Consider the following 72,089-nt stretch of genomic DNA (forward strand, 5'->3'; position numbering starts at 1 on the left):
AGTGTTCCCTGTAGCTGTAGGCTGCGCACGCCTTAGCCAGCGCACCCCAAAACGCCCCCCCGGCCCCGCACACCCTTTTCCAAGGGCGCGCACGCCGCAGCCGCACCCAGCCCCCCGCGCCTCTAGCCCCCTCGCGCCCCTGGCTACTCTCTGCTGCCCCCCGCATGCCCACCCGCCTCTCTTTCTCCTCCGCCGGCCAAGGTTTTTCTTGCCGAAAACGAAAGAAAACCTTTGCCGGCTTTTTTTTCTTTCTTAATTTGAATGTTCCGGGCGGGCTGGCAGGGACATTGAAAAGCACTTTCGCCAGCATCTGGAGAACGAGAGAGAGTGAGAGCGACAGAGCAAGATAGACAGAAAGTGAGAAAGAGAGAGAGAGAAAGAGGGGGGAGAGAAAGAGATAGCAAGAGAGAGAGAACGAGAGAAAGAGTGAGAGAAAGAAAACAAGAGAAAGTGAGAAAAAGAGAGAGCAAGAGGGGGAGAGATAGAGATAGAGAAAGAGGGGGAGAGAGAGAAAGAGAAAGAAAGAAAAAGAGAGAGTGATAAGAGAGGAAGGAAGAGAGTGAGAGAGAGGAAGAAAGCAAGATAGAGAAAGAGAGAGAAAGAAAGAAAGAAAGAGTGAGAGATGAGAGAGGAAGGAAGAGAGTGAGAGAGAGGAAGAAAGCAAGATAGAGAAAGAGAGAAAGAAAGAGTGAGAGATGAGAGAGGAAGGGAGTGAGAGAGAGGAAGAAAGCAAGCAAGATAGAGAACGAGAAAGAGAGAAAGAAAGAAAGAGATGAGAGAGGAAGGAAGAGAGTGAAAGAGAGGAAGAAAGCATGATATAGAAAGAGAAAGAAAGAGAGAGATGAGAGGAAGGAAGAGAGAGAGAGGAAGAAAGAGAGAGAGAGGAAGAAAGAGAGAGAGAGACGAGTGGAAGGAAGAGAGAGAGAAATGATAGAATAAAGGGGAGAAAAAAGAGAAATGAGAAAATGATTGAGGCAGAGAATGACAGGAAAGAGAGAGGTGACTCTTGATTTAAAGCATATGGTAAAAGCGCTTAAATAATAACAGAAAACCCCCCAGCCCTCACCTGTTTTTATTAATAGTTTTGCTGGTTGTTTTAGTTTTAATAGTACACTAATGGATTTTGGCTTTTTTTAATTATTAATTTCTTTTAATAAAAAAGAAGGGGTTTATCTATCTATCTATCTATCTATCTATCTATCTATCTATCTATCTATCTATCTATCTATCTATCATTTATTTATTTATATGCCGCCCAGTCCCAAGTTTTTCCTTATTTCCAGGTTGCATTTCTTCTTGGTGAGTTTGCGCCCATTGCTTCTTGTACTACCTTCAGGTGGCATGGAGAATAAATAGATGCCATCTGCTCTGTGGCAGCCCTTTAAGGATTGGGGAACTACTATTATATTCCCCCTCAGTTTTCTATTTGTTGAGCTAAACATACTCGTTCTCTTAGCCCTTGGTCATAGGATTTAGCCTCTAGGCCAGAGGTGTCAAACTCAATTTCATTGAGGGCCACATCAGGGCTGTGTTTGACCTCAGAGGGCCGGGGGAGGGCTTGCCCAGGGTGTGTGACCATGGTGGCATGGCACGGGATTTGGGGGCAGTAGTTTTAAAATGGCGGGTGGGGCCCCCAGACACTTAGGCTGTATGGGGCCCCAAAATTCCTGATGGTGGCCCTGGTATTGACAAACGTACAAAAGCAACTGGTCCTCTTTTCCAATGACTGTTCCTCACTTGCCTTCCCCGTTTATCGTTTTGGAAGAGGGAAATTCTCCAGACTGAAGGGAAAATCATATTATACTCAATTAAAGGCACAAAGTCGGCAGCACTTTCCTCAGCAGTCAAAATACTCTTCTAAAACCAAGGGTCTCCAATCTTGGCCACTTTAAGACTTGTGGACTTCAACTCCCAGAATTCCTCAACCAGCAAAGCTGCAGATATTGAAAGCAAAGCTGGCTGAGGAATTCTGGGAGTTGAAGTCCACAAGTCTTAAAGGGGCCAAGGTTGGAGAGCCCTGTTCTAAACCATTGAAGTAGAGAAAAATCCGGGTCAGCGCAACCAGCTCTTTTAGAAATCAAACTTCTCCTCGGCCTGCCCTTCGGATCACGTAGTTCGAAATCGCCAGGAACTGAAAGAAGACGAGAGAAAGGCTTCAACAGAGGGCAAGTCCAACCGCAGGAATTGATGCCACCGCCGCCATTTTAAGTCCGGGCGAAGTGGCGCTGAGCTGGCCTTAGTGACGTGGGTGTGGCTTAGCCGTGGAAGCAGGTCCAGGCGGCCAAGAGACAGCCACCGTCTCGGAGGCTAAGGAAAGAAGAGGAAGCGCCGAAGCGGGGAATCCGTGTCTTGTGAGTTGTCGAGAGGTGGACTCTACTCCCCGCTTTCTTCTTTCTCCTGAATGTTTCCTTTTGAGAACTGCACGGGCGTGCCCATTGGGGGCATCGGGGGGGGGAGTGGGGGTGCCTGGCAGCGCCCTCTCGGTTTTTGGGCCTCTTTCGCCCCCCCCCCCCAACCCCAAGTTTGAACTTCTTTCCGGCTACTTCTCTCCTTTCTTGAGTCTGTAGCCGGTTGACAGAAGAGTGCCGGTCGATGCAGTCGCCCGTTTACTGAACCGTTTGTAACCATGTTATATAAGGCGAAACTAGAAAAATTAGAATATCGTGCCAAAATTTATTTATTTGAATAATCCAACTTAAAATGTGAAACGTAATATATGAGAGAGACTCATAAAATGCAAGGCAAGATAGTCCAAGCCGTGATTTGTCATAATTGTGATGATAGTGGGATATGAGCTCATGAAAACCCCAAATCCACCATCTCAGAAAATTAGAATATTACATGCGACAGAATATTACATGCAACATTACAGCAAGATTGTACATAGAACAATACTAAACCTCTAAAACAATGTTTCCCAACCTTGACCACTTGAAGAAATTTGAACTTCAACTCCCAGAATTTCCCAACCAGCCAATGCTGGCTGGGGAATTCTGGGAATTGAAGTCCAAATATCTTCAAGTAGCCAAGGTTGGGAAACACTGCTCTAAAAAGTATAAACCGTGCATATGTACTCAGTGCTTGGTTTGGCCTCCTTTTGTATGTTCAATCCTTGTTTTATTGATCCCATGTAATAGTCTAATTTTCTGACATGGTAGCTTTGGAGTTTTCATCATTGTCACAATTATGACAAATTATAATTAACCTACTAGGCTTTACATAAAGTCCCACTGCTATATAAACTGCTATTTAAGAATATTTGTTCTTAAACCAGAGCAATGAAGTAGCGTTATATTGAGTTTTTGTTTCCTTTTTTAATGTGTGTCTATTTTTTTTTCTGTATTTCCCTGGCAAAAATTAGTTAAAGATAATTTATAATTCAGATAAAATAGACATCAGTAGTGTTTATTCTACAGTATTAAGCTAACCATTTCAATATTTCAGAACATCAAAGATGCTCCAGAAGAATTGCAGTACAGAAGCAAAAAACATGTTGTTCAATAAACAAAAAAACGTGTAGAGAAACAAAAGGCAAAACAGTATTTATAATTGTAAACTGTTTGAAATACCATATGGGGAATGGCAAAAGAAAGGCATGAAAAAAAGAATTTATTTCATTTTATTTTTTGCTTCTTTGCAAAGGAACACTATTGCTTGTCTGAAAGAATGAATGTGTTACAAATGATAGTAGCTATTTTCAAACACAGCATTACAAATAATTATGTTCATAATATGTTAATTGACTGTGCTTATAAATCCATTGTGAACCAGCCATTGTAGCATATTATCAAATTAGAATAACCTCCTCCTCTCCTTAATATTACGAGTGAATGTCACTGGTTGAGTAATTTTATAGTAGAGCCTCTGAGTACCTGAATAATATATTACATACCACAGATGGTGAACCTTTTCGGCACTGTGTGTCGAAACTGGAACATGCGTGCATTTGTTTGACTGTGCACATGCCAAGGTGCCGGAAACCCAAGGACCAGCTGCTCGGTGTGCATGCATATGCCGGCCCGATGATCTTTAGCTTTCCGGCATGCACATGTATGCCAGCCAGCTGGACTTCGGTGTGCTGGAGCAGTGTTTCCCAACCTTGGCAACTTGAAGATATCTGGACTTCAATTACCAGAATTGAAGTCCAAATATTTTCAAGTTGCCAAGGTTGGGAAACACTGTGCTGAAGCACCGGAAACCTGAAGACCAGTTGGCTGGCGCCTGCATACCTGTTTTTTGGCCATTTTCAGGCCGTTTTCTGGTGCTCTGGCACCTGTGAAGACCAGCTAGCCAGTTCTGGAGAGAATAAAATCAGCTGGCGATGCCTCGCATACCCAGAGAGTGCTTTGTGTGCCACCTCTGGCACGTGTGCCATAGGTTTTCCCTCACGGTTTTCAGTTCATTGGGTGGAAAGAAACTATCATTCTATTCATATTTTTTTTAAATTGAAAAATTTAAAAAAATTTAGGGTACAGAAAAACAAAAAGGGGAGGGGCGGCATACAAATCTAATAAATAAATGTATATAATGTACATTCTAACAATCATAATTTATCTGGAGAGCATAGGAGGGGAGAGGAGGAAAGAAAAGGAGAGGGAGGGATGGGGAAGAGTGGAAAGAGATACAAGGAGAGGATAAGGAATAGAAAATTAGGAAAAAAGTGAGTAATATTTATAAGAAGAAAGTAGAGAGCCAGTGTTAGAGCTGGGGCTTCAATGCTTTACGGCCTATAGTTCAAACATGTCAGTGGTGTAGATTTCCCTAAGATTTTCTCCATACATGTTAGTGCAGTTGTTAACTCCAATAAATATCGGTAGTTTAAGAGTTTGTTCATTCAGAGTTCAAAGTTTGTATCGATCTGCGTTTACCATTCTATTCAAGTCTCTAAAATTCTATTTCAAACTTGTGTTCTGGTTTTGCAGGAATACAATTCTATGGCGACTTACCTAGAATTTATCCAGCAAAATGAAGAGCGTGATGGAGTTCGCTTCAGTTGGAATGTTTGGCCTTCCAGCAGATTGGAGGCCACCAGAATGGTTGTTCCATTGGCTTGTCTTCTAACACCTTTGAAAGAACGGTTAGATTTACCACCTGTCCAATATGAGCCTGTTTTATGCAGTAGACCAACCTGCAAAACTGTTCTCAATCCACTCTGGTATGTATTTGTTTAGTATATGTAGTTTTGTCTGTGGATTGTTTTGATTCCTGTGGAATGGTAAAATTATTTACATCACAGTTCCCCAACCTTTCTGGCTTTGCAGACTGGTAGGGGATGGAGAAAGGATGGATCTGTGTGAACAGTGGGTAGATGTGCCTGAATGTGCAGCTCCATTTGCATGAGTGGTGGGCATGTGTGGCCGCTTTATGCATAAATGGAGCGCACATGCTCACCCACTTCCCACACAATTTTTTAAAATAAATGAAGTAGTATAATGTTTTGACTTGTTCATATAATTGGATTCTCTTCATCTAGATTTAAGATGCGTAGAAAACAGATTACATTTTAGACATTGTTTATTCAGAAACATTTAAAATAGTCAGCCTTACTAATGATGAAGGCTACTAGTAGAGATAATGTAATAACATTTGAAGGACCACATGTTTCCATCCCTGCCTTAAATACCATATTTTTCAGAATATAAGATGCACCTTTTTTTCATTGCTCTAAGTTGCTCCGAATGTTTCTTTCCAACCCTAACCAGGTGCTAACGATGTTCCCAGCTCTTGCAAGCTCTTTCCTTGTTACTCTTTGCAAAGAATGTTTTCCAAACCCTGTCTTTGCAGTCTTTTTTTCATTGCTCTCTTTGCTCCAAATGTTTATTTCTAGCCTTAACCAAGTGCTAACGATGTCCTCAGCTCTTACGGGTTTGCAGGCTCTTTCATTGTTACTCATTCTGAATAAGGTTTTTTTAAAGCCCTAACCAGGGGATAAAATAATGTGCCGAAGCTGACCAGACTAAGGATGCTAGCCAGATGAATATCTGGTAAGCAATTTCCCCCCCTATTTTCCTCCCCAAAAACTAAGGTGTGTCTTATACTCCAAAAAAGGTGGTAATTAACTAGAATTTTAAGTTTGCAGTTAAATGAATCACAGCTTTGTCCTAGATACTATTTCTGGTGCTATTCTAAACTAGTTTACTATGACTGGAATGAGTCTAGTCTCCTAGCTTATGCATTTCAGAATGTTTGTGATTAGGCTTCAAATACCAAGTGAGAAAATGGTGCCATATTTAGTGAATTGTGACTTCATGATTCAACTGCAGACAAAAAGAAAAAAGAAAACAGCAATAATTGCAAACGAAAGGCAGAAATGTTCTATCTCACCTGAGACTTCACTGAAGATGCTTTGAATTATTTTTAAAAATACAGTGCTACCATGGGGGAGGATTAACCCTTATATAGGAATCAATGTTCCAAGTCTAATTGGGCAACAGTTTATCTGTTTTGTTAAAACAAAAACAAAGAAGGATTACCCAACAAAAGGAAAAATGAATAGCACAACCCACAGCCGAGAAATCAACAAATTGCTGCAAAGTGTGGTTTTCTGGATATGTTAATATTAAGCATTGCTTAACCATTGGGTAGTCTCATTCTCTCTAAGTTTATATATATGGTTTTAGACTTTCTTTAAATATCATTTATTATATAAATCACATTTGCTGCACTCATATTAAGCCAAACAAACAATTACAGCTAAGTAGAAGGGGTCAGCTAATAGAGCAAAACTAAGCAAATATAAAGATGTTCTTTTGAATCAACTTGAGATGTTTTTGGATTCTTAATTGAATGGATTGATGTAGGTATGTGTGTGTGTGTGTGTGTGTGTGTGTAATTGTTTTATCATTACCCTTCCCTGAAAGTAATCCCCAAATAAGTGCTTGGCCTTATTTTTGGGGAGGTGTTATTATTTTCGGGCACATGGAACAAGACTGGGCTTCCCTTGCCGTCTTTCCTGATTTTCAGCTCTGTCTCCATAACCAGTGGAAATGGTGGGGACCGGCTGCGCATGCATTTAAATATTTTTGGGGAGAGCTAAGTTTTTGGGGAAGAGTTTATTTTCAGAGGACTTATTTTCAGCGGATGTCTTATTTTTGGGGAAACACAGTATACCTGATCATGGCCATTAACATTATCATTGTTACAAGAAACTTATCCCATTTTTCCAAATGTCTTTTACATATTATTATACAGTGATACCTCGTCTTACAAACCCCTCATCATACAACCTTTTCGCGATACAAGCCCGGGGTTTAAGATTTTTTTACCTCTTCTTCCAAACTTTTCACCTTACAAACCCAAGCCGCCGTCCCTTGGATGCCCCGCCTCCGGACTTCTGTTGGCAGCAAAGTGCCCATTTTTGCGCTCCTGGGATTTCCCTGAGACTCCCCTCCATGGGAAACCCCACTTCCGGACTTCCGTGTTTTTGCGATGCTGAAAGGGAATCCCAGCAGTGCAAAAATGGGCGCTTCGCTGGCAATGGAAGTTCGGAGGTGGGGTTTGCCAGCGAAGCACCCGTTTTTGCGCTGCTGGGAAATCCCCCTGCAGAATCACAAAAACACGGAGGTCCAGAGCTGGGATTTTCCATGGAGGGGAGCCTCAGGGGAATCCCAACAGTGCAGAAACGGGCGCTTCGGCTGGCAAAAGGGGTGAGTTTTGGGCTTGCATGCATTAGTCACTTTTCCATTGATTCCTATGGGAAACGTTGTTTCGTCTTACAAACCTTGTCCCGGAACCAAGTAAGTTTGGAAGACAAGGTATCACTGTATATTAATAAATCTGTTTTTAAGGATTGTTTTTATGTATTAATTGGATCGATTTTACCATTGTCTCTTTATATATGTTGTGAGTCACCCCGAGTTCTCGGAGAGGGGCGGCATACAAATCCAATTAAAATTTTAAAAATAAAACAAACAAACAAACAACCATAGCTTTTTGTAAGAGTACCCATAATCAAGCTGCCTAATATGCTATAACTTTAGAAATTTGTTCAGGTACTAAGGTGTTCAACTCTGTGACCTCATGGACTATAGCATGCCAGGCCCCCTATCTGACATTATCTCCTGGTGTTCACTCAACTCCCAAAAAATAATAGATACCATTATGAAACAGGAAAAGTTCCCAAGTAGTATGATTGTTTCCTTGAATGATATAAGATGCATTTTATATAAATGATATATAAATTAAGTGGTATCAATTTATTTGCCCTATGTTATTTGGAGGTTTATACTTTTCAAACAAAGTTTTTCCAAGCACCTCCACTGAACCTCAAGTAATTGGCTTATCAGAATTAATTATACCAAATGGGAAAATTTAATTCAATTGTTTTGATGCAACACTTGTAATAATGATTTGCTGTTAATGTATTTGTGTTATACATTTACCTTAATCCTTACCACACTCTCAAGTGCTTGGTAATGAAACAGAATGCAGTAATTTTTATTAAATGTTTAAAAATTAATACCTCAAAATTTGATTTCAGCTTTTTTTTTACATATTCCTTTTTTATAGTCAAGTTGATTACAATGCCAAACTTTGGGCTTGTAACTTCTGCTTTCAGAGGAACCAGGTAAGTGTAAAACTGTTACCTTCCAATATTACTGTAATACATTTAAAAAAAATCTTGTTGGTTCTCAGGTCAACTGAATACCATGATTGTTTGTCATATCACTCTTATTTTTTATTTGTTCCATTTAATTAATCATATAAGCTTCTAAGTAAAGAGTTCACTTGGATTTTTTACAATGCTTTTGAGTTACTTTATGGCCCAGATTAATCACAATTAGTTCAGGTTATGTGGCTCGTGCTAATCATAATTTAGAAATCATGCTAGAGAATGTGTACACTACACAGCCTGATATCCTGTTTTATTAATCCTGTTTTTATTAATAGTGAATTTTCAGTGACATGTTTGCACCAAGTACTTTATATAGGACCTAAGGAAATTTTTCACATGTTATCATAGCCATCTGCCTTGCTGTTCTCAAAGTGAAGATAAATTTATACACTTCCGTATGGTACAATTTTCATTGTCCTACCATACTTCATTGAGAAGTTATGAGGCATCATGATCATTAGATGTGTCTCCCTTGTAGAGAAAAATACTCATCTGCGTATAAATCTTTATTGTGAAATATCTTGAAAACTTTAGCCAACCAGCACCTTTAACACCTTTTTTCGAATTCATCTAATCAAAATATGTAAAATTAACATATTTTATATTGGAATCGATAATTTCTCAAAATTTGTAGACCAGTCTACTCAGATATTAGTTAAATTGGTAAGCAGGCCTGGGATATGATTTTGGAAAAAAACGTGAATCGTGTCTACATTTGATTACAGGCAAAAGGTTGAGAAGCCAAATACCATTATAAAATGAAATTAAGATTCATATGTTTAATTGAAAGGAAAAAAATGCCAACATTGCATTTTATTAAGAATTTGTATTTTTCAGCACATGCTCTAATTCTTGGTGTATTTTTTCAGTTTCCTCCAGCATATGCAGGCATATCGGAAGTGAATCAACCAGCAGAAATTATGCCCCAATTTTCTACAATAGAATATATAGTCCAGGTAATCCTTTTTGTTATCTCTCAAATTCCATAACTATATTCAGCATTTCTGCAACAAGTTATATTTTTATATAACAAAAATATAATCTGTTACAGTAATATAACCATGGTTTACAGTAAGGGGAAGTTAGAGTCTTTCACTGTGTGTACATTTGTGTGATATGTATTTATTTTTTCCCCAATCAAGCGTGGTCCTCAGACACCCTTGGTCTTTCTTTATGTGGTAGACACATGTTTGGAAGAGGAGGACTTACAAGCTTTGAAAGAATCCTTGCAAATGTCTCTAAGTCTGCTCCCTCCTGATGCCCTTGTGGGCTTGATTACCTTCGGTCGAATGGTTCAAGTTCATGAATTGAGCTGTGAAGGAATCTCCAAAAGTTACGTGTTTAGAGGAACTAAAGATCTGTCAGCGAAACAAATACAGGTACATTTTGCATTGTCTTCTGTGAAAAGTTAAAGGATTTCCTAATTCTTTTTTCATGTTTTTATAAGTTTTTCTGATTTTATAATGGATGTTTTTCATTGTCAGGATATGTTGGGTCTTTCAAGGCCTGCCGTCCCTACTCAGCAAGGGAGACCACCTCAATCCCAAGAATCACCTCAACTTTCTAACAGGTATGTAGCTCTGCAGAACAAAGAATATTTCAAGTGATGCATTAATCTTTTTCTTAAATCCCAAAATGTACATCTTTTTAAAAACAGGGCTATTTTCGCTATTTGAAATAGCTGCCTTTTTTAGATTTAAAATGAAAGGCCATGCCATCTATGTAAGAGAAAATATAAAGCTGGTAATAGGTGAATTACAGAGGTTTGATAGATACATTTTGAATCTAGGATTAAAATATTACACATTTTCCAAATAAACAAGCTCATATAATTCACAATATTATATGTCTTTCTGTTTCTGTTCTTCTCCCTTGATTATAAAAAACAACCTAGATTTTTGCAGCCTGTTCACAAAATTGACATGAACATGACAGATCTTCTAGGAGAACTACAAAGAGATCCTTGGCCAGTTACTCAAGGAAAGAGACCTCTGCGTTCCACTGGAGTAGCTTTGTCAGTTGCTGTTGGACTACTAGAGGTATATTTATTTATTACAATCTTAAATGCCTTTAGAAGTAATCTAAACTCTAATAGTGTTGTCTGGTACTTGGAAGCCATGTATTTTCCAATATGCATGTTTTTGGATGTCACACAACTGAGTCTGAAGATTTCTCTTTTCCCTGGAAATTCCAACCAGCTAATTCTGAGTCGGAAAATAACAGATATACTTCATACAGGAAATTTATGGGCTAATAAGGGTATTAATACTATAAATCAGCTTGTTACAAATCAAATTTTTAAACCATTTGAAATACTGAAAGAAGATTGCTCAAATTTACTAATCTTTTTAAAAACTATATTTTCCTTTTGGTTTACATGTTGTTGTTGTTTTGTATCATTTTTGTATAGTATACATTACATATACATTTTGTATAGTATACATATACATTACTAAATATATATGTAACCTGACTGCAGCAATTCTCAATGATTTACAAATTGCTTAAAATATTTTAAAAAACATCACTTTACAACCCTGTAATTCCTTAATTCAGAGTCAGGGTGACTGGATAGAGCTGACTATTTAGCGTCCAGATGCCATTTCTGACACCATGCAAAATTCACAGTAGATACTTTTTATTTGTTCCCTGGGAGAGAAACATCTCCAGCTACTTAGTATTGAACTCTTAAATTTCTGAATGGAAGGCAAGCATCTTCATCATTAGGCCATCACACTGCCCTCAATTAATTAAAACATTAAGGACAAGAAAAGCAACAAAAATGAAGAATAAAGATGGCAAGAATGAAAAAATGAGATGGGAACAAAAGAAAACAACCTACATAATCTAATGGGGACTACTGTCACCCTTGCCCAAAAGCCTGGATGAAGTGCAAGGTCTTCAGGGTTCTTTAAAACACTAGTAGGGTTAGAGCTATACAGAGCCTTGGTGGCACAGTGGTTAGTGTGCAGTACTGCAAGCTACTTTTGCTAATCACCGGCCACCAGCAATTTGGCAGATCGAACCTCAGTAGGGTCAAGATTGAGTCAGCCTTCCACCCTTCCAAGCTCAGTAAAATGTGGAGCCAGATTATTGGGGGCAATATGCTTACTCTCTGTAAACTGCTTAGAGAGGACTGTGAAATGGTATACAAATCTAAATGCTGTTGCTATTGCTATTCAAACCTTGGGTGAATATTCCAGCCACTGCAATAGAGGAGGGTGCGCTTCTGGGGTCCTGATAGATGGTTGGCCAGACAGATACAGTGGGAAATCAGTCTTTAAAAGAATGCAACTTATGACTAACCTAATTTGCAAAGAATGTGGTTGATGTAGTCAACCACATTCTTGATAACTAATTTAGTAATTTATATAATTTGTTGTTTTCTATTCTGGTTTTTCCCCCACTTCCAAGGGATCATTTCCAAATACTGGAGCTAGAATAATGTTATTTACTGGAGGACCACCAACTCAAGGGCCAGGCATGGTGGTAGGAGATGAGCTGAAAACTCCAATTCGTTCATGGCATGATATAGAGAAAGACAATGCACGATTCATGAAGAAAGCTATGAAAGTAAGAATTAGTGTCTAGTTTGAATTCTGTTAGATAAAGATTTTCAGCTGAACTTTTCACTGCCAAAAAATTTCAGAAACTTTGCATTCTTTATTGCTTTTTCACTTTGTCTTTAACTGACCTGTTTGTTCAATATTTCTACAATTATAAATCTTTATATTCTCTCTATATAGAATGTATGTATTATTTATAAGTAATAGCATGCCATTATTTAATCCAGTTTATCTTTCATATTAATTTCTAGTTGACTTTCTTTCATTTGGATCTTTGCCTACATCTGTCCAACGTTGTTTGTTAAGAACCCATTCTTTTATTTCCTTGATCTCTTGAATCCCTTTCATGCTATTTCATGATTTAAGTTTTTTAGACATGCACTATTCTTACTTTGAATTTTAACATAAAACCACTGTTCAAATACCTTAAGTAACACTGCATTTCTTGCATTTAAATTAGTCTTTGTGGTTTTGTTGTATCAGCTCTCTTTTTCAAGACATTTTTGTTATAGGAAAATGGTTTTGAAAGTTCTCAGTATTTACTTACTTACTTACTTACTTACTTACTTACTTACTTACTTACTTACTTACTTACTTACTTACTTAATTGGATTTGTATGCCACCCCTCTCAGAGGACTTGGGGTGGCTCACAAAGAGACTATAGTAAAATCAATCCAATTAATATATAATTGTCGTTAGTGTTTATTGAATAATTGTACCTCCCTGTCACAGAGTGCATAGCTTTGTGTATAGAACATGCAGATCCTTACCACTTTAGATCTAAAGTCAGCATTATTGTATTATGTGCCTTTATATCATGTTAACCATTAATAATAATCTTTTCTCATAACTGTCATTTAAAAATAACTTAAAACTGTTATATTTCCACAGCATTATGAGGCATTGTCTAATCGTGCTGCTGCTAATGGCCACTGCATTGATATTTATGCATGTGCTCTTGATCAGACTGGTCTTCTGGAGATAAAGTGTTGTACAAATATAACTGGGTATGTTCTTAATCCTGAGTAAAAATGTTATTTGTTATACAGAAGAGATACATTTCTTGATTAACACAGATCTTCTAAATGGTTTCTATCATCCTGAGGAGAAAATGTTTAGTAAAAGTCATGTGTGTGTGTTCACGTATGTGTACATTTAGAAGAAGTGATATGAAATCACTGCATTTATCTTTTAGGTAATTTAGAAGCCATATGCATATATACTGTATGTTATAATGGTAATTAGGCCTCAGATTTCTGTCACTATACGATGTGATCGCTTAGTGCAATGTCTCATAACTACATTGCTTAGCGACAGTAATCCTGGCATTCCTCATTGCCATTGTTAACGATCATATTTCACTGGTTGTTAATCAATGACCCACCCCAATCAAAGCCATTCTGAGCTTGGTTCCTCCTGGCCCCACGCCTCAGTTCTTCCACTGTAAGGGACTACCTCCCCTTCAACTTTTCCCTATTAACTATTTCCCTTCCACACCTGTCCTTTTGACCATCTTGCACCCTGTCTTGTGGCGTAGAATGCAGCCTTAGTGTGACTCTGTGGCTACTTATCATCCTGAGGTTCAGGCAGTGAAGGGCTACCAAAATTTTTACTATCACACTTTTGCAGGATGCCCTGCATTTCTTTTCAACATCTTTCAGTGTAAATTGGGTGCTCTGGGGTGGAGCTCCATTTTCGCTACCCAACTGCGTTCTCCCCCACCCCATCCGGGCAGTAGCCCACCCTTGGGTTCAGGGCTTGTTGGCATACTGCAGTTCTGGGACTGCAAAAATGCCCTGAGGCACAGCACAGCATGAAGTTGAAGCCATTCTTTGAAGCTTCAGCTGCCTCAGCCCAGCCCAACAATACAATACTCCAGTTGCCCCAGCCTAGTCCAGCCTCCCTGCACTCTGAGGCTTCGGACAGCCTGAATTCTGCCACCTCAGCTGACCTTTGCTGTCTGTTTGCTCCTGCTGCTGACAAGGCATGTCTGCAAAGCAGCTGCTAGTCATGCAAGGCCATCTTCTTGAAGCCTTGCAAGGAAATTGCCATGTGCGACTTTAGAAAGTGTTATGCAGTCAATAGCTGCATTTATTTATTTAGATCAGTGTTTCTCAAACTTGGCCACTTGAACATATTTGGACTTCAACTCCCAGAATTCCCCAGCCTGTGAACACTGGCTGGGGAATTCTGGGAGTTGAAGTCCAGATATGTTCAAGTGGCCAAGGTTGGGAAACAGTGATTTAGATGATTTATATGACCACCCACTCAGTGACTCTGCTAAGAATCAGGCCAGTCATGCTCAGTCAGCAAAGCAAGCAAGACGGCTTAAGACAGCATGGGCCATAGAGTGCAGGAGGCATAAATATGAAGGAAGATAGGCAGGTGGAGGGAGTTGAAGTGCCCCTGTGGTAATAAATGTAGGTGGTGGCCAAATGACCAAATTTTGATTCCATTTCTCTGGGGACACTGCAACAGCCATAATTTAGGAACCATTCATAAGTCACTTTGTTCAGTGTCACTGTAACTTTCAGTGGCCACTGAATAAATGGTTATAAGTCAAGTACCTGCAATGCCAGTTTCAGTTTATCATGCAAGAGCATCATATTGTAAGATAACTGATGCAACCCATTAATGCTTACTTGTGAATAGGTCTTATTCAATTAAATATTAATTTCTCCAAGTATGCCTATTGGAAATTGAATTTTTAAAAAGCCTACGTGGACAGACTTGAGTTTCACTGGAAGCAAAAAAGAACTAAAACTTACTTTCCTGAGAAACTTTTATGTTAGATTTAAACTCCCATTGCAAGGCATTATTCGTGGTTTTCTTTTATTTTCTTTAATGTTTTTAGGAAAAGGAAAGGGATGGGAGGAAATGGTTATAAAAAAGTAAAACTGTTCCTTATTCTTGATGTTGATTTGTCTGTCATTAATTAGGAGTAGATGAAACTATTCTAGAATCATTGCAACACACGTTCTTTCTCTCTTTCTCTATTTCAGTCATCAAGATAGACTTATTTCAGTTAATAGTGCTGAAATACAGATCATCTAATGCAGTGTTTCCCAACCTTGGCAACTTGAAGATTTTTGGACTTCAACTCCCAGAATTCCCCAGCCAGCATTTGCTGGCTGGGGAATTCTGGTAGTTGAAGTCCAAATATCTTCAAGTTGCCAAGGTTGGGAAACACTGATCTAATGGACTCCTCTTTTAGTACGGTAATTGTTGAAACTTGTGATGGCACTAAATAAGTGGAAGTTACAATCAGTCCTCCGAGTCTTCAGAGAGGGGCGGCATACAAATCTAATAAATTATTATTATTATTGTTGTTGTTGTTGTTGTTGTTGTTGTTGCTGCAATGTCCCTGCAGTCACACAATTACAATCCAAGTCCTCAACAATCTGCTTGAGTTTACCATGATTGCAATTTGCGACCTTTCTGTCAATGTTATCAAGTAGACCAGACTGGAATCAATGCCAGATAAGCTAATTCTAGTTTATTGTAAATCTCCATTAACAGAATCTTGCAAAAGTGAAACAACAATTTTGCTGCCTTTACAGCCTCAGGGAAAGTCCCTCCTGAGTCTTTTCCTCCACTCACCGTGGAGCTGTAGGCTATGCTTCCTAGGCAGCATTTCTTCACCTGGCCTCCCAAGGTCATGTTCATATACTATTACATTTCCCTGCTGAGTTATTGTTTGTTTAACAAGCTATAATTGGCTTGGTTCCCATAAAAGTATAGACATAAACCATGTGGTACAAACTGATGACTAGATTCAGTGTTATGGTCTATGTCACTTCATGAACCCAATTATTCTTAATATTTCACTGACTTTTTTCCCTTCAGGGGTTATATGGTGATGGGAGATTCTTTTAATACTACTCTCTTCAAGCAAACTTTCCAGAGATTGTTTAGCAAAAATCTCAATGGACAATTACAAATGGCTTTTGGAGCAACTCTAGAAGTGAAAGTAAGTATCACATGTACTGCCTATAATTGAATATTTCCTAACCAAAAGTATTGGTAATTTATATTGCTTACTGTAGCTTTTCATTTCAAGAAATTTTCTATCCTTTATTTACTTTCTCATGATGGAAAAGGATAGTTTCTGTGCAGCAATAGGAAGCTAACAAAATTGTTCAATTATATCAATATTTTATAATCTCTACTTTATTTGAAACTCACAGTTCTAAGTGAAAAGTCTTGGAAGAAAAGGTTTGTCATGCTGAGGTATCCTCAAGGGATCCATTAGGCAGTTATTATTGCTTGGAGTTTAATATGGAACTTTTTTTATTATAGACTTGTAGAGAACTGAAGATAGCTGGAGCTATTGGACCATGTGTATCCTTAAATGCCAAAGGATCAAGTGTTTCTGAAAATGTAAGTTTTCTTTGGTGATGGATTAAGAAGCACAGGTACTTCTCAATTTATAATAGGTCAGGGGTGCCAAACTCGATTTCATTGAGGGCCGCATCAGGATTGTGTTTACCTCAGGGAGGGCATGGGGCGTGGCTAGGGTGGGCATGTCAAACTCTGTCACTCATGTCAGAGGCGCCTGTGGTGGTCAGAGTGCTCTGCCAGCAAAAATAGGCTCCCGAGCTCAATTTTTTACTGCAGTGGCCTCCTGCAACCCTCTACTAGTGAAAATGGAGCCCGTTTACCCTGGCAGAGGCACTGCGGACCAGTCCTTCACTGTTTCCAGGGTAGCCCGCAGGCCAGATCTAAGCATGTCATGGATTGGATCCAGCCCATGGGCCTTGAGTTTGATATCCCTGTAATAGGTGCTTAATGGTCACTTGAAGTTATGGTGGACCCCCATCCCCCAGAAGATACTTATAACCTGGTTGTGAAGTTATGGCCATTGCAGTGCCCTCACATTCATTCATCCTTACGACCCTTTTTCAAGGCTGTTGCAGCTCCTCTCCTATTCCCCATCCTTGTGCCTACAAACATTACCAATGGCTTTCTGCTGGCCTTACTGATTCCCACCCCACCAAATCCCGGACACTTCTCCTCATTTAGAGGTGAGCTCCAAAGTTTTCCTTAGTGCTGGAATGGGTTGCTCAGCTACATGGTGCAATTCTGGAATCACCCAGCATGGGCAAGGAACAAACAACTCCATTTTGTTGCCTTCATATGGTTTGTGCAGTGCTGCAGAAGGGGCTGCCATTTTGCACTTACCTGCTTATGGGTGGGATAAAACGATGGCCACAAGCCAAACCACTCCATTTTGCTGTCTTAATGCGGTTTCACAGCACTGCAGAAAACCTCTGAAAGCTTTTTGCAAACTGCATTAAAGTAGTAAAACAGAGTGGTTTGTACCATGATTCTGGAAACAGCGGTGATACCAGAATGCAGTCCAATAGCTGGAAACATGGTATATAGGTAGTCTAGTTCTGTTTCACTAACATGGTCTTTCAGAAATCTCCAGGCCTTGAATGACTGTTCAGGTTTCGGAAAGGCTGTGCAGACCATGTTAATGAAGCAGAACAAGTTGCTTTGTCCCTCATCCACATGGTACAATTCCAAAAACGCTGTCATATTTCTAGGCAGAAAATTGCATTCTTATAATTGCAAATATCGCTCTCACTCTTCAAAGGATAAGTGAGGAGGAGAATATTTTGCTTACTGGGATGGGAATACGGCTTAAAGGCATGATGAAAGTGGGAAAAGGCCTATGGGGATCCAAGGGGCAGAAACAGAATGGGTCTGCACTAGGCTTCCAAGGGCTTCCCCTGAATCACCTTGTTCTTCACTTCTCAATCTGAATATTCATTTAACTTGCACTTGGGAGATCAGGGATGGAGAAAACATTAAGTGAGGCACTTCACTTAATGGCTGTCAGGACATGCGACCATAATGAGCTGGTTCCATTACAGTGGTATCTCGAGGACTATCTGTACACAAATTTGCAATTTGTAACCAATGCATCTATTGGTTGCCAAAACAGAGGTGGATAATTAACAATGGCTAATTAACAGCAGATGCATTCATAATTATTGAATTGGAATTTAGTGCTATTTTATTAGAACAAAACAACAAAAAGGATTTTAAAAATTCACCTCTATTTTCCTTGGATTTAAACATTCTTTAAAGCAGTGTTTCCCAACCTTGGCAACTTGGAGATATCTGGACTTCAACTCCCAGATTTCCCCAGCCAGCATTCGCTGCCTGGGGAATTCTGGGAGCTGAAGTCCAAATATCTTCAAGTTGCCAAGGTTGGCAAACACTGCTTTAAACAGTGAATCCCTGAATAGCAAAAATAATTTCTTACTATTGATTTAGAATACATGACAATAGATTGTTTTGGTTTATAGGGAGCTAGAACATGCTAGAAATGTTATTTTTTTGTGACAAAGAATAATACTTCATTGTACTAATAACAAATTCTTTACCTTTGGCAAAAATCTTGTTTAGGAATAAGCTGTCTTAAGAATAAACATACACATACAAAAAGGCCACTATTTTAGGTTTTTCACATTTAGTTATTAGTATAAACAGGATTTTCTTATTTGTAATGTACAGGTAGTCTTCAACTTATGAGCCCAAAATTTTCATTGGTAAGGAAGGCATTAAGTGAGTTTTGCCCCACTTTTCCACAGTTAAAGTTAAGTTAGTAACATGGTTATTAAGTGAATCTGGCTTCCCCATTGACTTTGCTGGTCAGAAGGTCGCAAAATGTAATCACAGGACCCAGGAAGACTGCCAGCATCATATATGCCAAACATTTGAATTTTCAGCATGTGACCATGGAGTTGCTGCAATAACCATGTGTGAAAAATGATCATAAATCACTTGTTTTCAGTGCTGTTATAATTTAGAATGGTGCTGTTCTTAGTTTTCTTTTATAGGTTTACATTTATTAAAAACTTATATCTTGTGGGGGTTTTTTTAAATCCACTGCCCTTGTCCATTTTAAATATGGATTTTAATATATTACAAAATAAAGAATGCAGTTTTCAACTCCAGATTCCTTCTATGGGGATTGGTGATTGACTCACATTACATGTTTCTAACTGATGCTTTAAGATGTTTGGAAAATAAAATATGCATTTTATATATGGGAATTGTGGAGGGTTTGTTGGAATATAAATAAATATGTATTAGCATCGGTGAACAGGAAGAGGAGAACAGACTGATTACTATTCCCTCTGTAGCTGCCAGATAATAATTATATATTTCACTGTATCTTTCAATGCATACACAAGTTTTTTATCAAGGATATAAGTTGCTAATATGTGCTGTAAAGTCTAAATAATATGTAGAAGCTAGAGAGAGAGAGAGAAACAATCTCACATTCTCTCTCTCTCTCTCTCTCTCTCTCCCTACAACGTGACATGACATGACATAAGATTTTAGAATAAAACCTGAATTTTGAATTGTCTCACAGGAGCTTGGAATAGGTGGCACATACCAATGGAAGATTTGTGGACTTGATCCCACCATGACTCTTGCCATTTATTTTGAAGTAGTAAATCAGGTGAGACTAGATTTTTTAAAAATCCTTATAAAGTTGTATATAGTGTAGAATCCACTGATAAGGTTAAGGAGATCACAAGTGCAGAAAAATGCTGTTAGCTTTATTGCTGAAATTTTGATTCCATTAAGGATGTTTAGATGTTTAGATGTCAGAGAAGTCTTTTGTGTGAAATATGTAAAATATTTTTAAAAGAATCTGGGTATGGACCAAGAAGAGATATTACTAAGCTATAATGCAAGTAGGAAACACTAACATCATCTGTTTTGAAGATCTAGGTTAATGATTTTATTAGAAGTAAGGGCAGCTAATGCAGGGAAGGAAAACTGCAGTAAGATCAATTTATCATCTTAAAGAAGACTCAAACCTATTTTAAAAGGCATGCTCGCCCCTCCCACTCTAAGATAGAATCATTTAAAGTTCTGGGTGGTCTTCAGGAATTCAGACCTTATTCAATGGCAGCTCTAGGCCGATTTACTAAGATTAAAAAGAAAACTGCTTTATATTTTTTGAACTTTGTTTGAAGGCAGAAATTGTTTATTGCACATCCAGTCTAGTTCTAATTACTCTTGAAACTATATCTTAGTATTCATATTTTCTGCGCCTCCAAGAAGTTAGTTGTAAATGAGTATATTATACTCCTTGTACTTCATTTTTCTCCTATAAGATGATGTCAATCTCTGATGTGTATCTTAGACAACTGTTATCTCATAAACTTTCAGCACAACACTCCAATACCTCAGGGCGGAAGAGGAGCTATCCAGTTCGTCACGCATTATCAACATTCCAGTACACAGAGGCGTATTCGTGTGACTACTGTTGCTAGAAAGTGAGAATAATTTCTGATAATTAGGTTTGGTTCTGTTGGCTGCATTTCTTTGTTGCATAAATTGTATTGCTTGAGTCACATTAATAGCACACTCCCCATTGTGACTAGGAGGATGAGCTACTGATTGTCCCACAGTTAAATAGACCTCACCTGATTTCTCTGTTGTCAAGCTAGCCTTCCCAGTCACCTTTGTATAGCCTTCCTTGTAAATATTTTTAAAATGAAGGAAGAAAAAATACAGCAATCCTATGGGGAATCAGACCCTTAACATTTGAGGTGAAGGTCAGCTGTTTTCCCCCACCCTCTTCATGATTTCCACTAACCTGTCAGCTAACCAGGTACAGTGGTACCTCGGTACTCGACCACAATTCGTTCCAGAAGTGTGGTCGAGAACCGATTTGGTCGAGTACCGAATTTATTTATCCCATAGGAAATAATGGAAATGGATTTAATTGGTTCCCAGCCCCTGTTAACTCGCTAGGAACCAATTAAATCTATTTTCTTTATTTCCTATGGGATAAATAAATTCGGTACTCCAAGCTGCAGGAAGGATGGGGGCGGCTGCAATCCCAGCAGCTTTGGGGGGCTCCTTTCCTCAATGCTTCGTACCTGTAAGCAGCTGCAAAAACTTTCTCCTTCCAGCTTCCCTTTGAGGAGCAACAGCGCCGGGAACGTCACATAATGAAGGGAAGCTGCTGGAGCGGCGGCAACTGCTGAGATGACTCCGGCGGCTTCCCTTCATCACGTGACGTTCCCGGTGCTGTTGCTACTCGAAGGGAAGCCGCCGCCGGGAAGGAGAAAGTTTTTGCAGCTGCTTACAGGTAATAAGAGGAAGCAATGAGGAAAGGAGCCCCCCCGAAGCTGCCGGGATTGCAGCCGCCCCCACCCTTCCTGCAGCTTGGAGCTCTTATAGAGCTCCTCAGCCCACTGAAGCTGCTGGGATTGCAGCCGCCCCCACCCTTCCTGCAGCTTGGAGCTCTTATAGAGCTCCTCAGCCCACTGAAGCTGCTGGGATTGCAGCAGCCCCCCGGCGGTAACATTTCTGATAGTGAACAAAATTTTCTGTGGCTGTTCGGTATCCGAATTTTTGTTCAGATACCGAAGCAAATTTTTGCCGAAAATTTTGTTCGTTATCCGAAATGTACGAGAACCAAAGCGTTCGAGTACCGAGGTACCACTGTATTTGGATGATATGCTTAGCCATGGTTTAAGATAAACTAGTCAAAACCAATCTGTGATTAGAAATTGTAATTAAGAGACGCTGCTGTAGTGTATAAATCTGAAATAAAATAGCTTATAAAACTGAGGTGGACTATCAGTTCATTTTTGTAGCTGATATAAAAATGATTTAGAATAAACATAAGCTTCTGTAAATTATTGGTAGAATGTTTTTTACGGCATTTAATAGTCTAAATTTTCCTAATTCTTGCCATAAATTAGTTGGGCAGATGCACAGAGTCAGTTGCAGCACATTGAGGCTGCATTTGATCAAGAAGCAGCTGCTGTCCTGATGGCTCGATTGGGGGTCTACAAAGCTGAATCAGAGGAAGGACCTGATGTCTTGCGATGGCTGGACAGGCAACTAATTAGACTTGTGAGTATGATTAATTATAAATTTATGAATTTTAGAATCAAAAGATGGTTTCTTGATCAGACATACTCCCTTCATCACCCTGCATTCCAAAAGCTTTGATCCTTGTCTTGAAAACTCCAAATGTAAATGCTTGTTAGTATTAGATTTGTAATCCGCTCCGAGTCCTTGAAGAGGGCCAGCATACAAATCTAATTAATAATAATAATTATTATTATTATAATTATAATAATTATTATTATTAAATTTGCTTTTCAGACGGAAGTTGGTTCAATCCATATAAATTCGTCTTGTGACATTTAGCTAGTTCAGAAAGGTCATTGTTTCAGATATATTTTCTTATCTAAACAGAGAAATATAATGACCAGGGGGGCCGGAGGCAGGAAGCATTAGGAGTAGGAGCAACTTCCTACTTCCTTCTGGCTTCCCCTTTAAGTATTCTTATGGGAATTTAGGAGGGAGTCTTCAGAATCTTTCCTTCTTAGCAGGTAAGCAAATGGTTGCTGCTGGATGAGGGGGCAAGGGGTGCAAGACAAGCTGGGAACTATCACAATTTTCTCAAATTTCATTCCCTTGAGAGTCATGGACGTATTTCATAAATTATATCATTTGAGGTATCTTGTTTGAAAATGGTTGCCTTATTATGTACTGTTTCGTCCAATTAAACGTCATGACAATGAAAATTTAATAGTACAGTGTTCCCTTGCTTTTCGCGGGGGATGCGTTCCGAGACCGCCCGCGAAAGTCGAATTTCCGCGAAGTAGAGATGCGGAAGTAAATACATTATTTTTGGCTATGAACCGTATCACAAACCTTCCCTTAACACTTTTAACCCCTAAATTGCAATTTTCCATTTCCTTAGCAACCATTTAGATTATTAGTCATGTTTATTTATTAAAGTTTATTTAAAAAAATATTTATTAAAGGCAGACGAAAGTTTGGCGATGACATATGATGTCATTGGGTGGGAAAAACCGTGGTATAGGGAAAAAACCCACGAAGTATTTTTTAATTAATATTTTTGAAAAACCGTGGTATAGACTTCGCAAAGTTCGAACCCGCGAAAATCGAGGGAACACTGTATATGGATATTCCACTATCAATGGTTAAAATGCGAAATATTAATTAAAACTAAAGATTAAAAGCTTGGTGAAACAGATTTTGGCTGCTCTTCTAAAAGCACAGGGAATGAGAGCCAGATCCCGTTCTTAAGAAAGTGCCTTCTTTGTTGACCTAGCAATGATCCTGGAGGAAACCACCTTCCTTTTGCCTAAGAAATATAACTCTGAAAACAAGGTCATCTTCAGAATGGCTTCTCATATAAATCTTGGTGTCCAGTTTGATCTAGTGCATGGGTATTATAGGCTGGATCATGACGTATGGCAACATTTTTTGCCTTTGCAGAGCCAGGGTGGGTGCAGCCTGTGCATGACGTATCCAGCCTATGGGACGCTAGTTTGACAGGCTGGTCTAGGGATTAAGGCACTAGGATAGAAAGCAAGTATAGGAGCGGACCAGGCTGAGCCCAAATGCAGCGTCAAGAACATTAGAATGGAATACCTATTCTGGTTCCTGGCTTATTGCTCCTGACAATGGAAAATCAGCTGGGTAAATTTGGGCCAGTCACTCTGTCTCAGCCCAATGCTCACAGGATTGTAGTTGTGGGGGGAAAGGAGGAATGAGTATTTGATATTTTTGCCACCTTATTTGTAAAAATAATAAATAAATAAGATAATGAGATCATCAGATAATTAAACTGATTATAAGCAACATGCAATATCAGTAACAAACTCAAAGTAAGAGCCTAGCTCAGTGATGGCAAACCTTTTTTTCCTTGGGTGCCAAAAGTGTGCACACTATTGTGCCTGCCTGAGTGCCCACATCCATAATTCAATGCCTGGGGAGGGCAAAAACAGCTTCTCCCGCCCCCCCAGAGGCCCTCTGGAGGCCGGAAATGGACTGTTTCTGAACTTTTGGTGGGCCCAGTAGGCTCATATTTTGCACTCCTCAGGCTCCAAAGCCTTTCCTGGAGCCGGGGAGGATAAAAACGCTCTCCCCCATCCCCCCCAGAGGCTCTCCAGAAGCTAAAAATGCCCCCCCAGAGCCTCTTTGTGGGTCAAAAATCAGCCGGCACGTTCATGCACATTGGAGCTGAGCTAGGGCAACAGCTTGTGTGCCAGGACATATGGCTCCGCGTGCCACCTGTGGCCTAGCTGTACCACTGATATTTATGTCCACTTTCACAAAACCATGTTGCAGTAGTTGGATCAAGATGTATTTAAAGTCTGAATTAAAAGTTGTCAAATCTGTCTGGTTTAAGAATAGTTACAGCTTGGATGCTAAGCATAATTGCCCAAATATGATACTTGCCATAGCAGTTACCTATCACATAATGCTCAGGAACCTAATGGCACCTGAGCATTATGTGATACTACAAATTACCGGTAAGTGTGTTTGGGTTTTTTTTACCAACAGCACATCTGTTAAAATTTTAACATTTAGAGATGCTGATTGCTTCCATGAAATTAGATAGCAAGAAATTATGAAATTAAATGCTATCAGTCTACTAACCATGCCCTCACTGCAACAGTCTCTGCCAGCAGTTCATGCAGTTGTTGAGCTACACAGGGGAAAGATGACGCAAAATTATAAATCAGTGTATTGTTAATTCCTGAACCTGTTTTAAGCCAAAATATGATTGTTCAAAGCTGGCCACTAAATTTAATCCCAATTAATTACATATACTGTAAATTTACCAGATACCATCAAATGCTTGACAAAGTTTACATTAGGCTTTTGCAATGTATCATGTTGCTTATGATATTGTGCATTTGATGTCCTTAACAGCAATTTTTTCCTAATAATTTTGAAAGGATATCCTTTTATGCAATGTAATTTTGGTTATTGGGCATATTGGAAACAAAAAATGACAAATTTTATTTCTTTATTTCTTTCTATACTATGAACAATATTTTTGGGGGGGATTATTGCAAGTTATGTCTTTATTTTCCTTCTTCGTTTTTTTGTAAGATTTATATTATCTTCAACGGATTATTGAGATCTGCATATTTCTTCAACAGTGTCAGAAGTTTGGACAATACAACAAAGATGATCCAAATTCCTTTAGACTGTCTGATTCATTCTCCTTGTACCCTCAGGTAAAATCTATCTCAAACTTTTAAAATAAATAAAATAATTTAATAAAAGAAAAGTAGCAGTTTGCCTCCAAGTCATTTCTATGGTTATCAGAGAACTGTATTAAATAGTAAAATATTTTATGTTTGATACATGCCTTTTTTGTATTTGTATCTCAAAATAATTCAGACAGGCAAAGAGCCAGGAAATGACTAAATCTTTTAATTATACTCAGTATGACTTCTGATTTTTTTCTGTTCCATTTAGTTCATGTTCCATTTGAGACGATCTCCATTCCTTCAAGTATTCAATAATAGTCCAGATGAATCTTCCTATTACCGTCATCACTTTGCCAGACAGGATTTGACCCAGTCCCTTATTATGATTCAGCCTATACTTTATTCTTATTCATTCTATGGACCACCTGAGGTGATTTTCCTTCTATGTTTGATGAAAGTTGATTGAAAATAGTAATTTAAAAAACTTAATAAAATTGATGTACTGTATGTTCAAAATGCAACAGTTTCAAATATGAACAAATAAATGAACAAATCTTTCAAATTTACAGTCTTTAAAGAAGAAAAATAAAAATGTTAGGGCACATATTTTCAAATTCTGCAATCAAAAGTTTGATTAAAATTGTGTTATATTTCTTATTTGTAAAATTACGCTTTCTCTTTTTTTGTTTTGTAGCCTGTTCTTTTGGATAGCAGCAGCATTCTTGCTGATAGGATTCTGCTGATGGATACTTTTTTCCAGATTGTTATCTACCTTGGTGAGGTAAATAAAAAATTAATTCTTTGTTATGACTGAATTCTATGAATGACAAGGAAATGTTTTTGGTTTTTTTTAGACCAGGCATTGCTGAAGTCCCTAGGTGATGCACAAAACAGAAACATATCAGAAATTAAACAATATAAAATTATAAAATCTTATGCTAAAATAGAATTAAATAATTTTGTTGGCAAAATTAAAATTTGTTAAATAAATAATTAAGTATTGTAGATTAATTGTCAGAGTTTCTAAAACCCTTCTTAAAAGTCAGTGCATTAGTGAGTTTCTTTCATAGAAGCTTTGCAATTATAGTAAAAACTCATTCTCAAGTGTCAGCCCGCCACTACCATTGGAAATGAGCTTTCCAGGTGACCGTAATCAGGGAGAGGAGTCTTGCACAGCAAGGCAGTCTCTCAAATATCTCAACTCCACTGCGTTTTTATTAAACCTCTCATCTGAACTGAGAGTATACAAGCCATATATTTACTAAAAGAACAACACAAACTATGATCTTTAGGCGAAAAATCTGCTGCCACATTCACACTGATGAAATCTTACGGCTTTTTATGTATGTGTAAATCACTAAGAAGCAATTTATCCCTTAATCTAAATTAATGTTTCTGTTTACATTGTCCTAATTGCATCAAAAGAAGAAACTAGTGCAGTAAATATCAAGACTCAGTCAATCATGAATGTGCATTTTAGAAAGAAAAGGATACCTGGTCTAGGCTGCAAAAAATCTGGATACCACCAGAGAGCAGAAAATGTGTTATATCCTGTTTCCTCTTGTACTCAAACTAATATTAATTGAATATTTGTAGCTCTTTAATGGATATTAGTTTAATATTCATTAAAGAGCTCCTAAGAGGTACATTATGGGTATCCACATAAATCTGAAGCACCAAGATTCATACATGGAATTATTTGCATATCCCTATGTAATAACTTTTTTTTTACTGTGGCAAAAACATCATTTTGACCAAGATTTGGCTAAAACATGTAATAGTGAAATGGTTAATAATGACATTGTTCAATTATTGTTTATTAAGAGTACTTGTATTTCCATATCATGCTAGTTCAAAACTACTCCAACAATTAAAGCTTCATATGATGTGAGGTCCTGTGATCTCATCTTTCATTAGAGATGTGCTGATTTAGTTGATTTCAAGGATTTCCAGAAAGTTCCCTTTTCTGTCAGAATCAAGTATTTCCTAGGACATTCAGTACTCTCTGAAAATAAATACTCTGAATCAGAAGTGACCTGATGTGATACTGTGTGAAGGTCCTGGCCTCCAAACAAGTTTATTTTGTCCAGAATGACATACTGATTTTTCCCCCCAAAGGACTTATTTCTGAAATTGCAAAAATTTAAAGGAAGCAGACCAGAATTAAAGATTTTCCCCCATCTGTGTGGTTAGTCTTGCTGTGGAGATGAGGGGACTGTATCAAATAATGATGGCAACCACAAGTGGGTTGGGATCATAACAAACTCCTTTTCCTTCCAAAGGCCTTTCTTTGCCTTCTTTTTGTGCATGGCAAAACACAATTGGTTTAGAACCAAGCACAAAGTGTTGGTAATTAAATGAAAGTGAAAATTACATAATAATTTTAAAAAATATTCTCAGGCAAGATATTTTCACCAAACAATTGCTTGACATTATTTGTTTGGTTTCTTTCTTTCTTTTTGTCTAAAATGTGAAATAAATCATATAAGGATTTTACACATGATGTGAATTGGGCAGTAAAAAGACAAATATTTACGAAAGTGCCTTAATTAATTCTTCCCACATTGTTTTCCACAAGACTATTGCCCAGTGGCGTAAGGCTGGTTATCAAGATATTCCAGAATATGAAAACTTCAAGCATTTACTTCAGGCTCCATTGGATGATGCTGAAGAAATTTTACAAACAAGATTCCCAATGCCACGCTATGTTAACACAGAACATGGAAGCAGCCAGGTAAGGAAAACTTTAAAAACTAGGTGCATTAAAAAAAGGTGTCCCATCGCTATATTTATAGTTAAATGTTAGTTTTAATATATTTGTAATATATCAATGTTTTCACATTATCAGTCTTGACTTTTTGGAGATATTTCACTTCATCCAGTATAAGTTGATCAAAAATAATGTCAGGTGAGAATCAGAGTGGCATAGTGATGGACTGGCATCAGGGATAGCTAGATTCTAAACTATCCTCAGCTACAGAAACTCATAGGATAACTTTGGGCTAATTATTTCAGCCCAATTTATTTTTCAAAATTATTAAGAAAGCATGACCAATGCTAATGTTTCATCAATTTTTCCCTGAGGGAATGATATTTTTTCCTCCTAGTATTATTGAGCTGCTTCAGGACTTTGACCTGTCTTGTCCTTGGCAATGCTCTACTTGACAAGGGTCGGGAGGAATTAAAATGTTCTTGGACTACAGTTATAAGCCTAGAAATGCATGCCCCTCTGTCTAGCAGTTTCTCAGCCTTGGTTAAACATTTGTTCATATTGAAAAATCCATATTTTTGCAATATCTGTTAATATTAGGCCTTATACTGGCTTAACTGAAAATCTAGTTCTCCATAAACTAATGCATTATTCAGGACCTGGCTTACTGGGCAGAAGGCTCAAAGAATAATGTAACTAGTTTATTTATTGCAGTCAAAAGCACGTAAGTTATATAGACAGGGTATCTGTCTACTGTAGTACATAGTGGTCAAGTGTATAAATTGGTCTCCAGAGATTAAATCCTAGGCTTTTTCCTACCACTTTTGTGAATAAATCAAAACCTGGCCACTTTTTTGGTCCTGAGGGGCTGCAGAATTCAAATAGTCCACAAGTTATGATTGCAATTGGGACTGGAAATTCCATTGCTAACCATTGCAATTGTAAAGCATGTTTCACATGATTTCAATGCTTAGACATAACAGTGTTAATGGCTTTGATAACCCCAGGAATGCAGGCAGGGGTTTCACTTACCTTCTCTACCAGGTTATATCATGACAGAAGTGTGCGATTTGCACATGTGTGCTTGCATTGCTCACGTGCACCTCTACATCATGTCGGGGAAATGAGCCTCACCACATGTGTAAAGAGATTGTTCTTGCCAGCTGTGGCAACCAGAGAACCTGTTGGGGGGATGTGGACAGCTGGCCATCATTGCTGGTTTGGCAAGCGGGTGAAAATTTCCCCCACTAGTTCAGGTATATCTGTCCGAACCGGCAGCAACCCACCACTGACTGTAAGTCATTAAATGAGGGTCTTGTGACTAAGAAGTAGGAAAAAGTGGGAATTTCATGCAAGTAGATCTGCAGATGAGAGCTATGGTGGGCAAGCGCCAAGAGGGAGTTCCATGAACAGTGGCACAATCTGAGGTTAGTTAGGGGAAAGATCAGAAGCAACATGAGAAAATATTATTTTACTGAAAGAGAAGTAGATGCTTGGAACAAACTTCCAGCAGACGTGGTTGGTAAATCCACAGTAACTGAATTTAAACATGCCTGGGATAAACATATATCCATCCTAAGATAAAATAGAGGAAATAGTATAAGGGCAGACTAGATGGACCATGAGGTCTTTTTCTGCCACCAATCTTCTATGTTTCTAACATGGGTAAAAAAGCAACAGGAGCTCTTATAACTTGTAGGTTTGCTGTACAAATGGTCCTAACCTCAGGATGACATGGAGTGTTATCTAACCTGGATGCTACTGATAATGGCTTCTATTTGATTATAACAAAACTGTTCTTTATTTCAAAATATGAATTTGCTTCCTGTTTTCTTTCTTCTAGTTTCTTTCTTTTCCAAATAATCCTACTTAATTTATTCTGAGGTGTATTAAAAGAAAACAAGTAATGGCAAATTTATATGACAAATCTTAATTATATTGCATCTATACTGCTTGTTTTGGCTTTGACAGGCACGATTTCTCCTATCTAAAGTGAATCCTTCTCAGACGCATAATAATCTGTACGCATGGGGACAAGTAAGTAATGATACATTTGGTTCTATGTCTATTGTGCATGCATTCACAATTTATGACATGGGTTATGTAAGGTGCAGGAGTTTGTCTCTTTATTTTGACCACTTACGGGGTTTGGGCATTGTTAACTGGAAATTCCTTTGAGCCTCCAATGTTTGAAAAATAGATAATAAATTATATGGTTTGTGGTCCAAAACTGCATAAACTAGACTTGGAACATTCATTCATTCATTCATTCATTCATTCATTCATTCATTCATTCATTCATTCATTCATTCATTCATTCATTCATTACTCACTCACTCACTCACCCATTCATTCAAGTCAATTTTAAAACTTGGATAATAAAAGTACAATAGGAGTCAACATGATTATACATCATGTAAATTATGCTGTACTTTTCCAATTTCCCCACATTTTATGTTGGCTCAGATTTTGTTTCTAAACTATAGTTTCTTATTTCAGGAATCTGGTGCTCCAATACTAACAGATGATGTTAGTCTACAAGTATTCATGGATCATCTAAAAAAGCTGGCTGTGTCAAGTGCATCCTAATTTTGATACTAAAGTCTCAAAAATCAACAATCTTACTGAATCATGCTGCTGATAGATTACAGTCTATCAAGAAACTCATAACATTCCCTTTTTTAAAATCAAAAGTTTTAATTAACTCTTATATAAAAGGAGAAATTTACATTTCAGATTTAACTTATTGATATACTGGCCTTTATTCTACAAATTCTTCATTTTCATGTTCCTATTCTAAAATTAAAATCTGCATTTATATTGTCCTGCATAATTCATTTTTCTGCTCTTACAACTAAGCAAAATAAAATTTGAGAAAAGTGTTAATCCTTAGTGTATGATGTTCTCTACCACTTATTGGGGACAGGATGAAAGGTTTATCATTCCTGATTTTCTGGCTTGGATAGATGCAAAGAATTAGTATTGTCAGAATATGAACAGTTGTTTATTACAAAAATATACATGTGATGTTCGTCCATCGTTTTTGAAGAGGACCTTGTAATCGAATGGGTTGTGGGCTGTACGCGATGTGTCCACAGGTGGCTAGTAAGGCCTGTACAGGTACAAAATGTTCTGCCACATGTTGGGCAGATGTGTGGGCACCATTGTCGCAGCATTTGCAGCTCCGGCTTTGCGGAGTGCTCGCTTCTCTTCTGCTATGAATGTTTCTCTGCCCTCAGATGTCTGGCAGCCTTGGTGGGTCAGCATGAGCCATGTTGGTGGATCTTGTGCCAGGGCATCCCAGGAGGTGGTGTTGATATCAAGGGGCTTGAGGGAGGCTTTAAATATGTCTTTATATTGCTTCCTTTGTCCCCCATGCATCGCTTTCTTTAGACAGCTCACCATAGAGGAGCTGTTTAGGGAAATGATAGTCTGGCATCCTAGCAATATGGCCTGCCCAGTGTGTCTGGGCTTTCATCAGCAGGGTGGGAATTGATGGCAGGCCTGCTCTGGAGAGGACCTCAGTGTCAGACACCTTATCCTGCCACCAGATCCTCAGAATTCTACAGAGGTAAGTCATGTGGAAGTGGTTCCATTGTCTAGCATGTCTCCTGTATACATCCATGTCTCACTGACATACAACAATCCATGTACTTTGCACAGATTGATAGAAATGGTTAAATGTATGATAAATTGAGGAATTATCTGAATATTAAAGTAGTATAGGATGAAAAATAATCTAATAGCAGTCACACAAGATTCTGTTTTGTACAGTAATAAAATATCCTTAGTAGATATACTACCTTCTTCAAGTATGAGAAAAAGAGAAAAATGCAAAAGATTGTTTACACAATTGACAAGATTTAGTGAATACAATCATTCGATATATACAGGTAGTCCTTGACTTATAAAATTTTGTTTAGTGAACAAGACATCAGCCTCACAACAAATACAGATTAGTTAATGCAACAATTTTTCCAGTTGCTACTTATGGCTATGAAACTTGGACTCTGAAAAAGGGCAAATAGGAAAAGAGCGGATGCCTTTGAACCGTGGTTCTGTGAGCAATTATTGTGTATCCCATCTGCAAAACTAATGAAGTCCTAGACTAGTGATAGCAAACCTTTTTTCAGCTCTGGTGCCAAAATGATGTGTGTGGATGTGCTAGCGCAGGCATATATGCCCGTACCCATACCTTCCCCCTATGCATGTGCACAATTCCCATGCTGCCCCTCATGCAGCCCTGTCCCCCCCCACACACACACACTGCCTCCCCACGCATGCACACAGGTCTCACTAAAGCCTACAGACTCCTGAAGCCTGGGGATGGCAAAAAATGGGCCAATGGGCCAACCGAAGTTCAAAAACAAACTTCCAGTTGGCCCATTGGGCTGTTTTTGCCCTCTCCAGGGTTCAGGGAAGCCTCCTGAAGACTTTGGATGGCGTAAAACAATCAAACGGACCAATTAGAAGTTTGTTTCCAAACTTCTGGTTGGACTGTTTTTTGCCATTCCCAGGGTTCCAGGGGCTTTCCTGAAGCCTGCAGAGAGTGAAAATGGCGGAAGGCCGAAATTCGGCTGGCATGCTGGAGCTGACAGGGCAATACCTTGCGTCCCTCAGTTATGGCTCTGCGTGCCATAGGTTCACGATCACTGTCCTAGACTGAACCTCACCAAAAATATTTCTTGAAGCCAAAATTGCCAAACGGAGGCTGTCGTATTTGGTTATGTCATGAGAGCTGACTTGAAAAGTCAATCACACTGGGAGTTATCAGTGGAAAAATGAAAGGGCCATCCTGGTACCCATTGGCTGGACACTTCAAAAGATCATACCGGGATAACTGGTGGAGTTGAAAGAGTCAAGTTAAGAGACAGAGGGGCACACAGAGTGTTGATCCATTGAGTGACCGAGTCAGACACAACTGAATGGCTGAACGATGATGATCTTAATCAAATATTAATTTTAGCTTTTTTATATTTACATAAAACATAAGTAAAGTATAAAAGTACAGAGATTTGTACTGTCCCCATCCTCCTTGCCTCCCGTAAGGGTCTGGAGATGCACTTGTGCTGACAGGCCTGGGGACACTAGTAATCAGACCCTGCCTATGAATGAATGAATGCTGAATGGAATGTATGTTAGTCGACTAGAAATGATTTTAAAAAAAATTAAATTGGGGTTTTAGATTGATTGTTTTAGTTATTGGATTTCAGAATTGTATTGTTTCTTTTTCATATGCTGTAAGCTGCCCCGAGTCCTTGGAGAAGGGCGGGATATAAATCCAATAAAATAATAATAATAATAACAAAAACAGCAACAGCAACAGCAATAACAATAAACTTAAAACTAGTGTAAATACTTTGTCTCTTTAAAGGTAGGTAATCACTTTGGAAACAGTTGGGTGAATTTATTATTATTACCATTTATTACCATTTAGTATTGATTCTGACTGGCTCAGGGCTGACTCAGCTTCCCATCCTTACGTGGTCAGTAAAATAAGGACCCAGATTGTTCAGGGCTGTAAAGCCCTGTGGAGTGGTATACAGTAGTCCCTCGCTATAACGCGCTTCACCTACTGCAGCTTCACTTCATCGCGGGTTTCTGAGGAAGTCGATCGGCAGATTTAAACAGCCCGCCGAACTCGATCGGCAGGTTTTTAAAATAAAAAATAAAAATCTAAAATTGTAAATACTGTATTTAAATACTGTATCTAAAATAAATACTGTGTGGGAAGGGTTTATAAACACTTAAAACAATGAAAACTTACCAAACAATTACAATATCAATACTTAAATAAGTACTATCAGTCGATAAATTCCCCATCGCGGATTTCACCTATCGTGGCCAGGTCTGGAACGTAACACCAGTGATAGGTGAGGGACTACTGTATATGTCTAACTGCTGTTGCATTGTAAGCTTCCCAGTCAATTTGTATAGCAAAATGGGTAGCATATAGATTGAATATTTTTTTAAAAAATGGCATGCCCAGGTGATAACATTGCTCCACAAGTTGTACTGGTTGGCAATGACCTGGATGCAATTCAGGGTACTGCTAATCAAATATAGGTAACTCTGGATTGATAGCCAACCTTAGAACTGGCTATAAAGATATTAAAGCTTTTAAAGATATTATAGCTTTTGCCTTTTACAGTCAACTATTGATAATTAAGAACAATACAGGTTGATTCCAGAATTAGCTGTCCTAGACATAGTTATTTAGATTAACTCATTGCTTCTCAAATAGCCACCGCCCTGGGGTGGTGGAGCAATGCCAGGGGGGGGCACATGTGAATCTGCGGAATATGCATGGTTCCTCTCGATCGATTCCCCCAGACGAGGAGTGTTTTCCAAATTGCACGCTGCTCCAAACCTGGAAGGCGGCCAGGTGGGGCAGAGCGGCTGCGTGGGTTCTTGTTATTCTGGGTGGGCGCCGGGGTAGTCTTGAACGGCGTGGCGAACCTGCTGTTGGACAAGGAAGAACATCCTGTGCAGCTGGGTGAAAACTTTGCACGGCACCCTAAAGCCTTCTTCCACATGATTCGCTGTGAGTGCCCAGCAGAAGCAATGCTTATGGGCCAGGCCAGTGACCCCAAAACGTCGGCTTGATTAAACTGGCCTGGCCCCGTGTCAAGAGGGCCCAAACCACGGTAGCCTATGCCTGCCTAACTGAAACCAGGCTCCACTGAATTCAATGTGATTTACTCCTAGGTAATCAGGTAAAGCAGCCTTCCCCATCCAATAGTTTGCAGCTTATAATAAGTAAAATAATAAATATTAACACTAAAACGCCATTGAGGCCCAGATTGAAAAGTTGGGGATGGACGTGAAATGTTTACTTCTTCCTAGGATGGGGTTAACAGAAAATAATTGAGAAGCACTGGCTTAACTAAAGGTTCAAAGACACCAGTACTTGTAAAGTTAAAATCTGTATTTTTATTGTGAGTTCTGTTGAGTGCATTAGTATATGGCAGTCATGGCGAACCTTTTTCTTCAGGTGCCAAAAGAGTGCACGAGCGCTATTGTGCAGGCACAAGTGCCCGCAGCCATAATTCAATGCCTGGGGAGGGTGAAAACAGCTTCCTCCACCACCCGGAGGCCCTTTGGAGGCCAGAAATTGCCTGTTTCTCAATTTCTGATGGGCCCAGTAGGCTTGTGTTTCACCCTCCCCAAGCTCCAAAGGCTTCCCTGGAGCTGGGGCAGGATAAAACGCATTCCCCTATCCCCCAAAACTGCCCTTCCAAAGTCTGTGGGAGCCAAAAATCAACTGGTTGGCACATACGTGCATGTTGGAGCTGAGCTAGGGCAACAGCTTGTGTGCCAACAGATATGGCTCTGCAGGCCACCTGTGGCACCTGTGCCCTAGGTTCACCATCATTGGTATATGGCCTTGTTGATGAATGGAAAGTTCTGTAAATTTCTCCAACAGGTTGTATGAAAAAGCACAATGGGATTGTCTGCAAAAAAGGTTAACCAAATGAGAACATTGGTATCTCTGAAAAGAGATTTGAAGATTTTCATTCAGGATAGGAAATCAATTATGGCCAGAAACTGAGGGCATTTTTTAAGCCATTGTTTATACCAGTTTCTCAATCTTGGTAATGTTGAGATGTATTGCCTTCAATTCTCAGAATTCTCCTCCCCAACCTCTGGCCAGAGAATTCTGGGTGTTGGAAGTCTGCACGTTTTTAAATTTGCCAATCTTGAGAAACAGTTAAAACACTGACATTCAAGCTACACAGTTCTGATGGGCAGCCATGCTGGGTGAGAATGTTGGGAGTTGAAATCCAGACATCTTAAAGTTGCCAAGATTAAGAACCCCTGGTTCATCAGGACATCTTCAGAAAAGTCAGTTCTACCAGACCAGGGAAGAACTGACAAAGTTGGCTCTTCTGTGACATGGGCATGCATAAGTGCACCTTTGTGCCTACCGTTCCTGTCCTAATGTGTTTTTATCTTTTCTATCTCTACAATACAATACTGTACTATATTTGTATGACAAATAAAAATAAAAAAAATAAAATAAAATAAAATGTGGACTTCAACTCCCAGAATTCCTGAGCTAGCATGATTGGCCAGGAATTCTGGGAGCTGAAGTCCACAAGTCGTAAAAGAACCAACTTTGTCTATCCTTGTACCAGAGCAATCGAGTCCCCTTTCTTAAATGAGGAGAATTGGGGGGAGGGAGAGAAAGCTGCCGAAAGCTTCAAGACAGGATATGACATCAGAGTAGGCGGAGAAAGCAAACCACGAGATTATAGGAAGTGAGGTGCGAGTCCTCTGCTTCACTCGGTGTTCCCTTTAGGCGGCCGCTAAAAGGGCAGTTTGGCGCAGAGATGTGGAATGACGACATGAAGGCGCAGCGGGCCCAAGTGTGGTCGCGTCGGTTCGCTTTGATGTACGCGATAGGAGTGTGGACGGTTATTGCGTTTTTCATTTCCCGGACAGTGCGTTTCAGGGAGATACCCGTGGTGGAGGAGAAGAAGGAGGAGAAAAGCGGGCAATCGCCGCCACCGCCGCCTCTCGGTATATCCCGAGCGCCGTCTATATAGATCTTTGGCCCCGGGGAGGCAGTTTTTCGCCTCGGAGTGTTTTCTAGGTTTAAGGAATCTTAAGCTTGCAGTTTACAGTTTTGGGGTTTACTGATTTAAAATGGACTAGGGCAGGGGTCTCCAACCTTGGCATCTTTAAGACTTGTGGACTTTGCTGGCTGAGGAATTCTGGGAGTTGAAGTCCACAAGTCTTAAAGTTGCCAAGGTTGGAGACCCCTGGACTAGGGTAAATTAGTAAACCCAAGTGTCTCAATGAATCATGTTTACATTTAACATGCTAAGCACAATAGGTTTGAGTAACCCCAGGGATACATAAGGCAGTTGTGTTTTAAGAATACCAAAGCGAACTTGAGTAAACAGTGATAAGGAAATTAATATATTTTTATATTTAAACTTTTTCCACAAACTTTCCCAATATTTAATGAATAAAATCTAATTTTGAATTATATTCTAGAATTATATCATAGAGTTTATATCTCATTGGCTCAAACTAATATGCAAACTTGCCAACTGTAATTTTAGGTTAAGCATATTCAAGAAAGGCCATATCATTGATTTTGTACATTTTAATGTGTCATTTTTGTATTAAAACAAAGCAGATGAAGTTAATGAGACTTTGAAACTTCATTTGTTTTGTAAAAATAGAACTTGCTCGTATAGTCTGACCTAGAATTCTTATCTTTATCCATTTAGATCACAAGCAATATTCCAGAAGTGTTTGAAAGGAATGGACAGAATTCAAGACTGAAACTGGATTCACATTAACGGCGAAAACGAATTCATCTGACTTTGTGCTATATTCTTACATTTGCATAATATAATGATTTCACTTTTTTATTATAATACTGGGAAAGAAAAGTAAATTATATTTAAAAAAGCAAAGTATCAGTTTCTGTAACTTATTAAAGAGTTGCATGAGATCTGATTTTGAAACAACAGTAATTAGAAAGTTCTATGTTCTGTCAGCCTATTATGAAATTAACCCTGCTTCATCTTCATGCATTTAAATATATGGAATATAATTTTATATTTTTTATTTTGTTTATATTTTATTTTAATATCTTTTCCTAAAATTCTGCTAGCATGTGTCTGAAATCCTAAAGAAGATTAAATGATTGATTCCTTATTTCTTCTTACAGAAACCATAAATATTTTCCCCATAGAGTTTACTGTTTATGATAGATAGCTTTGTTTTCAAGGATAGAGAATTTCTGTAGCACTTACCTCTGATGTTGGAGTTGGGAAAAGGTGTTAGTTTCTGAATATGGTAGAAGTAACACTTGATCTTACAGTTTTCAAATCCTCCCAGAAGAGCTGTACTCTGATGTCAGGATTAATATGTAAAAGGATTAAGCATATAAGAAAAAGCTGAAGGAAATGTATCTGGAAAAACTCCAAAGTTTGTATAATGATAGATTTTGAGCACTATTGTTCTTTTGTGCCTTTGAGCATTTGGTTGATTATTTGAAGGAAGCTGGTATTTTTAGAATTTACATCAACCTCAAAGTAAAGGTTTTCAGTGAATTTTGGACTTCAAATAACATTTTGTTTTAAACAATGATACAAACAACCTGGGAGTGTGAAACTGATTTTTCAGTGTTATATAATTATTAACAAACAATATGATCTTAATATAAACCTATGTATTACAACATTTAAAAAGGATGACAATTTTGGGAACTTGTAGGCAATTTATATTACTTGTAACTCTTCACCAACAGAGCTTTGTGGGGGGAAAACACTGTAGTTCAGTAGCAGATAGATGGTACAAAATATAGCATTGTAAGGCAAGCCTAAACCATATGTGCTCCCCTGAACTGCATCTCCACTATCCAATTGCTCATGAACTATTTTTACTTAACTTTCTCTGTGGAATCTTAGTGACTTTGAAGCAGTTTTTAATTTAGTTTTTAAAAACTACCACTTTGGTGGTGGTGGGGGGACCCCAGAGATTGAATCTTGTTTTTCCTAAAATCACACAATTAGAGTTTTACAATTAGAGTTCGATGAATGAAATCTACCAGGCTGGTACTAGCCCACCATTTCTTACAATGATTAATGTTTCCTTGAATATTTTATATTTTATTATAAATCTTTATAAATGTTTATATATTAAGAATGTTTTATATTCTTACTTTTAAAAGAGCTTTTTAACCTTTATTGAAAACTTGGATACAAAAGAACTCATAAAGTTGTCTCAAATCTTCCATTCTTGAATAAGAAGATAAAGAGGAATGATGACCTTCTAACTTCAGATACAGAATAATAGAAACATAGAAGAAATATAGAAGATTGACGGCAGAAAAAGACCTCATGGTCCATCTAGTCTGCCCTTATACTATTTCCTGTATTTTATCTTAGGATGGATATATGTTTACCCAGGAATGTTTAAATTCAGTTACTGTGGATTTACCAACCACGTCTGCTGGAAGATGTAGAGGTGGAAGAGACCTTGGAGGAATTCTAGTCCAACTCCCTGCTCAAGCAGGAGACCCTACACCAGTGATGACTAACCTTTTTCTTGCTGTGTCCCGAAAGTGCACAAGCATGTGCATGACAACACATATCTGTGTGCCCCCTGTGCATGCAACACCTCCATCCCCTCACTGACCCCCATGTCCTTTGCATGCCAGCTGTGCCATGTGCTGGGGGAGCACAGGAGGGTGTGGTGCCCCCCATCCATTTTTGGTCTCAGGAGGCTGCAGTGGCCTGCTAGGCCCAAAATAGCAATAGTATTTAGACTTATATACTGCTTCATAGTGCTTTTACAGCCCTCCCTAAGCTGTTTACAGAATCAGCATATATTACCCCCAACAATCTGGGTCCTCATTTTACCCACCTTGGAAGGATGGAAGGCTGAGTCAACCTTGAGCTGGTGGTGAGATCTGAACTGCTGGACTACAGCTAGCAGTTAGCTAAAGTAGCCTGTAGTGCTACACTCTAACCATTGTGCCACCCTGGCTCGGGCGGGTGGGTTTTTGTGTGTGCATGCATAAGGGGCAGGGAGAGCATGAGATTGTGGGTGCAAGGGTCGTATGCGCAGGGGCGTGCTTTCAGCACACACCAAAAAAATTAGCCATCACTGTCCTTAAATTTGAGCCAGCAATGTGCTGAAGCTGCCCAACAAAAAAAAACAAGCCAGTGCAGTCCTAGGCTGTATTAACAATAACAATGAAGTCCTAGGCTGCATTAATAGAATCAAGATCACGTGAAGTATTAATACCATTATATAATTTCATTTCATTTATTAGATTTGTATGCTGCCCCTCTCCATATGCATCCATGATATTAAGAAGTGACTAGAAAGTGCAGAGAAGAACAACAAAGATGATTATGGAGGCTAAAGCAGTGTTTCCCAACCTTGGCAAATTGAAGATACCTGGAGTTCAACTCCCAGAATTCCCCAGCCAGCAAATGCTAGCTGGGGGATTCTGGGAGTTGAAGTCCAGATATCTTCAAGTTGTCAAGGTTGGGAAACACTGGGCTAAAGCATACAGAGAATGATTACAGGAATTGGGTATATCTATAGTTTAATAAAAAGTAGTGGAGGTGACATGATAGCAGTGTTCTAATATCTAAACTGCTGTCACAAATAAGAGGGAGTCAACCTCTTCTCCAAAGCACCTGAAGGCAGGACAAGGAGCAAGGGATGGAAATGAATCAAGGAGCAAACCAAGGAGAAATTTCGGCAGAACAGTTGAATCAGCGGACCTGGTTGCCTCCAAATGATGCTGGAGCTCCAAGAAAGAGATTGGACAGCCATTTGGAACGGCGACGTGTGCTCGTCCCCGCGGCTCTGAGTGCTAGCGGAGTCCGGCGCAATTCTGCTACTGCACCTGGGCAGGTAGCGAAATCGCGCGCGGACACGCAGGCACTCAGAGCCACGGGGGCGAGCACACGTCACCGTGCCACTTTAGCAGCCCACCTCTGCAGTGATTCAGGGGATATAGTGGGGGACGCGGTAAGTTTTCAGGGAACTCAGAATCATGAGGTAAATTCACTTCTAAATATTCTACATCCATAGCTCAGGGTGGGATGGGCAGGAAGCAGGGCTGTTTGCTTCCGGTCCGGTCCGGAAGTTGTGCTAGGGCCGCTCCGGATCCCACTGAGCCCGGCGTGATGAAGGCCATCATCCAACGTGTCACTCGAGCCAGTGTAACAGGTGCGCGGGGGACCGTTAATGTTCCGATTCCGTTTTCTGTCAGCTGCCCCTCGTTTGCCCCTCGACGTGGTGGTTTAAAGGCCCTGTCTATAGCTCCGGCATTGCCGGCGGGGTTTCTTGTGGTCGAGCTAAGCATCTCCATCGCTTCCCGCCGTAGATTCTTTCCAAATCCACCCACCGCCTGGTTGCTATTAAAGGGTCTTATGTTCCGTTAAGCCCCGATTTGGCTTGTATTGTATCCTCACGTTGGGCATTGCAGCGAATCCCAGTTCTTTGTGGCATGTCCATATGGATCATGCATTTGTCCACACCCTTCCTTTATCTTTGAAGCAACTTTTAAGTGTTAAACAAACAAAAAGGATGTGTGAATAGAAGCCCTAAATTGTTGATTCGTTATGCTGTTACACAATACGCAAGGTGCTACACAGAGAATGGTAATTTGTGAGGATCAGCAGTGCCTCATAAATATACAGTATATATATACAGTATACATACACACACACACGAGATCAGGTGTAATATTTTGAGTGTCATAATTAAGCTGAAGTTATTGGCTTTGTGCTGCTTTACCATACTCAAATGTGATTTCACCAAAACGTCGCAAAGAGACTCAAAATATTAAATGGGGGGAAAACCCGAACTCACAACAATCTACATATGTATACAGGTACACATGAAAATCTATGACAACAAATACACACACACACACACACACACACACACACACAGAGTCTTCAGAACAATAGATTTAATAACATTCCCATCTTCCTTTAGTCAGAAAGTAAAATCCTGGTTTGATTGTGTAAAATGTTCAAAATATTCTATATAATTTTAATCATTTTATTGTAGTATGACAGTTTTAAAAGCATAATATCTGTAACATGTATGTTTATTATTTATAATATTTTATCATTGTAGAATAAATCCTTACAAATGGGCATAATATAAAAATATATAAATCAAAATAGTTAAAGGTACATAACAGAAACAGAGAAAGTACACTCCAGACTGTAATAATGAAAAACAGTGAAAGTTTGGTAAAATAAAAACAGAAAATAGGAACTATTTATATGCCATAAGAATTATTATTAGATTCAATAGGAATCCAAATTTGGAAAACATTTGAACAGAGTCTAGCTAAGAATTCAACTATTCCCTTTAACTTGTGGAAATATCCTATTGACTAAAATAGGAAGTTAATCATAAGCTTTGGCTTCCTTTGTCATAATTGTGGAATTTGATGCAGTAACAGCAGAATTTCAGGAAAAGTGTTTCGGTGGTAGATTGTTAAGGATTCCTATTTTTATTTTTAAAATATTAGTTGCCGATGACTATACAGAATTGAAACACAGAAGTTACATTTGTAAGCAAAATTGGAGAGATTAATGTTAAGTTTCAAATGAACAGGTTCAGCCTTTTTCTGTTCACTGTACTTTAAGAGCTATGCCTGGGTTGCGAGATGCCTCCCCCAAATACACATTTCTCACTATCATTTTGGAGATAATTTTTATAAACGTGTATCATTTCCACAAATATCCTTTGATATATCCATTGTGGTTCCCATCTGTAAGCATTCTTAGAGACAAACATTGGCAGGTCAGATCAGCACACAGCACTTCGTTAGGAAGTCTGTGTAGCTCCCAGAGCAAAGGATAAGGGTAGTAATAGTACTGCTGGTTTATAATATATTTGCCTGTGTAATTTTACCGGACCCTTATATTTATGATTGGTCATATTCACTATGGTAAATTTTCATGAATGGGCACCCCACCATGACATTGATTTTGTTACAATGTCCACAATATCAACTCAAAATTCTGGGTGCACACGTCAATCCAATAGGTTTGGGAAGGTCTGTAAGTACATTTAAAAATGATGGTCCAGAATTACAACTGCCTGAAAATAGTGTAAAATTAATTATAAGTACAAGGAGTGTAAAACACTTCACAAAATGTTGCTCACCATTCCCACAGTCCCCTAATCACAATTTGGATGCTTGGCAGTCTGTCTGCACTTATAACTGATTTTCAAGTACTCTGCTCACAATCTAATCTTCTCTGCCAACTTCCCCAGAAGTTGGAATGGAGAAGCCAGAGGGAAGATTGCAAATTGCTGTTACCTTCTGAGAGGATCCCCTCTTATCTTTGGGAATTGGTTGAAAGAGCTGCTTGCCTAGGGAATCTAGTTCCTTCAGTGGGGTGCAGAAATGGAGCTCAAATCTTGAAGATTTAAGTTCCTGTTCTGCAGCCCACTAGCAAGAGTCTCTTCTGCACATGAAGAGGAACTGAAGTCCTTCGGCAGGTTGCAAAAACAGCTCAGATCTTCAGGATTTGAGCTCTGTTTCTGCACCTTGCCAGAGGGCTATCTTTCCAGGGGAGCTAAATTATTTCAGGAGGCAATTCTTTCAGCCTATGTATCCCAGAGCTGAATAGCAGAGAGGCAGTGTGGTAAGATAAGGAGCATAAGGTTTCTCAGGAAGATGAGGGCCCCCCAGGAAGTCTGGCCTAGGCTGTATGCAAGCATCTCTTTGCTTGCGTTTAAACCCTGCTTAGATTTCAGCAGGGAGGGTTTTAGTTCCAGAGTGGAACCTCCCAAGATCTATCCTCCCCCCTCTGGCATCCCATACTCTTTACCTGAGTCTCTGATTGTTTAATCACATAACAATAATAATAATAAGTTACTAAATAGTAAATGTAAGATTACATTTTGCAGAAGTCACCCATTCCCACCCGGCTTCCATCATTATTTCTTGTTAACAGAGGAAAAGATTGGTTAAAATCTGGCTATATTGAATGTTATCAAAACAGTGTGGGTTTCTTATTCTTCCTAAGCTTGGTGCTGTAGTATTAAAGGATAGATATTTAAAATACCTTATGAACAACAAGGCTGCCACTGCAGCGGTAATAGAGCAGATGTAGTAGAGCATTTTTTCTGTATGAATTCTAAATTGTGTAAACAATTATATCCTGCTTCCATTATGCCTATCAAAAGGCAGGGGACAGGATATTAATTCTTCTTTTAAAAAATCTTTTCCTAAACTAGTTTCTGTTTTCACAGCAAGACTGGTTAAATTTTGCATGGTTTACAATTTTGTTAATAAAGCATCTGGATTTATTTAAATTGGCTATATTCCTTAAGCGTATGAAATATTTTAGTTTTTGTGGTCAGCTTTAGAAGTGTAAATGTGTAAAATTCCTATTGAAGAGGTTTATTGGTAAGATAGAATTTTGCCTGAAAGAAGATTCCTTTTAAGTATTAAAATATTTAGGTATTTAAATACTAAAATATTGATATCATGCTATGATATTTAAATTGGTTGTATGAGCATTTATTAACTATTTTGTATTCAGACATATATTCTGTTTTTGCCTTCTATTTCCAATTGTGCTACTATGTTATATTTTATAATATAAATACTATGTTGTAGTTAGTGATTGAAGGATTATAAAAGCAATAAATCCACTACACATTAACCTTTGGCTAAGGAGGTAATATATTTTACATCCCAAAGGCATACTTATATTTCTTGTTTTTCTTTGAAAGTGGATCTATGCATATTGTGTTTTGCAACAAATTGTTTAAAAAAAATCTATCTCAATTGGAAATAGAATTGACTATAAGAATACAATTCTGAATAAGTTACTTTCTGAATTTAAGAATAAGAAACTTTTATATATGTGTTTTTATTTTATGTGACATGAAATAAATTCTATATATTTAACTTCTTTAAAATATCCCTTATAGTTGGTGAGGAACAATTAAGTTCCATTGGACGTGGTATTTGTGTACTTCTGGGTATCTCTGTGGAAGACACACAGAAAGAGCTTGAGCACATGTAAGTAATAATAAGGATTTAACTTTTCTTCCATTTTGCAACTTACATATTTTACTTAAATAAATGATATTTCCTATTTTTTTCATCAGTTGTTATGTATAGAATTTACATCTATTGTAAATCTGTTTATATTACCTTTACTCCCCATTTTCTGGTCTTTATATTTGTAGAATATAATATAGAATATAAAGTATTGGTAGAATATTGAATAGCTTAATATCAGAAAAGTTCTATAAAGGCCTCTGACTTTTCATGCAGGGTTCGAAAGATATTAAATCTTCGTGTGTTTGAAGATGAAAGTGGGAAACACTGGTCTAAAAGTGTAATGGATAAGCAGTATGAAGTGCTATGTGTTAGCCAGTTTACTCTTCAGTGTATCCTGAAAGGAAATAAACCAGATTATCATATGGCAATGCCTTCTGATCAAGCAGAATCTTTCTACAACAGTTTCTTAGAGCACCTTCGCAAAGCATACAAGCCAGAATTAATTAAAGGTAAGGGAAAATTTACTGATGAGTTGAAATATTTCTCGGGCAATAAGCTAGGTTCCTACAGAAATTGCTATACTTACATTGTAATTTATTACACTAAATTATAATTCTTGTTTTAATAAACTGGTGTGTTTTATTTTGGATATAAAGGAATGAAAAGTAGTGCAGATATAAGAAAAATCTGTGTGAATCACAAGGAGAAAAAGAGACCATAAACATTTGAAAACATGCATGGATTTCTGAAATGGCATATTTTCCAATTTAAAACCTAGGGTGAAAAGTATGTTTGCCCCCCTTGGTGCCTGGGAGACTTGTGATCTAAGGATCTCACAAAAAGACCATTCTTGATTTCTTTCAGTTGTGTTTATGTGCTTTTTAAGCATAATTTCTCTCTCCTCCTCCTTTGATTCAAGAGTGAATCAATTCCTTTTATTTAAGGTGTGAGAGAAAACATTGTCTCTAGGTATATATTTCCTTGAGGCCTTTTTTCTTGTTACCATTTGTTTTTCAAATTCTCCCCTGTACACCATGAGTTTGTGAGTAACTTGAGTCCAAAGTATTCCATGGCCACTAGAACACCACTGGTGGAATTTTCATTGGTGTATTTCTTTCTATCTGTAGGCAAAAGAGGATAGAATGGATGCTGCAGTGGCATCCGGTCCTACATTTAGCTCCCTAATCCTCAAAATTCATAAAAAAGAGAGCAGTGTTTTTATTCCTGCCATTCAATGATGTTTCTGTATTTTCAGATATGCCATGTAATTTCCAAGTGCCTACCTTAGGGCCAGTCAAAACCATGCAGTAGTTTGGATCATTTTACATATGGTTTGATATAATTACATCTTTTTTAAAAAAAAAATGATTTTCTGGGCTAGAACCTGGCACTTGGCTGTATATTTAGTTCCCAGTTAAAAAAAAAGAAGTAAGATCTAGATCAGTGATGGCGAACCTATGGCACAGGTGCCACAGATGGCACACACAGCCATATCTGCTGGCACGCAAGCTGTTGCCCTAGTTCAGCTCCAGGACGCATGTACATGCCAGCCAGCTGATTTTCGACTTGCACAGAGGCATTTGGGAGGGCATTTTCAGCTTCCAGGGGGGCTTCAGGGAAATGGGGAGGGCGTTTTTGCCCACCGCAGATGAGGGTGAAAAACAGGCCTGCTGGGCCCACCAGAACTTGGGAAACGGGCTGTTTCTGGCCTTCAGAGGGGGCAAGGGAGGCAATTTTCGCCCACCCCAGACATTGAATTATGGGTGTGGGCACTCGTGCAGGCACCATAATGTGTACACAAGTGCTTTTGGCACCTGAGGGAAAAAAGGTTTGTCATCACTGATCTAGATTGATGTGGTAGTGGAAGAGATATATACAAAGTTATCATTTGGAAATTTTTTAACAGTTTGAATCTCATAGATGCAAGAAGTTACAGATTTCAAAAGAAACTATTAAAAAGTCAAGATTGAATGCTGTTCATTATGTTTGGGTTGAGTTATTGGTAGAGATATGGTGATTTTAATAAAAGGAGAATTAAATATTGTTTATGAACAAGTACCCTTTCTCTTTTTGTTTTCCAACTTTAATTTTTCAGATGGCAAATTTGGCGAATACATGCAGGTACATATTCAGAACGATGGACCCGTGACCATTGAACTGGAGTCTCCTACAGCCCCTGTTGATTCTAAACAAGTATGTCGTAGTAGTGCTTTTCTTTACTTACTTATTTTGAGATAGTCCATATATTGATATTAAAAGCCTTAACTATGTTCTGTGGGGCTCATTTTTATATTCTGACCTGAGAATAGCTAAGCCACTCCTGAACAATAATTATTTTAAAAAGAAGTGAGGTTTCTCTTTGAGAGTATTAAAAACCTGTTATGAAAATATCATTACAACAATTACGACGGAAGAATAATAAACCAGGGCTGTGATACTTTGGGATCATTGTTGCTGTTGCCTTTTTTTCAGCTGAGGTTTAATATGTTGCCCAAAGCATTATTACAAAATCTTGAGTTCATTTTATTGTTAGATTTATGACTTAAGTTACTTAGAGGGTTTGATAATTTTATATATCGGTCAATAATCTTGATGCATTTTATTGACACTGGGTTGTAAGAGAGGATAACTAGAAAAATAGATGCTAATAGAAGTCTACTTGAATAGAAAAGAGGAAGTCATTCCTGTTTAATTTTAGCTAATGGGAAAAGTTCGATCAGATATGTAATGGATCCAATAGATTTCTGGTATGTGTGCCTTACTACACTGTATTATAGAATATATCATATTCTACGTTCTGTGAACAATTATTTCCATCAGGAATTTACTATTTGCTTCTGCGCTTTCTTTCAAGCTGATCTGGCCCTTGTTTGTCTTATTGGTGGCTCTTTCTGCTCAAATAGTTAACAGAGCAACATTTTGAATGAGTTGCACTTCCATTGCATGTATTAATTTTAGATACCAAAGAGTCATGTAATAATATAGTATCAATTGAGACATACAGTTTCTAAGAATAGGTGGTTAGTACTGTATTTCCCCAAAAATAAGATCCTTTCTTATATTTTTTTTGAACCCTGAAATAAGCCCTTGGCCTTATTGCCATGCACTCAAAAGCCTGATTGGGCTTATTACTATGTCTAATTTTGGGGGAAACAGGCTAGTGATTCACTGATATCCGCTTGTGCTATATTAAAGTTATGCTGATACTAGAGTTTTTATCTGTGTGCATATTAATATGTAACAAATATTGACAAATAAAAACTTGATCAAAATATTAATAATAGGTAATCAAAGATACCTCTTTAGTTGTACTATAAATTGCATTGGTCATTCTGCATGAACTACCTGCTGTAAAAATACTTCTAATTAGATATGATTCTTACATTCTAGTTTGTTGTGTTTTGAGATAAAAAAAGGACACGTAATCACACAACCCAAATGAATACATTGACCCTGATTGCTATTCTTTCCCCTGATGTCAGCATTTATACATGTGAAGTTCTAACCATATAATCTGTACAATATTTTCAGCTTGGGTTGAATTTCAAACTGCTTTAGTGTATTGAATCCATTGAAACCCGTGCTTGATATAAATAAGCAAGTATTGAAATTTTATATTTACCCTATTACTGTTCCCTAATCTACACTTTCTGAGAGCAGTTTATTCACATGAAGAAACCTTCAAAAAAGGCTTTCTATTGTTACTTGATCAATTTCTTTCTAAATAAAAACATTGAAAGAAAATAATAGCCTTAAAGTGTTTACTACTTCTCAAGCTTCTCTCTGAAATAGAAGCTTTCAAAGAAAATAATAAACATAATTCTCTAGTCTTTTGGGTAGGGCTCGGTACCTAGGATCTGCAAAGAGTTGGAGAAATAACATCAGTGATATGTAAGGAACTCTAATACTTCAAAAAATTGCTAGAAATATTCTTTTAATGCTATTACTAGAAAAAAAGTAATTCATTTTAATATTTAATGTGTATTCTGCAGTGTAACTATTGTGGAAATCCCATGTGTTTGTATTGCCTGTTGGAAACAGGCTGTACTATTAGATTGACATCTTGAGATATGCTCTGACAAAGTAAAATTACCAAGGAGTCTGTTCTGGAAATGTTGTTGATATATATGTCTTGTAATGATGAGGATACATTGCCAGCATTCTATTTAAAGATTTTCATTACTGATCACAAAATGATCTTAATTATAGGAAATCATTAAGTGAAGATCTGTCACTAATTTTCTTTGCATATTTTTTGACATGGTATGAGTTCCTGTCAGTTTATTTGAATTTTTTCCTGAAGTGTTTTAAATCTGTAGAACTTAAATTGATTCAATGTAAAGTTTAGCTAGCTGGTCAACTGTGGCTTCTTTTTTGCATATAATTATTGTTGCTGCTTTCAAATATATCTTTGGTGATTTACATATCATCTTGGACAATCCTTTTTTTAAAAAAATGGTGGCAAATCTTTACTTTTTGGTATATTTAGAGATAACTTCCTATCCTAAGCTGTTACTACACTCTAAAATAGTGAGACAGATAGATCAACGAGGGCAGACTGATATGCCAATTCTTCTATATATTTTACTCTTCTCACACCATTTCAAGGTTTAATAAACCTTGCCCACCAAATCAAGGTACATATATTTGCTAACTATCAATGACATATGAGATCTGTTACAATTCCCCACAATATTCTATGCTGACCAGGATCAATGGTCTCAATTGTCATAAAAATGGCAATTCTTAAACATTCTTGGAAAACAATTAAACTAATGACATGAGACTTTATTTCTTTGACCACAAAGTGGCGATATGTGAGAAAAGTCCCTGAAACAACAGAGGTGAAACTTGTTAGAAGAATTTCAGTAGCTTTTCTCATGGCATTACTGTACTTCTTATCAAACAAGGTATGTTAACAATTCACTGCAAGAATGACTGCATCATGTCTAACTGCTGTTTTATGCAGTTCTACCCTGCACTTTCTCTTTATGATTTCCTCCGCCCTCATTTTCTCCCATCAGGACAATAAGCTAACTGATTTATTGGTGCATTTATTGCAATAGACTGACACAGCTACTCCCTTAGAAATGAGAATGTTTTTTAAAAAAAATTATTGATACTATCTCCAGCCTCCAAAATATTTATAGTTCTCTGCCTTCACCCTTTTTCATAAACATTATGCCATATTTTCCCCACTCCCATAAGTTTGTGCATGTAAAATATTCTTCTCTGAGATCAATATCCTCGTATATCTGATGAAGAGGATTGGAGTAATCTGCAAAAACTTCCTGTTCTTTACTGTTTGTCTTGTTTTGCTGCAAAAGGTTAGCATAGTTTTTTAAAAACTTAAGATATTGTCTGTGCTTTTCTTTCTTTCTTTCTTTCTTTCTTTCTTTCTTTCTTTCTTTCTTTCTTTCTTTCTTTCTTTCTTTCTTTCTTTCTTTCTTTCTTTCTGTTTGTTTATTTGTCAAATTTATAAGCCGCCCAACATTTTACAGATTCAGGGCAGCATACAACAATTTAAAAAGCAATATAAAAATAGTTAAAAATCCCTTAAAATTAAAATGATTCATACCTTCATGGCTGGAACAGGATGATACTATATTGCTATATTGTACTACTTCCGTTGACATTCATTCACAAACGTGCTTTTCCATCTTTCCTTTGCAACAGTTAGCAAAACTTGAGAAACAACAACAGAGGAAAGAGAAAACCAGAATGAAGATCCCTTCTGAATCAAGCAGAGAACGAAATCTTCCTAAAAGTAAAAATGACCCAAGTGCAAGCAGTGGGGCTGAAGGAGATGTTTCTTCTGAAAGGGAACCCTAACTTCTCTAATCACCTTCAGGTATGAACTTTCTGCCTCTGCTCTTGTTGAAAAGATCCATTTCCTGCCATTTTAAGTCTTGTATAAATTATTTATTATTTTCTTTTCAATCCTGTAAGTCCTTTTTCAATATTTAAAGCTGCTTCCACTTCATTTCTTATAGCCCAGTTTTATTTTCTTTGTATAGTTTTCTCTCTCCATTTCCATTTTTAAAGTTTTTGTTCACTTCCTCCACCTAATTTCTCTGATAAATAATTAGAAATTTCCTTTGTTCCCAGAACATTCTGGACTATGGCCATTTATATATTCCAACCTCTTAATCATTGAGAGACATTTAAGGAACAAAATGTTGTAAAATATCTTATATATTCAGGCTATGCTTCTCCACTTGATTGTAAACTTTTAATGACATTTTTTGTGATTTGGCATATGCCAATTGTTCATGCAATATATTAATTAAAATCTGCCAAATAGGGTGTAGGTCCAGATCTAAAAGGTTAAAGGAATTTTATTTCTCCTCTAAGTTAACATAGGAAAAAGTAATAATGGAATGCACAATGGAATGGAATTTACTTGGAGAGGGAGGAAGAAAAAGTATGTTATTTGTAATTGAATGTATGCATAATTAGTGATGCCATGCATCTTAAAACTTTATTGTAATCTGAAGAGCAATTGCATGTCCTAAGGTGGGATTGAATATAGTGTATCATAAAAATGAGGAAGGAAGTAGGACTAGTCAAAGGTGATATGTCAGTTAGTTGAGGAAGAATCTTATAAAATGAGATTACACTTTCACTGAAAAAAGTGGTCATTAGTTTCTCTTTTTCTCCCCATCTCTCTCGTACAAGGTTCAACTTGAGGGAAAAAATAGAAATCACAATTATGAAGTAGAAATGTTTCTATCTTGAAATAATATCCCTTCTTTAATAACTGCTAGGTACTGCTCAGTTGATTAGAGCAACTTGTAAGTTCTGTAAACAAACAAAATTAAAAAATAAAGCAAACAAGTAAAATCTTGTATAATTAAAACATTTCTTTATCATTTGTGAAACATTTATTTATTTATATTTTACGCATACTGCAGACATTAAGATGAAACTTCCAGGAAACTCTGAATAAAAAAGCAGTAAAAATAGTTTCAAATGATTAAAAGCAACGAATGTAAGTAAAATAGCTAGAATAGCTAGAAGCCTGTATATGCATTTTTAAAATGTTTTTAAGTTGATCAAAATGTTAATTTCTGCTGGGAACTATAGGGCCACAATACAGAACTCTTGATCCTGGGTTGCCTTTAGATAAGCTTGTTGTAATTGTAGGGGAACCTCTTTGGATGATGTCAATAAGCAGAAGATGCTTTCTCTTAGTGTTTTGTGTTTCGCCCAGAAGTAAAGTAACCGCCAGTGCAGTGGTTTAAGTACAGGCGTGGGATTTTCTCTTTGCTTTCTTCTTGATCCCCAATCTCTTTGCTAAATTTTGTGCCAGATGGAATTTCCAGCCTTGATGCAAATATTAGGGTTAGGATTTAAAAATCCTCTTAAAACATAAACACTCTTTAGGACATTTTAGTTTGGAGTTTACCAATAGATGAAATAATAGTTTAAAGTTACTTTCCCCCGCAGAAAACAACAGTAGGTATCAGCCAAAGCTGATAAAAAGATGCTTGTGGCTGTTGGTGCAATCTGGAAAACCAGAAGCACCCTGAAGCTATATATTGCTCCTTTGGGAGAATAACTTCATTCAGAATAAATTTGTTTCACAGGAAGATTAAAAATATCTTGCAGTTTGAGCACTTTATTTTCTTTTTCTTTTTGTTCTTACAACTAGAAGATCTGGACAAGTATTAAGAAGACTACAGTGTACTTACTTCCAGTAAAAATAAATGGTTTAGGATATTAATATGTTAAACAGACCGCATCTTCCATTCATCAACAGATAGAAAAAAAAATCTTCATTTCTCCCCACTATCATGTTTTAGTGGTTAGATTATAGTACTGCAGGCTAACTCACTACTCATCCCAGGAGTTCGATTCTGACCAGCTCAGAGTTAGCCTTCCATCCTTCCGAGGACAGTAAAATGAGGAGCCAGATTGTTGGGGGCAATATGCTGACTCTGTAAACCACTTAGAGAGGGCTGTAAAGCACTGTGAAGGTTTAGCTGGCCACTCTAGTATTTTCTGTTTTTGGAACTAACAGCAATCCTAGTTTGGTAACTAGAATCATTTCTCTTCAAAATGTTCACAGTGAGAAAGAGAGGGAGAGGGAGGGGGAGAGGGAGAAATAGAAAACACTCAAAATTGGGGGAAGTTACCATTTGCTACCACAATTTGAACTGTGCTGTCGCAGCAAAAGTCCAGAACTTGCGTTTACCAGATTGCTTTTAAATCCTTATTCTTAAAAGGGTTGGCTGATTGAAAGTCTGCTAGATGTTATAAAAGGTTTGTGAATGACAATTGAAAACATTACTGTAGGTGGTCACTATTATTACTTTGTCATACTAAACAATTGTTTTTCTTTAGGTTCTTTATATTTCCTTGTGTGCTGAGGCAAATAGCAACTTGCTGATGTTTGCATAAAACATGGCACATAGCCCCAGGCAGTGATTAAAAGAGACAGGCTATAATTTGGAAAGAGTGTTGTCTCAGCTCTCAGTTTGTGATGAAATCACTAGAAATTTGTGTTATTCACATATTTCTTTGCCATATGTGAATAACAGTGATGCATTTTACTATAGAGGAGTGAAAGAGTTATTGAGGATATATAATTCATTCAGTGATTCAACCAGTTCTGGGCTCTCTTGTCTTAAGCATGGTTTCCCTTTTGCTTTTAGAAAAACATGAACCATTGTTTGCCAAGATGTCCAACTTGATAAATTGTGATTATTACCTGCCTTCAAACCAGAATTAACTTTCTGATTCAAGGGCAAATGTCACCCACAATGTTCCTATTCAGATCTCACAGCACGTTATAACATTGAAAGGATTTGTACCTGTAGTGCCACAGTGCATAAAATTGCCATAGCTATAACATATCTGAAATACGTTTGAACATATAAAATATTGTACAACTGTTAATCTACTCTTTTTATTTCTCAAGAAGAGCTGATTGATGTGATTTTTTTTTTTAAAAAAACAGTCTAGCATCACCAGATCAATACAGGTAACACTGCTTGCCTGGAAAAGCTGTCATCTAATTGCATCACTGGATTGCGGGAACAATTCATGTTAACCTTGCGAAGGAATTAATTAACAAATGGTGTAGACTGTATAATTATTTGTCCACCTGATAGAGCAATTTGACAACCACTTCATGATGAATTTTCTGTAAGTCCTGACACTATTTTTGGTGTGTCCAGGGTAAGTCTGCTTTCTCAAAATGACTCACTGAACATTTTGCTCCATTGTCCTCATTGAGTTCAGTGACAGTTTCGTAAAATTCTGAAAGAAAGTCATTCAATCAAACAAACAGCTTCTTATGTTTTCATTTTGAAAGCCATGCCCTCTCATTTGCCATCATGAAAATATTTAAAGTAAACATCCTGGGCAGTAGTAACATGATGTCTCTTCACTTTAAATCATTCAGTAAGAGACTAAGCTTGGAACAAATGAAGGAAAAGGAGAAATAATGTTCAAATTCAGTAAAGTAAAGAAACAGTAAAGAAAAAAGGATACTGGACATGTTGAAGGCAAAGTATTTAAATATCAGAATGCAGACTTCTCTGATAGATAAACAATAATCAAAAGTGTATCATCTCTGGTGATACTCCATAATGATTATTTCCTAGTCTGGGCTTCATATCTTTCAGTAGTGTACCCATGACACTGAAATAAAACTTGGTACTGATCTTTTTTCTTCTTCTTCTGTATCCTTCCACCTTTCTCTCCATTACAAACCTCCCTTGAGATTTGGGTCTCCCCATGATGTATCCAAAATACAAAAATTTGAGCCTCATAATTTGGATGTTGAATAAGAACTCTGGACTAATTTATTTCCTTGGCTATCTTCTACGCTATTCTCAAGACTCTTTTCCAACTCATCAGTCCTTTTTTGAAATCATTCTTGATCCAAATTTTGCTCCTTAAGAGTGCCAAGGGAAATCCATTATATGCACATTCACAGGCGTAATTCTTAAAGAACAGTTAATAAAATTCAATTCAATTTTATTATGGCCCGAAGGCCAGATATAAATAAAATAATATATGAAATAAAAGAAGTAGTACATTCTTACATGTATATGTGTATAAAGGAAAATCAGTAAATATAATGGAGTCTAAAAATAATTAAGAACATAGTTATTAAATCCAAATAAAATTGTATTATAAAAGGTTCCAATACTATGTAGTGGTATAGCATATCGTACAAATGAACTAGGTAACTTGAGAGGTGTTTTCAAGTCCTAGTCTGAGGGTAGTACCATTAAATAGAAATTACATTCCCTACCTGGACATTTCTTTCAGTTAGGAATGGATATATAAGGGTCTGTCTAAAGTCCTTTTATAAAGAATAGTATAATAGTATATGACCTAGAGTTTCTATTCAACTATCACCATATGGATATAACTGAAGATTTATAGGAGTACCCCTAAAACATCCAAAAATGCCTTGGAAAATTTGAAGTTTGAAATAGGCAGTTTTAGCATTGCAAGGCGCTAACATGCACAGACCTTCAGTAGAAAAGTCCAGCAACTGAATTTTTTTTAGGGCTCTTTGTTAATAAAATTCATTTATAAGTAACAACAAAAATTACATTGTTGATAAATATAAAAACACTTTAGATAACATTTATATTTATTATTTATTTATTTATATTTATTATTATAGTATACAGGTGTGGGGAGTTTTGTTTTTCTAAAGACTGCAATATTTTACTTTACAAGATATGAGGAGTTGTGGTTGAAGATATGGAGAATAGGAATGAACCTTTGTTTTTCTACTGGAATTCTTTTATTTGGCCTGCCATTTAGATCACATAGGATAGGCATGCTCCAAATTCCTTCCGTGAAATCTTGCCACCTAGTGGGACACAAAAGTAGGCTGCTCCTACTTAGTGAAATACTTCCCCTCCCCCTAACAATTCAGCCCCATTAAGCCTTTTTCAGAAGGCCAATAAGACCTGGCTCTTTACTGTAGAAATGGGATAGGATTGAATAGATAGAAAAAAATGGAATGAGGGGAGTTTGCTAAGGGCCATCCCAGGGGAATAATTAAGGCACAGAGTTGTGGTTTACCATTTTATGATTATTTTATAGATATTGATTATATACTTGTGAACCTAAGATGAGCAGACATATAAATCTTCAATAAACTGTTTAAAAAAATAAAAAAAAAATAAAGGCCTTCTTCTTCATTGCCTGGAAAGCCAGAGTAGTCAGAGCTCCTCTCTGGCTGTTGAGCCTTGCAAAAAGCAGCATCCTTCAGGAAATCAGCCCCTTCCTGCAAGTCCAGTGATTGTTGTGCCTTCTCATGACAGAAGTGAAAACATTTGGTATTTTAGCTTCTATTCTGAGCAATCTACACAATCGCTGAAGTTCATAGAATCAGGACCAAAAATTAACAGTAGCAGTAACAGTGCTATGTCAAAAGCAGGTAGTTATTTTTAGCTTGTTTTTTTAATTATTTAGATTTGTATACGCATTGTTTTATATTGTACCTTGTGAGCGCCCTGAGTCTTCAGAGAAGGGTAGCATACAAATATAATAAATAGCAAAATAGTAATAGGTAAATGGGGAATGTGGCTTTTCTATCCTAAGTAATTAATAGCATGGTAATGGAGAAAACCTACTTTTGTACGTGTGAACATATGAGCACATATGCATATATGAAGTTTAAACATGATTGATATGTATGCTCATCCAACATTCTATGAACCAAAAATGTTCCCCTTTCCTTTTGAAAATAATTAGACAGAAAAATGATCTGAAGATTGAGTGATGGTCCTTGGAAAGGATCCTTGAACAGAGTTATCTGAGAGTTTCAGATTGGATACAATTGGGTTTATCTACTGATTATGAGATAAATGGGGGGTGGGTGGGTTAGTGTTCTTGACAATAATATAGGAGCCTCACTGGCCTAATGGATAGAGTGCAGTACTGCAGACTACTTCTGCTGCGTGCTGGCTGCCTGCAATTTGGCAGTTCAAATCCCACCAGGCTCAAGTTTGACTCAGCCTTTCATCCTTCCAAGGTGGGTAAAGGACCCAGATTGTTGTGGGAAATATTCTTAGGGCTGTAAAACACTATGAGGTGGTATATAAGTCTAAGTGCTTAGTGCTTGCTTAACTTTTATGCCTAAATAAGCTGATACAGAAACCTGTATGCTTACGAACCTCCTGGAGAGGTTCCAGTTGAATATTGACAGCATTCAGAGGATGGCAACAAAGATGTTACAAGGAGCTGAGGACATGCCCTATTCAGAATAGTAAAGAACATGGAATATTCATGATGCCATATATAGATGCATGTAGAAACTACAAGGAAAAGGGCATAAACTGTTTTTCCATTGCCATATAAAGTAGGACTAGAAATAACGAGTATAAGTTGCAACTACCTAGATTTCATTTCAACATAAGAAAAAATAATATGAAAGTAAGATCTGTATAATAATTGAATAGTATATATAAAGATTGTGTAGGCTCCATCTCTGGTGATTTTAAAGAAGATTTTAGATAATGTGTAATTTTAGGAAGATTAGACTTCCTGCTATTTTTTGCCAAACTTATTGCTTTCCTTTGCTTTCAATTCCATGCTAAATGTTCTTGATTTTCTTTTAGTGCCATTATTCTTATACCATGGATAACCTTTACAATTTATATCATTTACTGACTGCAAATTTCAGTGGCTGTTATGCAGGCATCAAGGTTGAATTGTCTTCTTTGTCTTCTTTTGTTGTCTGCCTCAATGCTTAAGTCCATAAACTTTTAACAACAACACCCCCATTTTTATCCTCCATGTTCTCTTTCCATTATTTGCATTGTTGACAAAAATGCATGTTTTGATAATGTGTAAATATAAGTACTATATTTTTATCTTGTCTTTGTGTTTTCAGAAAACATGATGTTTCTTTGCAGATTACTTGGATTGGTGGCTTTTTTATGAGAAATACATTCCCTGTCTTATTTCAACTTAAATACTGCCCAGTTTAAATCAACATAAAAACAGAACTTAAACAACCTACATTATAACAATAGTAATAAATATGTGGCAGATTTGATGAAGACAATATCACAAGAACAAGGATATTGTTCTTAACATTCCATTGTCTTGTGTCATCCTTTTAAAGATAACATCAATGAGGGGATGGGGCAGCATCCTCTTCTATTGTATATCATGAGGGATATTGGTAGTAAATAAAATTATGAACTATAGTTAGTCCTCATTTTACAATCACTCATTCAGCAACAGTTTCAGTTGCTATGCTGGTGATGAATGGTAGTTAACTACCAATCGTCAGAGTTCTGGCTGCCCCACCACCTGGTGTCGCATTTTTGCAATCTGGGCATTTGGCAACCAGGCTACACTTAAATGGTTATAGCATCCTACAGTCACATAACCATTTATAACCCTCCCTGCTGTCTTTCAACAAGTAGAATCAATGAGGATGTTAAAGCTTTGGCTCACAAACATGGGCATTTGTCCCGGGCTAGAATATACTTTTGAAAAGTCTCCATGTTGAAAGGACTCACAATTTCATGCCATTAAGCATAGGAAAACTATACATTTTTTCTTTATCTCTTTCACCACTAAAATTGCAGTAGCATCATCCATATAACTTAAGATACTATACACCCATATTATAGCATCATATTTGGCAATTACATCCCTGAGTAAATGGGAGTGTAGCCACAGAGATTTCCTGGGCAGCATTAACTACAGAAATCTAGTGAATCATTTGCATGTTGTTCAAGACATTATTTGAGAAATGTACTTGTAGCTATTGAGTGGAAGGATTTCCTAAAAAACCTGCTCCAACTATTTATACTGAGAAATGCCAGGCAAATTGCTTACAATAACATATAAGGAGATTATTTTGAAAGTTTGAACAATTGTTTAAAATGCTACTTCAATCATTTAGTCTCCTTTTTTTAAGGATTAAACTGAGAGTTAAAGCCAGTGGCAATTAAACATGTATCTGGAGAACAAAAGTTTTTAAAAAAAATGTATGACATTATATTTTTTTTTCTTTCTTCCCTTTCTTTTTAACAGGAAAGTTCATAAAACACTACTGGTGACCTTCTGTGCTCATTAACTGAGGATGCAAAATTTGTCAATGAAAAATTATTTGATGCAGAAGGAGAATTTGACAGAAGTAAGGATCTCCATCATGCTGTATTCCTAACAACCAAAGGAATGTTATCAATGTCCACCATTTAAAGGTTTTAAAGCAAGTTTCTATTTGGGTCATTCCTTATTTACAGTGTTTTCACTGCAGAATCTCATCCATATAATTAGGTTTTATATAACTGTGAAATTCCCACATTATTTTACCAGTGGTTCTTGGCATAAATGCTCTCATCATGGCAACAGTCCCCCCCCCCCCCTTCTGCTCTTCCAGTGGGCATTATCAATCTATCAATAGAGGAGGGCCAGGGGGAGTAGAATAGAAAAGCCTCCTGCATTTTAGAAACTCAATACAACTGCAGGTGTTCTCCATCTTCCATGCCCCCCCACCACTCCCAAACAATCTGAATCCTCAAATTCCCCAGGAATCCCCAGGCTGTATTCTATTTTCCAAGCTGATGAAGAGACAGGATAGTCCATTATTTATATTTTGAGCTGTGTGGTGCTTAGAATGTCTCATAAAGTTCAACTCATTACTTGAAATTAAACGTTCCGTCCCTCAGTAAAGGATGGGTTAAATCATGATAGAATCCTTTTCCAGCTGAAATGTGTGGATGTCTTTCATACTGTGAACATTGCTAGTGTAGTGGGACAACTCTACCAGAGTTGTTGTTTTAGAAATCAGTCCTGTGTGTAGATATCTACAGAGCTCTTTCTGACATTTTCCTGTGCTTCCTTTCCATACTGCCAGATAATATGAGGAGGCCCATACTGTGTGGGAGAGAGTCTCCTGCATCATCCACCTTCCAGACCCTGAAGTGAGGGGTAGTCACAGCAGTAGCTCCTTCTCTGTGTTTATGCTTCCTTGGCTCTAGGTGAAGGAGCTGTGCTGCCTCAGCCCTCATCTCACCAGTGGTAAGATGGAGGCTTCCATTACTGATGAGGAAAGTTTTTTATGCAAGTTGTAACAGCATAAATATATCAAATCTTACGATCCATGTCATTAAAATACCTTTTCTCTTACTTTTTTTTCCTTGTAAGAGCATGCTTCTACTTTTGGTCCATCTAATGCATGGGTGTCAAACTCATAACGTCACGTTGCTGTCACATAATGTTTCGTGATGTTTTCCCCCTTCATGGAGCTGCGGTGGTCGTGGTCCGCGTGTGACTCATCCGGACAAGGGGCCACCAGTTTGACACTCCTGATCTAATATGTCTTTTGAGAACAAAGTGTAAAATGCATTGTATGTGTGTTGAGTGTGTCTGGCTGTACAATCTGTGGAAAATACTGAATTCAAGTTAGATTAATTTACCAATTATTTAACCTGTGAACTGTGTGTGTTTATATGTGTCGGTTAAATTTTTTCAAAGGAAAGAACTTTATTAATAAATTACAGCACCTGAACAACTTTTTTATCTGTTAAGCCTGTTTTTTTATTTTATTTTAAAAGAAACTCAATGTGTTTTAGTGTTAGATATCAAAATTGTCTGTTAGGAAAGTTTAATGAAACCCTTCTTTTCTTTTAAAAATTTCAGAGGTAATTTTTACTTTCTTTAGGTATTAGGTATTTTCCATCTCTTGTGTCCACTGGCTGCTGATGACATTCACACAGCATAGGAAATATGTGATTCAAACACCAGGCCCTCCCTGGCCTGCATATTTTACCCAGTCATATGGGAAAGAAAACTCCAGGAGGTGCAGGGTTGGAGCAAAGGAGACATTCAAGTGCCATTTTCCTGGAAGGTGCTGTTTCTCGTGGGAAAGGATTTTTTTAAAAAATTATAATATAAATACTGTAGCCTTGAGAAACAGTGATACTCCTCTTATAGTATAAAGCTAATAAAGGCAAGCTGATATTACCCTTGCCCCAGAATGAAATGGTAGAGGCAACAGTACCTATAGTAACTACCCTGGAAATATTTATTTATTCAATTTTTATGCCGCCCTTCTCCTTAGACTCAGGGCGGCTTACAACCTGTCAGCAATAGCACTTTCCAACAGAGCCAGCCTATTGCCCCCACAATCCGGGTCCTCATTTTATCCACCTCGGAAGGATGGAAGGCTATCATATCATACTTTTATAAATCAGGGCTAGCAAATTAATTTTCTTACGACAGTCTTTGTCAGATACAGAATTTGCTATCATTCCAAATAGTGTATCTTTTTGACATTTAGACTAAGGTTTGAACTGATTTCATGTTGCTATTATTTAATTTATTTGTTAGACCATCCAACTCCAGATGATCCCAGGAGGCAAACAGAAATAAAAATGGGAAAGACAAAAGCCAATCAACAAAAGGAACATTAAACTTAGAGGGAAATCTCACATTTTCCTAACAATCACATTTTCAAAAAGTCAAAAAGCTTGAGAAAAGATACAGATCCTAAATGTTCATCAAAAGGAAAGCAGAGTGGAGATGTTTTGTATTTCAGAGGATATGATCCCAGAAGGCAGGCACTACAGAGGAGACCTGCTTCTTGAGTGACACGTACAGAACTCAGAATATGCCACTTCTGAGCACACAGGATGGGCAGAAACCCTGGGGCAGATGATCCCTCAAATAATTAGCATGCAAGGCTTTATAGGTGGTAATTAGCACTTTGAATTGCACCCAAAGCTTTTTGGTAACCAGTGCAGCTTGCGGGGTTTCTTATATGGGAATACTAAGCTCTGCTCATTAATTAATTTATTTATTCGATTTTTTTTTTTTTTTGCCGTCCTTCTTAGACTCTGGGTGGCTTACAACATGTTAGCAATAGCACTTTTTAACAGAGCCAGCATATTGCCCCCACAATCCAGGTCTTCATTTTACCCACCTCGGAAGGATTGAAGGCTGAGTCAACCTTAAGCCGGTGATGAGATTTGAACCGCTGAGCTGCAGATCTAGCAGTCAGCTTTAGTGGCCTACACTACTGCACTCTACCCACTGCGCCACCTCGGCTCATATTAATGTGCATAATTTTGCATTTTGAATCAGCTTCACAAAGGAAGTGACTGTGAAGAGGTCTAGTTCAGAAACAGTTCAACTTGTGCACAACATAAATCTGCAAACACCCTCCTGGCTACATCTTCCTCTTGCTCTTTGAGGGATACTTTAGAGCAGGGGTCCCCAAACGTGGCCACTTATTGATTGATTGATTGATTGATTGGATTTGTATGCCGCCCCTCTCTGGACACTCGGGATGGCTAACAGCAATAATAAAACAATGTACAATATGCTGGCTGGAGAATTCTGGGAGTTGAAGTCCACAAGTCTTCAAGTAGCCATGTTTGAGGACCTCTGCCTTAGAGCCTAGGATGATCCCCAGATTGCATACCAATCTCAAATGAGAAAATGCAAGATTGTTTAGAACTCTAGGTAGAAAATCCTCAGAAATGATTCTCCCAGTATCTAAAGCCCCCACTCTTGCTTAGAGTTAAGCCTGGTTGTTTCTTCCCTATTCAAATGCCAACAACATCACTTGGAATGCCAGAGGTTGAGATATGCAGGTAGTTACTATTAGTATACTGACACTTGACCTTGAAATCAATAGATGATATCCAGATGTATATGGGAAAAAGGGAGTAAACTTTTGAAACAAATTATCAACTTAAGAAGTAATGTGCTGCAGCAGCAGAAAAAAAGACTACCATTTTAGCATTCTTAAAATATGAAGATATTTTTTAAAAATCAATAAGGAGCACATAGCTTGATTCCAGTCCTTAATGTTAAAGAACTATACATTTTTTGTAACAACATAAATAATTTTTTGCCAAACCCCAGGCTTCATATCATTGAAATTCTTCAAGAAAACTCAAATTTTATTGACTATGTAGAAAAAATGCATGACAAAAATGTCTTCATTTAAAATAAAATGATTGGCGGCACACTGTCTATATACACCTAATGTACACCCAAGCAGCATCTACCCACAGCCTTTACCTATAAGTAACCTTGCCTGTCACAATAAAGTATATCCACCAATGAGATTACAGTATACAAACCAACTAAAACTTAATGCTGACTGGCTGTCATATCTGATTACACAATGTGTCCACCCAACAATGATTTCTACTTCATTTTATTGCTGAAATGTAAATACTGTTTGTGAAAAGAGGTATGGTAACACCCTAGCTCTTATATACAAAGCGAGATAACAATTGCTAATTCTCCAAACATTTATAAAAGAAGATGTGGAGAGAAAGACTGAAATGTCCCCTAATGAAAATCAACACAAGTGAACAAACTGCTGTTTCAGATCTGTATGAACCTCTGATGACATCTAGAAATGCTTCAGCGAAAGGCCCAGGGCTTCAGAGTGATCTTATTTTTGAGGAAATTGGGCGACGCATCAAAGGTGTTGGCAGTCAACTTGTGAAAAAGGTGAATGCTGTCTTCCAGTGGGACATCATGAATGGAGGAAAGGTTGTGGCCCAGTGGACCCTAGATTTGAAGTCTGGTTCCAGTCAACTCTATAAAGGAGCATCTCACGAGCCTGCTAACACAGTTTTTATTCTCTCTGAACATGATTTCATGCAGCTAGCTTTGGGCAAGATGAAGCCCCAGAAGGCTTTTCTGATTGGGAAAGTGAAGGTGAAGGGCAATATTTTACTCGGTCAAAAATTGGAGATGATTCTCAAAGAGTATGCAAAAATCTGAACTCCTTTCTTCTTGGCAATTACTGTTCTCTTTTTCTCTTTAGTCAAGATGTTGGTTATAGAGGAGGATGAGATTAAAATGTGGAGTATTTTAATGGAAAACACAATTGTTCAAGTTTACATTTCCTTTAAAGATATTTGAACTCTCTGTATCAGACTGATAAATAGTATACTAATTTTTTCTCTTCTAATGCCATTGTTCCTGCAGCAAGGAAAGTGCAGCTCAGAATCACGAATAGTCATGGTGTGCTGGAGAAAATCCCCATTATTTACTTTCTTTGTATGTGTGTCTCTCTGTGTGTGTGTGTAGTGTATTTTTCATACACGAGAGAAAGAGTTGGTACAGTTTCATGCCTCTCATAACATACAGAAAAACTATGACCAATATAACGAGGAATCTTCATTCTGAATTATCTTCTTTGTAATGTTAATATAAAAATTTGTGGGAAATTAAGATACATGTATTATTAATGAAAAATTGTTGGCAGCTATTGAATATTCTGCTAAGACATTGCTTGACATCAATTCTGGCTTTTTAATGGAGAAAGACTGACTGGTTAATATACAGTATTACAGTTTTATCTATATATCAATCAATTTATTATTTTATTTATAATATTTATATGGCTGTCCAACTTAAATTGCATGACTGGGTGATATATATGGGAAAGAAAGCATCACCTCAAAGGGTTGTTGTGATAACAGGAGGAGGAAGGTATATGGATATTTTCACCACTTTGATTTATTTGTAAAAATAAGGTGGGATATAAATAAGCAAACAACAATACGATGCATTAAAATTCACTATAGCAGTAAATTGAAATCCTGCCTAAAATATTGTTCTATCTGTCCAATTAGAATTTTACTCAATTTTAACTTGAAAAGTTTGAGAACAGGGCCAATTAGAGATCTGCAGGATTTGTCTACTGTATATTGGTCTACTGTATATTGTTGGAGCAGATCATTTAAAAAATGGGGCCACCACCAACAAGACATGCCTATAAGGTCATACCAAGTGTAATTGTTTTGGTGATTAAATGTAATTAAATGTAATTGTTTCAGTGATATAACCATGGGGATTCTTCTTTTGTTGAGTGAGGGATAACCTGATACCCTTGGAAGCAGGTGACCCCACAAATAATCCAGTCTTATGCCATGTAGGGCTTTATGGGTGGTCACCAGTATTTTGAGTTACAGCAGAAGCCTATTAGAAGTTATTGAATATTTGGCTAAGACATTGGATGACATCAAGAGGGATTTGACAGCTGCAAAGGCAGCAGTTTCATTACATCCCCAAATCCAAGGTGTCTGGCTCTTTAAAAGTCTATGGAATGGCTCTGCAATGGTAGCTTTGTGTGGCAAAGGCCTGGAGAAGTCTGAAGTTCATTGTTAGTAGTAGGAGCTAGTGCCTTTTGAATAGCTGCAATTTTGGAAGGGGTTGGATGGATGACAACAGCATCAATAACATTGGCATCCTTCAGTCTTGAAAGACCATGGGGGATCCAGAGCGTGGTACCATGATCATCAATAAAGTAACCTAAAAATTCAATCTGGGTAACAATGGTCTACGGAGAGGGGCGGCATACAAATCTAATAAATAAATAAATGGGAACTGCCAGGATTGTTGTCACAATACGGGATGTGGTCATGTTATCTAGCATCACATAGTAATGGAAATTCCCACCCCAATTACTATTGTTAAGTGAGGACCGCCTTTAATTACCAATTGTTAAAGAAATATTCCCCAAGTTGGGGTATATAACAGATTACAGGAAACTACTACATGAATACATCAAATTTTAAAGAAGCAGAATAGTAAATGAGTTGACAAAAATGACAACAAAAGACTGGTGAAAATAGATGCCTGAAACACAGCTTACAGAAGTAATAAGTAAGGAGAGTTTTGAACAAAAATACCACAATGGAGAAGGTCTTTGGGTTTCTGGAAGAAAGATAGATATAAATCAAACAAGAAAGTAGTACCAAAGAGGATATTTCATGTACCTGGTACATAGTACCTTATGAAATAATTCCACAACACCTTATGAAACAATTAGCTTCCAATGAATCAGTTGCTATCAGCATAAATGTTCAGCTACTAAGATTTAATGTACCTTGACAACAAGGTCATAGTAACTGCTCCAAATTCTTGAGCTTAAATCAATGCAAAACAGTGTTTTGCACAAAGGCTCTATTATTATTTTTCTATTTTGTCACTTTTAAAAGGCACCAGATGGTGTCCTTGGCTTTTATTTCTTTCTGAAATTTAAAGCTAATAATATTTCATGGAAAAGGAAAATAGCAGTGGTTGAAGCTTTCTTGGGTCTATAATTCCAAGCAGCATTTGATAATTTCATGAGAACACTCCATGGGTTTGTTTCTCTAAATACAGAATTTGAACATATGGTACATCAAAACCAGAAGGCAGGCAGAGAACAATTTCCAAAAAAACAAACAAAAATTATAATAACAAACAAAGGGAAATGATGAATAAAGGGAAATAATATCTCATGTATCATGACATTAATTTGCCCCACAGTTTCCACCCTACTTATTTTTTGAGAATATAAAATATGGAATTAATTCTTCTTCTGATTTTCTTTCAAATTTTCATACACATTCATGTAGGTTAAAATTCTCAAAGTATTGTTGGTCTGGATAATATGGATTAACTCAGTGAATTAAAGTCTCCAAGTATTTTAATTTTGTTATTTTAATCTATTTTAGTGGAAGCTGCCTCCTGTACCTCTGCAAGAATAATTAAAGTATTGTTAATATTAGAGATGAAACAGATACTTCCTTACAAATTGTTCCTGCTTCCAGAGAAGCAACAGAAGAATAAAAATAAAGTGTATTCCATATTTATTTTTGAAAACACAGAAGTTCAAAAGGCACTGAATGAAGTGCATGTAGATTTAGTATTAAACTGAAATTATCTGAAACAGAAGCCAGGGGGAGATCAAATTTCCTTTGCAAAATTTAAAACCTTCCAATTTTCCTACTAGAAATTATTCTTGTGTATTGCATGCATGATTTGATCATTGTGCTGACATTTTTATAAACTAGATGACAAGATGAAGGATTTAATGTGGCTTTAAAATGTTTTGATTATATAGTTGCATTTTTCTCTGTTGTAGTACTATGTACTGAGGAATGCTTAAATATATGTTATGATCATAGATTTTTTTTTAAAAATGGCTTTAAATAATGGGGTAGAAAGATTTTCTAATTAGACATATACAATCTTAAAATAGTTTCAGATGCATGTGTTTATATCAAAGGTGGGTTCCTCCCAGTTCAGACCGGGGTAGGGATCCGCTGGTGACATCAGAATGACATCACTGAACTGAATTGGTTGGTGCTGGGCCGTGGGTGATGCCATCTTTTTTTTAAATAGTTTTTTTTCAATTTAAAAAAAAATTCTTCTATGCATGCACAGAAGCCAAGTTTCCGGCACTGCGCATGTGTTGCCATTTTGTTTGTGGCTTTAAAAAAATGGGAGGGAGGTTGCATAATGCATGCATGAGGTGCAGCCACACAGCACAGGAGGAAGCGAACCAGCAACAGGAACCCATCCCTGGTTTATATGTTAGTGTCTGTGTGTGAAAGGTGGGGGAGAGAGGCAGAGGGGGGAGGGAGGGAGGGAGCTTTGAAATATTGTATCTTCTTCACTGGAGTCCCTCAAAGAAGATGCTGGTAGCAATCTAAGTGCTTTAGCAAATCTTGTATTAAACAGGAAATTAGATCAATCAATCTCGGAGAGAACTTCCAATTCTGTAATTCTATTATTCTTTTTATATAATATACGGTATGTTGAAGCAGAGTGAATATATACGGTACATTTTTATTAAAAATCTTACATTGCCCATAAAACAAAAGCTATCTATCTTGGTCTTTGATACTGTTAATAAATATAGAACAGTTGCTTATCTGCAAAAAATAGTTGAAAAATAATAACACACTGGACTTAACAATTGTCAATAAGAAAGACAAAAAATATCTGGATAATGGATGTGGCAGTACCTTTAGGCAGCAGAATTGAAGAAAAGAAACTGGATAATATAACAAAATACAAAAACCTGCAAATAGAAATAGAACAACTGTGGCAAAAGAAAGCATAGGTAATACTACCAGTAATAGGAGCTCTTCTTTAGAACTGTTCAGGTCATCTTTTCTTGAAGAGTGGCATTGATAATACGTTGCATTCATCAGACACTTAACTTTGCGGACGAGACAGGAGGGCTCCCCCCTCCTAAGGTAGGAATGATACCGGAGATTAGTGTATCTATTTCTTGGAATCCACAAGCCAAGAGAGACCCTCATAACACAGTTAAGTGATACCAAAATCACCACATAGTTTCTGCCCAGGACTCAAGGTTGCTGGGACTCTGAGCAATTTGGTTGGTAAAATATTGCACAATCGGGTGTTAAGCATCTCTTTGTTCCTCCCCATGATGGAATAAGGCTGACAGTCAAGCAGCCCATGAAGGAGAAGTATTGGTGTTTTGCCTCCTTTATTAATATGACAAAAGCTCAGAATTAAGTTTGTATTTATGCTCAATCAGGTTCACTTTTCGCCTGGTCTTTTTCCATGGGGCTCCAGGAGTCCAGAGCATTAATTCTATTGTTTCACCTCCCAAAGTTCTTCATGGGAGAAAAACACATCATGGGATTGGCACAAAGAAGCAGGTTGCACAGTTTTATTGAGAGCCCTAGCCTTTGTCCTATTGGCAAAGGCTAACTAGGAAATAATTAGAACTGTCTGTCAGATCAAACTCTCCCAATCTATCAGCCCATGGAGTGGACCCTCTTGGTGACTTCTGCCCTACAGAGGTGTTGATCACAGGCAACTTTAATTAAATGGCTAGATTTAGCTTTATAAATATTGTGTTTTACACACAAGTACCAAATTGATATTTTTAGGACTAATTTAAAATGTGTTGTGATTAGCCAGCATGAACGTGCAGACAAGGTTTATCCCCCAAATAAATTACCTTTGAAGTGGGGAATCCCTGCATTCCTGTACAGCCTCATTGAGAGGAAAGATTTTAGAAAGAATCCTCTATCCATAATTCCACAATTTTTCCAAATACACATCCTTTTCAGGTACAGAAGGCAAAGGAGTAAATGTCAAACTAACATATTGTCCTCCCTTCAATTGGAAACAACTGTTTTAGGAATTTATGATGTCTAGGTATGACCAGAAATCCTCTCTGTGTGTGAATAGGAATCACGGAACTCTCAGCACTAAATGCCTGGAGTTTTCCACAATCGCCCTGCCTTCTTTTCCTCCCTACTTTTCATTCCCTCATTTCAATTATCCTTGTATGTACAATTCTTCCTTCTCCGCATCGGCAAAAAGAATCAGAACTTCAAATACAAACTTAATAAACTAATTATCACAGATAATCCCCACTCGGTCAAGGACCTCGGAATACTAATAACTAAAGATCTAAGTGTCAAAGCCCACTGCAACAACATTGCTAAGAAGGCCTCAAGAGTTGTTAATCTAATCCTACATAGCTTCTGCTCTGGAAATCTCACACTACTTACCAGAGCTTACAAAACTTTCGCCAGACCCATCCTCGAATACAGCTCATCTGTTTGGAACCCATATCACATCTCAGACATTAACACCCTTGAAAATATTCAAAGATCCTTCACAAGAAGAGCCCTTCATTCCTCCACTCGAAAAGAATACCCTACGAAACTAGACTTACAATCCTGGGTCTTGAAAGCTTAGAACTATGTCGCCTTAAACATGATCTAAGTATTGCCCACAAGATCATATGCTGCAATGTCCTGCCTGTCAAAGACTACTTCAGCATCAACCACAACAACGCAAGAGCACACAACAGATTCAAGCTTAATATTAACCGCCCCAAACTTGACTGTAAAAAATATGACTTTAGTAATCGGGTTGTCGAAGCATGGAACTCATTACCGGACTCTGTAATATCATCCCCTACCCCCCAACATTTTACCCTTAGACTATCCACGGTTGACCTCTCCAGATTCCTAAGACGTCAGTAAGGGGCGTACATAAGCGCACTAGAGTGCCTTCCGTCCCCTGTCCTATAGTCTCTCCTATATCTCGTATTTCTTCTCTACTATATCCTCTATAATCTTCATTGTATATTATTGTGTATTGGACAAAATAAATAAATAAATAAATCCCAACTCTGCTGTTTCCCCCTCTTTTGTTGTCTCTGTTAAAGGACAGGGGAAAGATAGTTGTGTGTGTTTGGCCATGTTTTACAATTAATGTTAATCACCATTTATCCAGTTCCTTCCAACTATAATAGAATTCCTTCTAGCTCTTTTATTCTATGTTCTGTATTCACTTAATTTTTGTCTTAACTGCTTTCTCGAGTACATATCTGACCTGTGTTGAATAAGTCTTGACTTACAACTACAACTGAACCCAAAATTTTGATTGGAAAAGCAATCATAGTTCTGCTCCATGTTATGATCTTTGCTGCCACAACTATTAAGTGAATCACTGCAGTTATTAAGTTAATAACGCACTTAAGCGAATCTGTCTTCCCCATTGACTTTGCTTCTCAGAAGGTTGCAACGTCCCATATTCAGTGTCCCATGTTTGCCAACTGCAACCTTCAGGGCCACTTGACAAGCAAAGTCTATGGGGAAGCCAGCAGGAAGTCACAAATGATGATCATGTGATGTTGACTAATGACCACAAGGGATTCACTTAACCGGCAACCAGAACTGCCACAGCTGTCATCCTAAGTTAGCATTGACCTACGACATCATGCTTTGTGACAGGGCTGCTTACAGGGTTTCCTGTCCTAATTACCATAATTAAGCAAGAATTACCTGTACTTCCTCCTTAGTCATGAAATCTGACTGGGTGGTTTTGGGCCACTCTTTCTCTTTTAGCCCTAGACTAGGAAATAGTATATCTATCTATTAACCTACATTGGACCAGCTTGGAAGATTATGCTTCCTAAGCTTCAAAGAACAGGTCTTCATCATGCAAAGATTATAATGATGATGACGACAACGATACAGCAAAAACACATACACTTTTATTATATGCATATATTTTTTGGGAGGAAAATCCCCTGGGATTATTTAGTTAGATTTGGCAACTAGAAATGCATTTTATTTCAAGCTAGGAATAAAATATTCACTTCAAATCTTCTGATCTGGCCATATTATACAGGAACAAAACTCAAAAACATAGGAACCATTGGCCCTCCTCAACATTCTTCAAATAACAACTAGTTTCCCATCTTAAAAGCCCAGCCAAACAGGCACTGTTATTGAAAGGTACAGCCACACGCATCATAATGTACGGGACCACAAGCATGTTTCTCTGGAACTCTGCCAATAACTGGGGCTTGCATATCCAACCTACTCTAAAGTAGTTTTTCAGGTTTGAATTAGAAGCTCTGCACATCCTTGCTAATTTATTACTTATTTAAACATTTAAACATTTACATACTGCCTATTCCCTTAACAGGTTGATAAGACACTGGACAATTTATAGATATTAATATTTTTATGTGTAATTTTCCTTTTTTTCTTAAGTAATCAATATTAAGTTAAGAATCATTCTTCCTTTCAGTATGTAGTTTATTTGTTTTAAACCATGGAAATATTTTTCAATTGTTCCTGCTCTGTTCCTTAAGAACAATCCCTGTCATTGCTCAAATTCACTAGCTACAAGTGAGACAACTTATTCACTTTGGGGCACAGTTCACTGGGTGACAAATTGGCAAGATTATTATATTTGTCTGCGAAACATAGCTGGATGCTTCCCTCCCTGACTCCATTATTACAGTAAGAGACTATCATGTTTACCGGTCCAATCGTGAAAACTGTAGAAGAGGCAGAGTTGCCAACATCTACAAAAGAAATCACTAAACCTTAAAAATATCCAAGTTAGACATGAATTCAATCTTGCAGAAACCATCATCTGCAAACTGACCTTAAATACCCCACTTCGCTTCCTACTATGCTACAGAAGCTCTGATTACAACATCACACATTCAAACAAACTAACCTCACTATTAATGTGGGCAGCCTCTGGCCCACATCCTCTCATTTTTCTTGGTGACGTCAACCTACCTCATATTAACTGGACCCTAAATGAATGTTCAACTGGACCCATACACTCAAACCTTTACAATGCTATTACTAATCTAGGGCTCAAACAGCTAGTAATACTGTACCAGACTCAGCAATTGTCTCGATATCATATTTTGCAACAGTTCACACTCAATTTATGGACTACAAACAATAGAGTCTTTTACCAGCAGTGACCATAGCATGATTGACTTTGTCTCAATATACATACTTAGAAAAATGACCACAGTGCAAGTATAACCAATTACAATTTTTAAAAAGCCAATTATATCATAGAGCCTGACCTCTCATCTCTTGATTCACAAACATTATTCTCTAACTATAATACTGCTGAAGACTACGACAATATCTTTTGGCTCGAAATGCAGAGAGTAATTAAATTATATCTACCATTAATTATCACCAAAATTAAGAAAAACAAATTACCCATAAAAATAAGGAAGCTGCAATCCAAAAAAAGATTCCTTTGGCAGAAAAACAAACTGGCTACATTGCTAACTTTTAAAACTTTTAAAACCGCTACATAAATCAAATGTATCAATTATCACATCAATCAAGAAGAAAACCTGTGCACAAATTCCACATGTGCTTTCTACAACTTTGTAAACAACAAACTCAAACATTTGAGGACCATTCCACCCCTCAAAGGACCAAATGGTAAAGAATATAATGATGAAGCTGTTAAAGCCAACCTCGTTAATACATTCTTTGTCTTTGTCTTTGTAAACAACAATGGCTCATGTCCAATATTTCCTAGTCACCCCCCAAACAATTGCAATGA

General features: G+C 37.6%; 3 protein-coding genes and 1 long non-coding RNA gene across 5 annotated transcripts; all 4 read left to right on the forward strand.

Annotated features, from left to right (window-relative positions):
- The first annotated feature begins 2,019 nt into the window (after positions 1-2,019).
- Positions 2,020-30,808, forward strand: SEC23B (SEC23 homolog B, COPII coat complex component). Its single transcript, XM_070746990.1, has 20 exons — positions 2,020-2,351; positions 4,923-5,155; positions 8,509-8,566; positions 9,484-9,570; positions 9,757-9,993; positions 10,099-10,184; positions 10,509-10,653; positions 12,029-12,187; positions 13,073-13,188; positions 16,028-16,151; positions 16,481-16,561; positions 19,572-19,661; positions 20,381-20,487; positions 21,928-22,081; positions 25,159-25,236; positions 25,481-25,642; positions 25,907-25,993; positions 27,791-27,946; positions 29,894-29,959; positions 30,422-30,808. The coding sequence occupies exons 2-20, from the start codon at positions 4,935-4,937 to the stop codon at positions 30,509-30,511; spliced, it is 2,304 nt and encodes a 767-aa protein (XP_070603091.1). The 5' UTR covers positions 2,020-2,351; positions 4,923-4,934; the 3' UTR covers positions 30,512-30,808.
- A 5,315-nt stretch (positions 30,809-36,123) lies between these two features.
- Positions 36,124-37,353, forward strand: LOC139165826 (uncharacterized). The gene is made up of 2 exons (XR_011558816.1): positions 36,124-36,445; positions 37,165-37,353. It is a non-coding gene; the product is annotated as an uncharacterized lncRNA (long non-coding RNA).
- Positions 37,354-40,497: 3,144 nt separating this feature from the next.
- DTD1 (D-aminoacyl-tRNA deacylase 1) lies at positions 40,498-59,965 on the forward strand. 2 transcript variants are annotated; one of them, XM_070746992.1, is made up of 7 exons: positions 40,524-40,633; positions 44,378-44,468; positions 44,727-44,962; positions 46,549-46,646; positions 50,130-50,304; positions 58,482-58,584; positions 59,598-59,965. In XM_070746992.1, the coding sequence occupies exons 1-5, from the start codon at positions 40,591-40,593 to the stop codon at positions 50,283-50,285; spliced, it is 624 nt and encodes a 207-aa protein (XP_070603093.1). In that variant the 5' UTR covers positions 40,524-40,590; the 3' UTR covers positions 50,286-50,304; positions 58,482-58,584; positions 59,598-59,965. The 2 variants fall into 2 exon arrangements, with proteins under 2 accessions (XP_070603092.1, XP_070603093.1); XM_070746991.1 differs by having other exon boundaries at positions 40,498-40,633; positions 58,482-59,965.
- A 2,794-nt stretch (positions 59,966-62,759) lies between these two features.
- On the forward strand, positions 62,760-63,197 carry SCP2D1 (SCP2 sterol binding domain containing 1). The gene has a single exon (XM_070748610.1). It carries the CDS (start codon positions 62,760-62,762, stop codon positions 63,195-63,197), a length of 438 nt encoding a protein of 145 aa, XP_070604711.1.
- The last annotated feature ends 8,892 nt before the right edge of the window (positions 63,198-72,089 follow it).

This window comes from Erythrolamprus reginae, chromosome 3 (genome assembly GCF_031021105.1).
Source record: "Erythrolamprus reginae isolate rEryReg1 chromosome 3, rEryReg1.hap1, whole genome shotgun sequence".
NCBI lineage: Eukaryota > Metazoa > Chordata > Lepidosauria > Squamata > Dipsadidae > Erythrolamprus > Erythrolamprus reginae.

Excerpts from the sequence above, each read along its gene's own strand:
- SEC23B (XM_070746990.1), top strand. The coding sequence starts at position 4,935 with ATGGCGACTTACCTAGAATTTATCCAGCAAAATGAAGAGCGTGATGGA. Across the intron at positions 16,152-16,480 it reads GAGCAACTCTAGAAGTGAAA|ACTTGTAGAGAACTGAAGAT; the intron begins GTAAGTATCACA and ends TTTTTATTATAG. Across the intron at positions 22,082-25,158 it reads ACAGGCAACTAATTAGACTT|TGTCAGAAGTTTGGACAATA; the intron begins GTGAGTATGATT and ends TTTCTTCAACAG.
- DTD1 (XM_070746991.1), top strand. The coding sequence starts at position 40,507 with ATGGGCAGGAAGCAGGGCTGTTTGCTTCCGGTCCGGTCCGGAAGTTGT. Across the intron at positions 40,634-44,377 it reads CACTCGAGCCAGTGTAACAG|TTGGTGAGGAACAATTAAGT; the intron begins GTGCGCGGGGGA and ends TATCCCTTATAG. Across the intron at positions 44,469-44,726 it reads CAGAAAGAGCTTGAGCACAT|GGTTCGAAAGATATTAAATC; the intron begins GTAAGTAATAAT and ends CTTTTCATGCAG.
- SCP2D1 (XM_070748610.1), top strand. The coding sequence starts at position 62,760 with ATGAAAATCAACACAAGTGAACAAACTGCTGTTTCAGATCTGTATGAA.